This window comes from Emys orbicularis, chromosome 8 (assembly GCF_028017835.1).
Source record: "Emys orbicularis isolate rEmyOrb1 chromosome 8, rEmyOrb1.hap1, whole genome shotgun sequence".
NCBI classification, from domain to species: Eukaryota; Metazoa; Chordata; order Testudines; family Emydidae; genus Emys; species Emys orbicularis.
The window spans coordinates 67543249-67614816 of NC_088690.1; positions in this window are offsets into that span (position 1 = coordinate 67543249).

A 71568-nucleotide genomic window follows, 5' to 3' on the forward strand; every position below is an offset into this window, starting at 1 on the left:
GACTAAACCCACCAGACGCTATTACACTCTCCCAGGAACAGAGTCTCTGAGCCAAACGCCAGAAAAGAGCAGAATCAAAGGAGCCCCTTTGGGGGATCCCCCGACACTGTCCCCAGAACAGCCCATTCCCTCAGCAGCGCAGGGACCAGGCAGAGGCAGGAACTGGCTTTTCCTCTCTCTGCCCCTCCCCTCTCCCAGGAAAGTCACTGCCCCGGGGGGCTGCAGGGAATGGAGCTGGGCAAGGCTGGGTGCCCGGAACCTCCCTCCCCACTGATTGCTCCAGCTGCCCCGTCCAGTCTCTCCGCTCTCCCTCCTGCACGAAGAGTTGGTCACTGTCCTGCATTCCCGTGGGCATTTCTTTGCCAATAGCTACAGCCACTGCTAACGGGGTGAGCCTGGGGGCGCTGGGGCAGCAGCTCTGCACCATGCAGACACTCGGGGGCAGAGATGGAGTGAGCAGGAGCCATTTCTGCAGAGTCACTTTCCAGCCAAGCCCCAGCACTTACCCCAGATCTCTCCTATCACCTGCAGTCTCTGGCTCAGGAGCTGATGCCAGCAGAGCCCAGGGGGGTGGGGGGAGGGTGTAAACTATTTCCCTGAATCATGTCTCCTTCGGCAGCTCAGTCACCATTTCAGCTAGAGCAGAGCTGCGGTACCTGGGCACTGGGCCACCCGGGGCCTTTAACACCACAGCCCTGGGGAGGGGGTGCTGAGATGGACCATCCAGTGAGGAACACAAGTCCTTCTACCCTCCACCACACCCTAGTTTGGAACTGCTGCTGATGGCTCCCCCCACCCGTGGTAACTTTTATCCCCTCTGCCTCCCTCTATCTGGGGGTTTTCCCTTCTGCACCTAGCTGGCAGGGCAGCCCCACCCCAGTCTGAACCCCTGAGCTTGTCCCAGATTTGTCCCTCTGCCCATCCCTCCCCTCTGATTTCTCCCCTTCAGGGGGATATTCCCTGCCTTTGATTGCAGGGAGCAGATTCTGATGGCGCGTGAGGGCAGCAACTTGCAGATGTTACTGAGCATGTGAGAAGTACTTTAGAAGATAAGGACGGCCAGACTGGGTCAGACCAAAGGTCCATCTAGCCCAGTGTCCTGTCTGCCAACAGTGGCCAGTGCCAGGTGCCCCAGAGGGAATGAACAGACAGGAATCATCCAGTGACCCATCCCCTGTTGCCCAATTTCCAGCTTCTGACAGACAGAGGCTAGGGACACATCCCTGCCCATCCCGGCTAACAGCCATTGATGGACCTGTCCTCCATGAACCCATCTAGTTCCCCTTTGATCACAGGACCCTGCTCAGGAACAGTGAAGTTGCAAGTTCTAATAGGAAACGGCTTCTGATACAAGGGCAGCTCCTCTTCCTCCTCCCCTCCCATGGGGATGAGCAGCCCCCACAACTGCCACTCTGCCCCAGCCTCCTTCAACCCATTGCCCCCTTCAGCCTCCCCCCAAATGTCCCCTTCCCCCATCTCCCCCTTCAGCCTCCTCCAACTGCCCCCCATCGCCCCGTTCAGCCTCCCCCAACTGTTCCCTTCCCCGCACCTGGTCACCTTCAGCCCCCCGTTGCCCTCTTCAGCCTCCGGCAACTTCCCCCCACTGCCCTGGCTCCACCACTCTCAGGTTCCTTTCCCCACAACCATTTGCTTCCTTACCATAGGAAACAGGGGCAGAAAATGCTTTTGAAAAAACCTTTTGCAAAGTAAAAATAAAACAAGCCAAACAACCCCCTCCCTTGCTTTGTGCTGGGCGCCCAGCTGTGTGCTTGTGTGTGTGTGTGCGGGGGGGGGGGGAGTGTTGTTCTGAGCACACTCTGTTCAGGGAAGGGGTGGAGTTGGCCAAAGGGGCAGGTTGAATCTTTAGCAGAGAATTCCTTTCTCCATTCTGTTAGCTAAGCGTTGCTGTTAAATGGCAGCCGACGAATGCAGCATTTGAAGCAATCTGACTCTAAATCCCCTGCCCTCTCGGTTGCTGCAGTTCTCATACCCTCTGCTCTTGTGATGTCACCACATGACATGGTGTCTTATTCCCATAGCGTCTTATATATTAGACAGGACCAAAGTTTATAAGGTAAAAACTGAAGCATAACTCCTTCCCTTCCCCGTTTTGACTTAGGAAAAATAAATCCTGTCCCCTCCCCCAGCCCCAGCCCCAGCCCCACCAGAGCTGCTGCGACCAGGAGACAGGTGCTCTCTCACCTAGCCCTGAGCTGCTGTGGTGAGAGAGGGCTGGGGGGAGTCCTCTCTCCCTGGGGCAACCTGCTCCCCAAACCCCACATTCCCAGCTCCATCCCAGAGCCCACACCCCCAGCCAGAGCCCTCAGCCCCCTGCACCCCAACCCTCTGCCCTAGCCCTGAGCCCCTCATTCCCAGCCCCATCCCAGAGCCCACAACCCCAGCCAGAGCCCTTACCCCCCCGCACCCCAACCCTCTGCCCTAGCCCTGAGCCACTCATTCCCAGCCCCACCCCAGAGCCCACACCCCCAGCTGGAGCCCTGAGCCCCCTGCACCCCAACCCTCTGCTCCAGCCCTGAGCCCCTCATTCCCAGCCCCACCCCAGAGCCCGCACCCCCAGCCAGAGCCCTCACCCCCCTGCACCCCAACCCTCTGCCCTAGCCCTAAGCCCCACATTCCCATCCCCACCCCAGAGCCCGCACCCCCAGCTGGACCCCTCACCCCCCTGCACTCCAACCCTCTACCCTAGCCCTGAGCCACTCATTCCCAGCCCCACCCCAGAGCCCACACCTCCAGCCGGAGCCCTCAGCCTCCTGCACCCCAACCCTCTGCCCTAGCCCTGAGCCCCTCATTCCCAGCCCCACCCCAGAGCCCACACCCCCAGCTGGAGCCCTGAGCCCCCTGCATCCCAACCCTCTGCTCCACCCCTGAGCCCCTCATTCCCAGCCCCACCCCAGAGCCCGCACCCCCAGCCAGAGCCCTCACCCCCCTGCACCCCAACCCTCTGCCCTAGCCCTAAGCCCCTCATTCCCATCCCCACCCCAGAGCCCGCACCCCCAGCCGGAGCCCTCAGCCCCCTGCACCCCAACCCTCTGCCCTAGCCCTGAGCCCCTCATTCCCAGCCCCACCCCAGAGCCCACACCCCAAACCTCTGCCCCAATTCAGCCCCCTCCTACACTCCGAACCCTTCAGCCTCACCCCTGCAACACACCGTCCATGTGCAGAATGAATTTTGTGATGTGCAGCAATATACAGGTGATGTGTCACATTACAAAATTGAACATATTGGTGCACATCACAAAATTCATTCCGCACACGGACATAAAAAATTTGAGGAAACACTGCTCCTGACTTTCAACCTATCTGTGACATCTTGAATTTCATACAGTGACTGATCAGAATAAAGTGCTCTCAAGTGAGCTACAGACCAACAGTGGTTCATAGTAATTATTCAGCCAGTATTTTAGAAGACCTCGACCACTAGTGGAAATCCTGACCTGCTAAGAGACAATTAATGGAGAGAAGCAGCAAGCTTAATCCCATACATTGCATTGGTTGTGACTTATTTGCCTGATTTGAAAAGAGACCTAAAGGACCTGAGTCTCCTCGCTGGCGATAGCCCCCTGCTCGGCCAATCAGCACTGAGACTCTGAGGGGAGGGAGGCTGAGAGGTCTCACCAGATGTCCCAAAGGACGGCCCAGGTCACCATCAGAGGGGATCACTCTCAAATCCAGCCCCACCTCTTTGTGAGGACCTCCCGCAATGAGAGCACCCCCCCACCCCATCCACACTCCACACACACCCCTCCTTGGTAGAGGGAGGGAAGCCGGGGAAAGGGGAAAAAGAAGCAAGAGAAGAGGAGAAAGGGGGGAGGAAAGAGGAAAAGGGAAACCAAAAAGGATAAACCCCAATGTCCCCAGGGATTCCAAGTGTCAAAGTCCTAGGGAGGAAATCAAATTTGGCCACCTTAAGCCAGTGTTTTCTGGGCCTAGAATGCTGCCTGGACCAGGGGGATCAGACTGAACAGGTTCCAAACCTCTCTGGGCCTCTTACCTTTTAAAAGGGAAGTTTGTTTTTGGCACAATCAATGGTAGGAAAGGAGAAAACTCCACAGAGGTTCCTCCTCATGCTCATATCCGTGAATCCTAATTCTCTCTCAGTCCTCGAGGAGAGACCTCGCGAAGGAGACTTGCGGCAGCAAAGCCAGGGGGGTCTCAGAGACTGGCCTGGCCCTGCACCTTTGTCCTGCCCGGCTGATGTCAGGGTCTCTCTGTGAGGTCACCCCCTCCCCACCACCTTTGCCCAATAGGCTGAGTTCCTGCAACAGGCCTTTGTGATGTCACTGCCACCCCCACCCCTCCCCTCCAAGCTGATGTCCTGCCCCTGGCCAGCCTCGTTGGGTGTTTGTTTCCCCTGGATCTAGGGTTGCCAACTTTCTGAACCAACAAAACTGACCACCCTTGTCCTGCCCCATCAAGGACGGAATGCAAGGCTGAGTTCACTCACCAACCCCCTGAAACGTGTCAGTGACCCAGAGAAAACTGGACCCCTGCTATTGGAACAAGATGCTGGAGATCTGAATGGGAAAGGGACTGTCTGAATTGTCAAGATGGGGAACGAACAACAATCTACAGCAATGTCATTAACACAAACACACTCCAATCCTGCTCCAGCCGGAAGGGAAATGGGCAGGAATTCCTGCTGTCCAGCAATGGACACACTTACCGCCCCGCACAGCAGTGAGTGGGCCGGGAAGGCTGGTCTGAGCAAACAATGTGAAGTGATAATTCACTGAGAAGAGAATCATAGTGTAGGGAAGCTAGTGGCCATCAGATAGTTGTGGCTGAGGGGTTAAGGTGCTGGACTAGAAATCCCTTGGGGCTTTCCCAAGTATGTTTGAATCCTGCCATCTCTGGAAGCATTGAACTGTTGTCATTGCTATAGTCTCAGTGCTGGTGCATCCCTAGTGCCAACTGGAGGTAAAACTGGTCTCACTCTCAGGCTGTCTACACTTAAAATGCTCTTGGAGTAGACAGTTGCTACAGTGACTGGTGAGGTTTTTCCTATTGCTCTAGCTGCACTGACAGAACACAGAGACTGAATTCCCACCCCTCCTGCATAGGAGCTGTCAGCAGTTTAATTGTTCTGCAGCCTGATTCCCATTAGAAATGCTGTTGTGGGACATTCCCAGACCTGGACATTTACCAAGGACAGAATTTGAAGAGCAAACCTGGCTCCTCCCACCGGGAGGGATTGGAGTGTTTTGTCCCTTGTGACGGGTTGGATCACAGAAAGCCCCTTGGGAGCTGCCAACCGATGTGCCAAGACTACTTCTGCCCCTGCTTTCCTGCCCTGGCAGCTCAGGACCCCAGCACCCTGTCTTGTTGAGCCAGACACGCCCTTCTGCTCCAACACAGACCCAGGGTCTGAATTACTTGCCCAAAGCTGCAGGCTTAACCTGAAAGCAGCTCACAGAAGTTCAGGTTCAGCTGTTTGTCCTCTATGACCCTAAATCCTTTTCATAGTCCCTGCTTTCCAGGCTACGGTTCCCTAGGCTCTAGGTGTGGCCACCAGCCTCCGATCCCAGCTATAGGGCCTGGCTTTTGGCTGTATTAAACTGCATTTGTTTTACTAATCCCAGTTTACCAAACCATCCAGGCTGCTCTGTACAACTGCCCCATCATTAGCATTATTTACCACTCCTCCAAGCTGTGCTAGCCACAGACTTTATCAGCAGTGATTTTATATTTACTTCCAGATGGTTAATTACAAAGTTGAATAGTGAGGGGGCTACAGCCAATCCCTGTGGTGCCTCGTTAACAGCTCCCCCATTCAGTGATGATGCCCCATGGACAGGTACAAGGTCAGACTTGGGGTCACCCATCAGGAGAAGGGGAGCAGGGGGATTATTTTACTACTGTTTTATAATGCACCTAATTTTTTTTATTCACAGGCTAAACCTACAGTGTCTGTCACTCTTGTACCTGGGCCCTTCTGGGACAATTCTCGTCTCATTTACACTGGAGCCAATCCAAAGTGAATCCAGGCCATCCCACCCAGCCTGCCCATGACTGCTGTCTGTGGAGATCTAGCCCAGGGAACAGCCTCACTCCGCCATGGTTGGGCTGGTTCCCCGATTTCTTTGCTTCTGCGGAAACACTCCCAATGGCCTTTCCCCTTCCCCATCCTGCACATGCTGCCCTGGCTGGGCAGATCCCGTCTGTCCAGGGCTTGCCCCGTCACCTGCCACCTGTGCACTCAGGGGATTTAGAGCTCGCCAGTAATCCAACAAATCCCCTTCTTTTATTAGCATTGTGTACAGGTCTCACTCAGGGACCAGCCCCATTGTGCCAGGTGCTGTCCACATACAGAACAAACAGACACTCTCTGTCCCACAGAGCTGCAATCTGCCTGCTTCCCGTCTCCCGGCTGGAACCGCTCTTTGCTACGGCTTGGACCTGCTTCCACTGCTCCCTGGGGGATTGGCAGTTTCACTGGCTCAGGCTGCGCTGCCCCTTGCTGCCTCATCCGAGCCAGCTGAGACACTGCCTGGGGCTCTTCTGAAAGGTCTTTGTGTAAAATCCCAACGATTAGATGTGTCGCTTTGTTCCCCCCCCCCCACATTGTTATTTGTTTGTACTGCCACTGGCTGCACAGCCGTCAGTCTGAGCCCGGGGCCCCATTCTGCTAGGCACTGCCCAGCCACACAAAGCTCTCCCTGCCCCAAAGAGCTTCCACTGAGTCATCGTATCGATCCCACAGGCCCAACGCTCTGCTCGTTTCCACAGGGCCTTCGAACATTTTCAACGTGTTACTGGGCCTCCGAATCTTTTAATAAAATCACGTCTCTGGGTGAGTTACGGCTTTGCTCCTCCCCCACCCACTGGGAGCGTCCTGAATGCAGCCAAACAGCTGTTTGTTGTGGCAGGCAGAAGGCCCAGGGAGGGAGGGGGCAGAGTTGGTTAGCGGGAGATGGGCTGGGGGGAGGGTAGAGCTTGGCTGCCAGTGGGTGCTAAGCACCCACTAATTTTTCCCCATGGGTGCTCCAGCCCTGGAGCACCCATGCAGTCAGCACCTATGATCCCCTCCCCCAAATCAAAATTCCTAGAGATTTTGGGTGCATCTCTCAATGTTGTAAATGTTACTAGCTTCTGTGGGTGCGTGTCTCTCTGGGTGGGTGTCCAGGTGTGTTTCTGTATAAGTTTATTGTGATGTCACGTATCCCAACAGCAAAGAATGTTCTGCTTCAGCATTCTTGCCCTGCCTTCAGTCTGCCAACTGGCTTTGTTGACAGCGGCTGGTGACCCAAGGAGCTGCTGATAGACGCGTACTATCCATCTGTCAACAACTTCTTGAATCAGCTATTTCCACACGTTTTCGAAAGAAGATGAGTTTTTACAGAAGGTAATTCCCAGATTCTCAGGCGCTGATTGGTGGGGCTGCTGGTGGGCGGGAGGTGCTTGGGGCTGGAGGGGGGTAGTGGATGGGGGGCTGCTGACATATTCCTGTGGCTCTTTGGCAATGTTCATTGGTAAATTCTGGCTCCTTCTCAGGCTCAGGTTGGCCACCCCTGTCCTAGGGACTGGTGGGGGCCAGCGTTGCAACAGTCAGTTCTCAACATCCCATTTTAATTTGAATGTGGGCATCTTTCAGTTCCCCTTCTGCGTCAGCCTTCCACGTTCTCTGGAGGCAGATTTCCATTATTTTATCTTTCAGCAGACAAGTATGGGTGAATTTCCATGGATAGAACCTAAAGGGAAGATAACAAAACTCATGTAAAATTTAGATTGATATCTCCATAAATAGTATTTCCCTTGGAGTTGCCCCTAAAGTAATGCACATTGGAAAAAATAACCCCAACTATACATACAATATGATGGGGGCTAATTTAGCTACAACAAGTCAGGAAAAAGATCTTGGAGTCATTGTGGATAGTTCTTTGAAGATGTCCACGCAGTGTGCAGAAGCGGTCAAAAAAGCAAACAGGATGTTAGGAATCATTAAAAGGGGATAGAGAATAAGACGGAGAATATATTATTGCCCTTACATAAATCGATGGTACGCCCACATCTCGAATACTGCGTACAGATGTGGTCTCCTCATCTCAAAAAAGATATACTGGCACTGGAAAAGGTTCAGAGAAGGGCAACTAAAATGATTAGGAGTTTGGAACGGGTCCCATATGAGGAGAGATTAAAGACTCTTCAGCTTGGAAAAGAGGAGACTAAGGGGGGATATGATAGAGGTATATAAAATCATGAGTGATGTGGAGAAAGTGGATAAGGAAAAGTTATTTACTTATTCCCATAATACAAGAACTAGGGGTCACCAAATGAAATTAATAGGCAGCAGGTTTAAAACAAATAAAAGGAAATTCTTCTTCACACAGCGCACAGTCAACTTGTGGAACTCCTTACTTGAGGAGGTTGTGAAGACTAGGACTATAACAGCGTTTAAAAGAGAACTGGATCAATTCATGGTGGTTAAGTCCATTAATGGCTATTAGCCAAGATGGGTAAGGAATGGTGTCCCTAGCCTCTGTTTGTCAGAGGGTGGAGATGGATGGCAGGAGAGAGATCACTTGATCATTGCCTGTTAGGTTCACTCCCTCTGGGGCACCTGGCATTGTCCACTGTCGGTAGACAGGATACTGGACTAGATGGACCTTTGGTCTGACCCAGTACGGCCGTTCTTATGTTATGTTATGTTCTAATTCACTCATTGCCTTCAAGTTGTGAATCTAAACCTTTTGCCTCATGTAATGATTGGCTAATGTATGTGTATTGAGACAATATCTATCTGTTTACATGATTGAAACACACATAAATGAGATCAAATAATGCAGAAGAAATAAATCTTAAGCTATTGAAAGTGATACAGCTCCACTCCCATCCCCTGGCTGTCATCTTGACAGTTCTCTCAGAAATAATCTCATGGAGATAGACTTCAAAACTCTCTACAAATTCTACTATACCCCCATTGGGCTATATACAATAGATGTGTAAATTCCCCCCTACAATTCCTTTCCAGGAAAGGGGTTTAAATAAACTGTAGCCTACATTGGTCATGGGTCTCGGTGTGATTTCTTTGTTATTGTGTTGGTGGCCCAACTTCTGACTGGATGTTATAAATAGTATGGGAAATTCTTCATTTCAAGTTTACTGATTATTTTCCCCATGCTAATAAATTCCAGATATTGAAATAGTTGAGAATAAGTCAACATATTTGCAGCTGCTAATCCATCCTTCCAGATCCTCAAACCTTCTCGATGACAATCTTTTGTTCCTTTTACTGGGTTCTCTGGGAACAGAGGTTTATTGCTTTTCAGCTTGGCCCCATCTGTTCCCAGAGTCCCAACATTCTGTGCACAAAGGAGTGGGGTTAATAATGAAGCAGTTTTGCAACTAGACCCAGGCAATGACCAAAGAAAATAGAAATTGACCTTTGCTGTTTCCATGTCTGCCCAATGGCAGAGGAGGCGTGAGATCCATGGGGTGAGAGTCAGGCTAGGAAATGTAGCCAGCGACTGTGCGAGGATGGGAGGAATTACAGATCTGGTGGATGGAGGTTTCCTGTTAGAGAACAAAAGGGGAGAACCTGTGATGTGCTCTGTCCAAGGAAGGTTATGGGAAAGAGGGAACAGGGATCCTGGTGCCTCTCCCCAAGGAAACCTCAGACAAAGCATCTCCTCTTGGACAGGAGCAGCAACCTTCACACTAGCAGTTACAGCCATCTTTAGGTTCATAAATTCATAGTTTCAAAGGCTCTAAGGCCAGCCCTGATCATCTAGTCTGACCCCCTGCATAACACAGGGTTATGAGTTCAATCCTTGAGGGGGCCATTTAGGGATCTGGGGCAAAAATCTGTCAGGAACGGTACTTGGTCCTGCTGTGAAGGCAGGGGACTGGACTCGATGACCTTTCAAGGTCCCTTCCAGCTCTGTGAGATAGGTATATTTCCATATTAATTAATGCAGCTCTCTCCCCAGTACAGACCTGGCTGGGGGCAGCAGCAGCCCAGGCACCACCGTCCCTGCTGCAGCCCCCGGACTCCAAATGCCCTGCACCGGACACAGCTGCTCCCCACCCTCCCCTGGTGTAATGGTCAGCATTCAGGAGTCTGACTCCTATCATCTCACTTCAACTTTCCGTGGGACCACCGGGTACCCTGTTGGCTTGTGGCCAAGCCCTGGGAGCTCTGCTTCCTTCTATTGAGTTGTGCAAGAGCAAGTCTTTCCCCTCCTGCCGGGTGACTAGCGCCCACTGGTGCCAGGTCCTCGCTCTGGCTGGTTTGACGGAATGGCCGCAATGGGCCGGGCCCTAGAACTTGACACCCTGGCTAGAGATGCTGCAGTCCGGAGGGTTGCGATTCTCGCAGCTTCACCAGATGCCCACAAGCTTGGCCCTTGCACTTGCTGCCGCGCTTTGACTCTTGCCCACATGGCGCGTAACGAAAGGAGGCCCAGGCCCAGGGTTGATAGGCAGGAGGGAGGAAGAGCCCCAGGCTGGAGCCCAGCACACTTTTCTCCTCTGGGCTCCTAGAACAGAGGCGGCTGGTGCTGACAGCTCCAAGGGAAGGCTTAAAAGCCACAGAGCAACCGAGGGTGGGGCAAGAGGAGGGGAGGACCGTGCCTGCGCGTGAGCTGCAGACAGCCACAAAGACACCAGCCAGCCTGCTCCCTGGCACACCAGACACCCACTGAAAGGCCATCCGCAGACCAGCATGGGGGGCAGCTGCTGATGCTCTGTGGCCAACATCAGAAGACGGTAGGGGAGCAGGGCCAGCCCCGCTGCTGGGGCCTCTTACCATTCCCGCTCCAAGGTTGCTCATTTCACAGTGGGGCAGGAGATTTTCCCCCAAGAGGCTTTTCCCCAGCTGGTGAGAAGCAGAGAAACAGCCGGGCTCCAAAGGTGCTATTTAGCAGCACCCTCAAGCAGAGGGACAGGCACACATTTGGAAGAGGGAAACTGCTCTGCACGCTAGCCTGGGCATCCGCCCATTTTCTTTGGCAAGTCAGGAATGGCAAAGGCTAGCCTGGAAGCAACTAAGGCTCACGCTCTAGCCTTTGTGATGCCCTACGCCCCAATTCCGTCCTGGGGCTCTAGCTGAAACCAGAGCAGGGGCCTGAGTGGCCAAGAAGAGGTTCCAGGCCTGAAGAAAGCAGGAATTTCTGCACAAAGGGAAAACTAAGCAAGCACAACCACGAAGGGACTTGAACCCTCAATTGCCTGATCTAAAGTCAGCTGCCTTCACCCTTAGGCCACAGGGGGAAAGCCTCTCCAAAGCCTTCTTTAGAAAAGGTGGATGGACACTGTTTCTCGGGTCATCTACTGAGGGGCAGAGACTGTCTGGGCACAAGAAGTCGAGTTCCCAGAGAGATGTGGCGCCAGGTGCAGGACTTTGGCAGGGAGGCTTCAGCATGGGGGATTGGGATGCAGCTGGCTGTATAGGTGCGATTTAGTGGCCCCACGGCACAGGAGGGAGGTCGAGGAAAAGGAATCTTGCTGGTAGGCAGTGGCCGTGGAGAAAAAGAGGAAGGGTACCTGGGACTTTTTTTTTTGGCCTCTCTTTTGCCTGCCTGCCTCCTTGCCCTTGTGGGGGAGGTGTAAAGGCTTTCAACAAGCCTGGCTAGCTCAGCCTGTAGCGCTCCTTGTCCCTCCCAGCAGACAGAGGAGGGCAGGGTCTTCTCATTTCCCACCCACCTACTAGGCACAGGGTGATGTGGGAGGCAGAGCTCTGGGCAGAGAACAGGGACAGGAATCCCAGCACCTCCCCTTTGTATTCACTGCAGTCTCTGCCTAGGGGGTTCAGGCTCCAGTGCTCTGCTCTGTTTTCCCAGCCCTGTCCAGGGGGGTGTTTCCAGTTTCAGAAATGGGGGAATGTTCACACGCTCCCAATGGGTCTGTTCATAAACCAGGCCATAGGCTGAGCATGTCCCAGCAGGTTTATCAGTCCCTGTCCCCCCAAACCTCAGCCTGAGTGTTTCCTGACCCTCCCCCTCTACAACAACCCTCCCCAGCAGCTCCCCCAAAATCCCCTACCTGAGCTGGATCCACCACAGCCATTTCCCTGCCCCAGCCCCTAGGAAGATGGGACGGTCTGGAGCAAAACGGGGTCGTTATTCTGCAGCCTGTCAGGGCGAGAAGGGAAATTTGGGAGGTTTCTGAATTAGTGTTAGTCCATTTCACACCCCGATTCCCCCAGGCTCTGTCCCTGTAGACAGACACTCTAGACTCTGCCATGCTGGGAGAAGCCTCAGTGACATTATTACAGCACAGACCCGACCTCTCCCCCGGGACTAAACCCACCAGACGCTATTACACTCTCCCAGGAAAAGAGTCTCTGAGCCAAACGCCAGAAAAGAGCAGAATCAAAGGAGCCGCTTTGGGGGATCCCCCGACACTGTCCCCAGAACAGCCCATTCCCTCAGCAGCACAGGGACCAGGCAGAGGCAGGAACTGGCTTTTCCTCTCCCTGCTCCTCACCTCTCCCAGGAAAGTCAATCTGCCCCAGGGGGCTGCAGGGAATGGAGCTGGGCAAGGCTGGGTGCCCGGAACCTCCCTCCCCACTGATTGCTCCAGCTGCCCCGTCCAGTCTCTCCCCTCTCCCTCCTGCACGAAGAGCCGGTCACTGTCCTGCATTCCCGTGGGCGTTTCCTCGCCAATAGCTACAGCCACTGCTAACGGGCGTGAGCCTGGGGGCGCTGGGGCAGCAGCTCTGCGCCGCGCAGACACTCGGGGCAGAGATGGGGCGAGCAGGAGCCATTTCTGCAGAGTCACTTTCCTGCCTGGGCCCAGCACTTACCCCAGATCTCTCCTATCACCTGCAGTCTCTGGCTCAGGAGCTGATACCAGCAGAGCCCAGGGCTGCCCCAGGGGGATAGTTCCAGACCCAGGAGAAAGTCCCCCCTTGGCTGGGCACAGCTGGTCTGGGATCATAGTGATGGTCTGTCCCAGCACAGACCCCACTCGGCAGCAGCAGCTCCTCAGCCCAGGCCCCCAGATCCCAGCAGAGGCAGCAGCATCTGCCCCAGGAAGCCCTGCGAGCTCCAGGGCTCCAGTATCCTGAGCTCAGAGAGAGACGGACACCGACTCCTCGGCCTGAGCAATGACCAGAGCCTCTGCCGGGGGCAGCTAACGACCGAGCCTCCCTGCGCTGCCCCCGCAGCCCCCAGGGACAGTCAGGCTGATGCTGATTTCATTTGCCCCTCTGGACCCATAGCGGAACCGGAGACCCAGTTCAACCCGGGATTTCGTACATGAACCAGAACCAGAACCAAATCTCACCCATGCATTTGTTTTACCGACTGAACCAGAACTGAACAAAAAAAAAAAGGGCGGTGTGTGTGTGTGTTACCAGTTAAAAGAAAGATTCAGCATTTTTAAAGCTCATTATATAAAAAAAAAAAAAAATAACCTACAGAGATCTTATTTTCATTTGAAGAGAAGACAACAGAGTAGCGGGCTAGTGATGGCCCCAGAACAATGAGAAGAGAAGGGGGCCAGCCCAAAAGAGCAGGGAGGGAGAGGGAAACCTTGGGAGCTGCCTGCACACCATGGGAGGCAGAAGGAGGCCCAGAGGTAGATGATCCATCTCTGAGATACCCCTGGGGAGAGAAGTGGTTGGATGCTCCCTGGGCCCTGAAGTTCATAATAATTCTTCAAGTCCAAGGGCAAAGGTAACGGCTCCCCAAACCTCTCCCCTTGACATGCCTCCTCTCATCATCCCCACCCCTGGGGCAGCTCCTCCCTCCAGTTGCCCCACTTGAGGCAGGGTTCAAGCTCCAAACTCCCTTCCCCACTGAAGCCTCCCGCCAGCCCCCTCCGCGGCACTGTCTGATACCCACCCCTACCCCAGAGAGATCTGTTTCTCTCACACATATATCTTGATCCTAGACATCAACCCCCACTGTCAGCAGAGGACAAAGTCAAGGCAAAATTTCATGACACCAAAAAGTGGATGAAGATGGAAATGCTTGAGTCAGAAATAATGATGTCAGAGAATCAATGTCAGACACGTCTGAAACTGAAAGATGAATTGGAATGTCTTCTGAACGCTTGTGAAATCTCTAAAAAGGAAGCGATATCTGGATGATGGAAAGCTCAAAAAAGGATTGGGCCAATTCCTGATTCATTCACAGATGGGCCACGTCTCCATAAGAAAAAAAACATATTGAACTACTGGGAACAGCTGAAAAATGTCACGCCCACGCTAAATCAACTAGCAAAATTCATACTGGCAGTTCCATAACACAAGTGAGCGTCAAAAGACAATTTCCGGGCCTCCAATGTGTCCTTTCACTGCAGAGGTCCTGTATGACAAAGCAAATGTTTAAATATGGTTTTTTTAGGTTTCTCAAACAGACTGTTTAGGAAAAAATAATCATGTATATTTGACAACACAAAAACACTAGGGAAACTCATGTAAAGTTAAAGTTACCAAATAAATAAATAATCAAAAATCCAAACAGTTTCCAATATTGAATTGCAGCTGGATTTACCTCCACTAAGTTTGAAATAGGATTTAAACCAGTAACTGAACTTCTATTTTTGTTTCTTTCAGTGGCCTTGAACCAGAAATGAAACCAAACGTATTGAATGGAACTGAACCAGAATCAAACCAAAACAACTGGGAGGTGAACTCCCTTCCTGCTGTTGCTATCGGTGATTCTGGTTGACACAGAAATCGGAGAGGGACCCTGTTCAGTCCTGTCAGCCCCAAACATTTATCATCCAGGAGTAAAATCCCCAAATAATGAGACTGTCTTAACCAAACAAAGAGTAAATTAGGAGCAGGGGGCGTGTGCGCGCATAGGGGGTGGGGGGATATTTGCAAATTCTGAGCCCTTAGCGGGAAGTCTGATGCCCCCCCCCCCATGATTGTTTGACCTAGGGATGTAAATATTGGTCAAAACGATTAACCGGTTAGAATTATATCATTTAACTCGTTAACCGTTTTACCTCAGGTCTCTCCAGCGGGCCGGCACAGGGCAGCCGGGGCTGGGGTCCCACCGACCAGGTACGGCAGGGTCTGCTCCAGGCCGCCATGGCTGCCGCAGACAGGGCTGGAGCCACTCCAGCGTGGTTCTGTCTGGGATCCTGCCTGCCCACCGGCGTGGGGCTGCCCCACACCCCCCAGCCCACTGCGGCCGGGACTCCTCTGGCCCAGGGGGGCTGGCCGGTCGGCGGGGTTAACTGGCAAGGTCCGGTTAACCGGTAAGCAAACCAGTAAACCCAGTACTTCCTGGTTCACCTTTGATATCCCTGGTTTGACCATGTCTAGGGAAAAAGATTCCCAGTGGCTGCTGGGCGGGGCAGCCCCTCCCAATCTCCTACCCCATGGGCTGGGGGAGCTGCCATTGTATCTCTGCCCATCCCCCTCCCTCCTCCTGCCCTCTGGCTCTGCCCTCCCCAGCCAGTCTCTGCTTGCTCCATAGTCTCCCTCCAGCTCCCCCACAGCCCCTCCCCCACATCCCCCCTTTTCTCCCCTTTATCGGACACTCAGAGTTTCCCTCTAGTCCAGCTCTGCTCCCCTGAGCCCCAGAATTCTCCCCCTGCCCCGATACCTGTGTGTTCCCCCAGCCTCCCTCCAGTGCCCCACATCCCCCGGCCCCCTCCCGCCCCCTGCATCCCTGTTCCCCAATTCCTACCCCCTCCCACATCCCCAGTCACCCCCCTCCCTCCCCCTCCTACATCCCTGTTCCCCATTTCCTACCCCCTCCCACATCCCCGGGTCACCTCCCTCCCGCCCCCTCCCACATCCCTGCTCACCCCCCTCCCACATCCCTGTTCCCCAATTCCTGCCCCCTCCCAGATCCCTGGTCACCCCCCTCCCTCCCCCTCCTACATCCCTGTTCCCCAATTCCTACCCCCTCCCACATCCCCGGGTCACCTCCCTCCCGCCCCCTCCCACATCCCTGCTCACCCCCCTACCACATCCCTGTTCCCCAATTCCTGCCCCCTCCCAGATCCCCGGTCACCCCCCTCCCGCCCCCTACCACATTCCCCTTCCCCCTCCTGCCCCCTCCCAGATCCCTGGTCACCCCCCACCACATCCCTGTTCCCCAATTCCTGCCCCCTCCCAGATCCCCGGTCACGCCCCTCCCTCCCCCTCCCACATCCCTGTTCCCCAATTTCTGCCCCCTCCCAGATCCCCGGTCATCCCACTCCCGCCCCCTGCATCCCTGTTCCCCAATTCCTGCCCCCTCCCACATCCCCGGTCACCCCCCTCCCGCCCCCTACCACATTCCCCTTCCCCTTCCTGCCCCCTCCCACATCCCTGGTCACCCCCCTCCTGCATCCCTGTTCCCCAATTCCTGCCCCCTCCCACAACCCTTCCCCCTCCCCCCGGCTCCCCACATGTCGCTGCCCCGCCCCCACCCCCTGCAAACCCTGGACGCTGCAGCCGCTTCCCTCTGCCCGAGGCCGGGACTCGCAGCTCGCCCCGCTGGGAGCAGCCTGGGCCCCCCGCCCCGCACAGGCTGCACCGGGAGCAGCTCCCTGCGGGGGGCAGGTCTCCCCTTCTCCCCACGTGGGGCACTGCCGGGGGGACTCGGGGTCCCAGTCAGGGGGGCCGGGCCGGGGTCTCTGCCCGGGGAGAGTCTCGGGGGGGGGGGAGGCAGCGGGAATGTCCCTCCCCCGCCCGCAGCCAGGGCTCGGGGGGCCCCAGCGGCAGCAGCCGAGGCCCGGGGGGCTGGCAAGGCAGCGCCCGCAATTCACTCCTGCTTCTGGGCTGGGCCCCGGCTTGCTCCGCCCGGCGCCTCCTGGACCCTGGCGAGCTGGAGTCCCTGGGTCTGGCCGGGGGGTCTGGCTCTTATTCATGTCTTGTGGCGTCATCCCCGGCCCCCAGCAGGGATGTGGGGCCAAGGGGTCCATGCCCAGGGGCCCAGGGATTTCAAAGGCGCCGGGCCGAGGGGATCGATCTGTGTTTTTAAATAAATATGAAGATACAAAATGTCACTAGATCAGTTGATGCCACAACTTACGCCTAGTGGGTGACAGACCCCCCGTCCCCCGCTGGTGCACACAGCCAGAGATGCCCCAAGGCCGACCAACAACCGTGGTCTGGTGCCACCCCACTACCCCGCCCACAGCCCCATGGGGCTTCCCCACACAAGCCCCCAGGCCGCAGTGTGGCCCACCACTCCACAATCCCCCACCGACTGTCCTCCTCGCCCCAAGCCAGGGTGCAGCCACCCCACCCAGCTGTGCCACCCGACAGCCCCTCCCCCCACAGCCCCCCACAGCCATGCTGTGTCCACCTGGGGGCAGCCATGCTGCTGCCCCTCACTACCTCCCAGCCCAACAGCCACAGCCATGCCATTGACCCAAGCCCCCGATCCAAGTCCCCTATAGCCTCTCCCTCCCCCAGGCCCCTCCCAGACCCAGGCCCCATCCGTACAACCCAATCGCCCCCTGCCAACAACCCCCCTCTCCTCTCCAACAGCACCGATCCATCCCCTACCCTCCCACACCACACAGACCCCTCCACCTCCCAGCTGTGCCACCCCCCCACCCCGAGCCAGACCACCAACCCTGTCAGACACCCTCCCCCGCTGGTGCACCAAGGTCTCCCCAAGACCGACAACAGCTATGAATTAAAACCCCACAGTGTTTGTTGGGGCTACTGGAGCCATGGGACCTACCTGGAGATGCTGAAATCTCACTCTTGTCTCTCTCCTCCTGCCCCCATCTCCAAGCCAGGCACTGGTGAAGTGATGAACTGATGATCATCAGTTTGTTTTATGATGGGGGAAGGGGGGAGGTTTAAACTATTTCCCTGGATCAAGTCTCCCTTGGCAGCTCAGTCACCATTTCAGCTAGAGCAGAGCTGGGCACTGGGCCACCCAGGGCCTTTAACACCACAGCCCTGGGGAGGGGGTGCTGAGATGGACCATCCAGTGAGGAACACAAGTCCTTCTACCCTCCACCACACCCTAGTTTGGAACTGCTGCTGACGGCTCCCCCCACCCGTGGTAACTTTTATCCCCTCTGCCTCCCTCTATCTGGGGGTTTTCCCTTCTGCACCTACCTGGCAGGGCAGCCCCACCCCAGTCTGAACCCCTGATCCTGTCCCAGTTTTGTCCCTCTGCCCATCCCTCCCCTCCGATTTCCCCCCTGCAGGGGGATTTTCCCTGCCTTTGATTGCAGGGAGCAGATTCTGATGGCGCGTGAGGGCAGCAACTTGCAGATGTTACTGAGCATGTGAGAAGAACATTAGAAGATAAGGACGGCCAGACTGGGTCAGACCAAAGGTCCATCTAGCCCAGTGTCCTGTCTGCTGACAGCAGCCAGTGCCAGGTGCCCCAGAGGGAATGAACAGACAGGAATCATCCAGTGACCCATCCCCTGTCCCCCATTCCCAGCTTCTGACAGACAGAGGTTAGGGACACCATCCCTGCCCATCCCGGCTAACAGCCATTGATGGACCTGGGCTCCATGAACCCATCTAGTTCCCCTTTGACCACAGGACCCTGCTCAGGATCAGTGAAGTTGCAAGTTCTAATAGGAAACAGCTTCTGATACAAGGGCAGCCCCTCTTCCTCCTCCCCTCCCATGGGGATGAGCAGCCCCCCCAACTGCCACTCTGCCCCAGCCTCCTTCAACCCATTGCCCCCTTTAGCCTCCCCCCAAATGTCCCCTTCCCCCATCTCCCCCTTCAGCCTCCCCCAACTTCCCCTATTGCCCCTGCTCCACCGCTCTCAAGTTCCCTTCCCCACAACCACCTGCTTCCTCACCATGGGGAACAGGAGCAGAAAATGCTTTTCAAAAAACCTTCTGCTAAGTAAAAAGTAAAACAAGCCAAGCAACCCCCTCCCTTGCTTTGTGCTGGGTGCCCAGCTGTGGGCTTGTGTGTGTGTGTGTGGGGGGGTGTTGTTCGGAGCACATTCTGTTCAGGGAAGGGGTGGAGTTGGCCAAAGGGGCAGGTTGAATCTTTAGCAGAGAATTCCTTTCTCCATTCTTTTAGCTAAGCGTTGCTGTTAAATGTCAGCCGACGAATGCAGCATTTGAAACAATCTGACTCTAAATCCCCTGCCCTCTCGGTTGCTGCAGTTCTCACACCCTCTGCTCTTGTGATGTCACCACATGACATGGTGTCTTATTCCCATAGCATCTTGTAGGTTAGACAGGACTTAAGTTTATGAGGTAAAAACTGAAGCATAACACCTTCCCTTCCCCCTTTCGACATAGGAAAAATACATCCTGTCCCCTCCCCCAGCCCAGCCACACCAGAGCTCCTGCGGCTAGGAGACAGGTGCCCTCTCATCTGGCCCTGGGCTGCTGTGGGGAGAGAGGGCTGGGGGGGTCCTCTCTCCCTGGGGCAATCTGCTCCCCAAACCCCTCATTCCCAGCTCCACCCCAGAGCCCACAACCCCATCCGGAGCCCTCACCCCCCTGCACCCCAACCCTCGGCCATAGCCCTGAGCCCCTTATCCCCATCCCCACCCCAGAGCCCACACCCCCAGCCAGAGGCCTCACCCCCCTGCACCCCAACCCTCTGTTCCAGTCCTGAGCCCCTTATCCCCATCCCCATCCCAGAGCCCACACCCCCAGCTGGAGCCCTCACACCCCAGCACCACAACCCTCTGCCCTAACCCTAAGCCCCTCATTCCCAACCCCACCCCAGAGCCCGCACCCCCAGCCAGAGCCCTCACCCCCTGCACCCCAACCCTTGCCCCCCCCCAAGTCCCCTCCCACACTCCAAACCCTTCAGCCTCACCCCTGCCACACACCGTCCAGGTGCAGAAGGAATTTTGTAATGTGCACCAATATACAGGTGATGTGTCACACCTCACCTCCATATTGGTGCACACAACAGAATTCATTCCGCACATGGGGACCCAAAAAATTAGAGGAAACACTGCTCCTGACTTTCAACCTATCTGTCACATCTTGAATTTCATACAGTGACTGGTCAGAATAAAGTGCTCTCAAGTGAGCTACAGACCAACAGTGGTTCATAGTAATTATTCAGCAAGTATTTTAGAAGACCTAGAACATTAGAGGAAATCATGAACTGCTAAGAGATAATTAATGGAGAGAAGCAGCAAGATTAATCCCATACATTGGATTGGTTGTGACTTATTTGCCTGATTTGAAAAGAGACCAAAAGGACCTGAGTCTCCTCGCTGTTGATAGCTCCCTGCTCGGCCAATCAGCACTGAGACTCTGAGGGGCGGGAGGTTGAGAGGTCTCACCAGATGTCCCAAAGGACGGCTCAGGTCACCATCAGAGGGGATCACTCTCAGATCCAGCCCCACCTGTTTGTGAGGACCTCCCGCAATGAGAGCACCCCCCAACCCATCCACACTCCACACACACCCCTCCTTGGTAGAGGGAGGGAAGCCGGGGAAAGGGGGAAAAGAAGCAAGAGAAGAGGAGAAAGGAGGGAGGAGAGAGGAAAAGGGAAACCAAAAAGGATAAACCCCAATGTCCCCAGGGATTCCAAGCGTCAATGTCCTAGGTAGGAAATCAAATTTGGCCACCTTAAGCCAGTGTTTTCTGGGCCTAGAATGCTGCCTGCACCAGGGGGATCAGACTGAACAGGTTCCAAACCTCTCTGGGCCTCTTACCTTGTAAAAGGGAAGTTTGTTTTCTGGCACAGTCAGTGGTAGGAAAGGAGAAAACTCCACAGAGGTCCCTCCTCATGCTCACATCCATGAATCCTAATTCTCTCTCAGTCCTCGAGGAGAGACCTCGCGAAGGAGACTTGTGGCAGCAAAGCCAGGGGAGTCTCAGAGACTGGCCTGGCCCTGCACCTCTGTCCTGCCCAGCTGATGTCAGGGTCTCTCTGTGAGATCACCCCCTCCCCACCACCTTTGCCCAATAGGCTGAGTTCCTGCAACAGGCCTTTGTGATGTCACTGCCACCCCCACCCCTCCCCTCCAAGCTGATGTCCTGCCCCTGGCCAGCCTCGTTGGGTGTTTGTTTCCCCTGGATCTAGGGTTGCCAACTTTCTGACCCAACAAAACTGACCACCCTTGCCCCGCCTCATCAAGGATGGAATGCAAGGCTGAGTTCACTCACCAACCCCCTGAAACATGTCAGTGCCCCAGAGAAAACCGGACCCCTGCTATTGGAACGATATGATGGAGATCTAAATGGGAAAGGGACTGTCTGAATTGTCAAGATGGGGAACGAACAACAATCTACAGCAATGTCATTAACACAAACACACTCCAATCCTGCTCCATCCGGAAGGGAAATGGGCAGGAATTCCTGCTGTCCAGCAATGGACACACTTACAGCCCCGCACAGCAGTGAGTGGGCCGGGGAGGCTGGTCTGAGCAAACAATGTGAAGTGATAATTCACTGAGAAGAGAATCATAGTGGATGATTCCCCTGGATCTAGGGTTGCCAACTTTCTGACCCAACAAAACTGACCACCCATCTCCCGCCCCTTCGCCGAGGTCCCGGCCCGCTCACTCCTTCTCCCTCCATCGCTTGCTCTCCCCCACGCTCACTCACTGGCTCATTTTCACCAGGCTGAGGAGGGCTGGGGAGGGTCCCTTTTCAACTGGCTGTTGTCAGGACAGAGCTGGGAAGGAGGCTGCCTGCCAAACACCTTGAAGAGGAGGCGTCCCTCCCTGTCAGAAAATCATCTCCCTCCTTCAGTTCAGTGACGGCCTGAATTGTTCCTTATCCCGGCAGAGCTGGAGGATTGAAAGCAGCAACATCAAACCCCTGCGTAGCTAGCGGAAATGAACACAAACACTCCCTTGTATCTGAACAGATGGTTAGTTTTACCCTTGGTAAACTACAAGGCTAAAGGGATGGGCGGTGGCACCAGCTCTAAGGAATGAAACGCAACACAATCATCGTTATGCCCATCGTTGCCCCTTTATTCTTCTGCTGTCTCGCTCCAACCACCGTGGCTCTGTCGGTTCAGTGAGAGTGCCACACTCATTGCTTCTGACACACAAAGATTCACACACACACCTTGCACGCAAAACCTCACCAAGGAGTCACATGCACCTGCTGGTTCCCTGCACCCCTGCTGTACAGAATCCAGTCACAAGGAAAGCTTGTGGGGCCCAGAGCTGGCAGGGAGTCCGGTGCTGGAGTATTTAACCTACAGTGACGGCACTCGGAGGAAAGATGCTGAACGAGTGCCAGTTAAACATTGGGAGCTCAGGTTCGTCCCCTCACAGGTCAGTCCATCGCTCTAGGCAAGGGGCACATCTGAATTCTCAGCTGGCTCAGCCTAGCTGCGTAGTTCTTGTTTACACCCAGTCAGGTCTGAGGCCTGTTTCGCACCCTGTGTTTGAGGAGACCGTCAGAAACCACTCTCTGCAATAGCAAATGCAGGAGGCCGTGTTATTGCTCCTGCCCCAGCACAGACAGACAACGAGGGAAATGGTCTATATTTGAGGGTGGGACTCCCTGCCCTTGGCCAAAGACCAGCACCTCTCTTTGACCTGTCCCTCATGAAGTGTTTCTTTCAGCAGGGAGTCCTAGAGCTCAGTGGCTGGAGCGCTGCGTTTGTCACTGACGCTTGGGGAGCTCCAATATCACTGGACTCCTCTGCCAGCAAGTCAAACGAAAGGAATGATTTCCTCATTTGACAATCCTGGGCTTGTGTGAGGGGGTGTCCACACTGCACACTGAGCCTGTCTCTGTGTGGCCTGGGCTTGGTGACTTGTGTTGCCAATCCGGTGTTTGAGCATCCAGACTGCAGTGGAAACTCAGGCCTCAGGCAGTGTCTATCCTACCGCAGTAAGTCGTCCTAAGTGACGCTGCTCCAGCTACGTGAATAACACAGCTGGATTCGACGTAGCTTAGGTCGACTTACTGCTGTGTCTACTCTGTGCTGGGCCGACAGGAGACTTACCTTACTCCTGGCGTTCCCGGTGTAGTCCCAGAGTCGCCCGGAGAGCGCTCCACTGTCGATTTAGTGGGTCTTCACTAGACCCCCACTAAATCGACCCCTGGGGGATCGATCGCAGCAGACAGCCTCACAGCTGTGCTGCGCATCCAACCTGCACTACTCAGCCCTGAGTCAGAAATTCAGCTCCTGTGGGTGTGGCCCCCTCCTCAGCTCCCCGAGTCCCCAGTGATTTCTGCCATCACTTGTCTCCAGCCTGTTTGTGTCCATACGCTCCCCGCGGGGAGGCTGTGAGTGGTCTAGTTACAAGCTCTGGTTGCTCAGGCCTGTCAGGGAAGGCGAGCTCCGGGGAACATTGACACTGGAGATCCCTCAGAGGAAGCACAGGCCGTGGGTATAATAGGCGGGGAGGATAAGCCTCCCCTGGCACAGCCGCCGACCAGGCCCCGGATGCCTGGGCCCCGGTGGCCCCTCCTGTGCTCCATCTCTTCCTGTATCTGCTTAGCCTCTTCTCCCAGCCCCCATCGCCCACCGCTGCCTGGCTGAGTTCCCCCTCTCCTGCACTAGACCCCCGCTCTGTGGGGTCCCTTCCGCTCACCGTGTGCCTCCTCTCCTCCACTCCCTCCCCCGCTTTCCCATGGGTCAGTCCTGGGGCTGGTTTTATTCAACATCTTCATTAATGATCTGGATGATGGCATGGATTGCACCCTCAGCAAGTTCGCAGATGACACTAAGCTGGGGGGAGAGGTAGATACCCTGGAGGGTAGGGATAGGGTCCAGAGTGACCTACACAAATTGGGATTGGGCCAAAAATAATCTGATGAGGTTCAACAAGAACAAGTGCAGAGTCCTGCATTTTGGACAGAAGAATCCCATGCCCCGCTACAGGCTGGGGACTGACTGGCTAAGCAGCAGTTCTGCAGAAAGGGACCTGAGGATTACAATGCACAAGAAGCTGGATTTGAGTCAGCAGTGTGCCCTTGTTGCCAAGAAGGCTAACGGCATATTGGGCTGCATTAGTAGGAGCATTGCCAGCAGATTGAGGGAGGTGATCATTCCCCTCTATTCGGCACTGGTGAGGCCACACCTGGAGTATTGTGTCCAGTTTGGGGCCCCTCACTACAGAAAGGATGTGGACAAATTGGAGAGAGTCCAGCGGAGGGGAAGGAAAATGATTAGGGGGCTGGGGCATATGACGTATGAGGATTGGCTGAGGGAACTGGGCTTATTTAGTCCACAGAAGAGAAGAGTGAGGGGGGATTTGATAGCTGCTTTCAACTACCTGAAAGGGGGGTTCCAAAAAGGATGGAGCTCGGCTGTTCTCAGTGGTGGCAGATGACAGAACAAGGAGCAATGGTCTCAAGTTGCAGTGGGGGAGGTCTAGGTTGGATATTAGGAAACACTATTTCACTAGGAGGGTGGTGAAGCACTGGACTGGGTTCCCTAGGGAGGTGGTGGAATCTCCATCCTTAGAGGTTTTTAAGGTCAGGCTTGACAAAGCCCTGGCTGGGATGATTTAGTTGGGGATTGGTCCTGCCATGAGCAGGGGGTTGGACTAGATACCTCCTGAGGTCCCTTCCAACCCTAATATTCTATGATTCTATCAGTCCTTTGTCCATCCCCTCAGTAGGCACCGACTTCCCCTCTGGCCAGTGGGTGCTCAACTCCCGCTCTGCCCCAGGCCCCGCCCCCACTCCACCCCTTCCCCAAAGCTCCGCCCCACCTTTTCCCGCCCCTGCTCTGCCCCGGCTGCACCCCCAAATCAACCCCTTCCTCTAACCCCGGCCCCCTCTCTTCTTGCCCCTGCTCCACCCCCGTCCCGCTTCTATCCCACCTCTTCCCCCAACCCCCACCCCGCCTCTTCCCCATCTCCTCCCCCAAGTATGCCATGTCCCCGCTCCTCACCTACCCTCCCAGAGCATCCTGAATTCCATGAAAGAGCTGTTTTGCAGTGGGCAGGAAGTGCTGGGAGGGACTGGGAGGAGTTGCTCAGTGGGGCCGCCGGCGGGCGAGATGCTCTGCGGGCAGGGCAGAGCTTGGCTGCCAGTGGGTGCTAAACACCCACTAATTTTTCCTTGTGGGTGCTCTAGGCTCCCAGATTCTTTTCCTGCTCATTAGATCGCACATGACAGGTTGGTGTCTCCTTTTCCTAGGGCAGGGGTGGCCAACCTGTGCCTCCGGAGCCACATGCGGTTCTTCAGAGGTTACTTTGCGGCTCCGTGCATAGGCGCTAACTCTGAGGCTGGAGCTACAGATGCTAACTTTCCAATATGCTGTGGGGTGCTCACTGCTCAACCCCCTGCTCTGCCCCAGGTCCTGCCACCACCCCACCCCTTCACCCAAGGCCCCTGCCCCCGAGCCTGCCATGCCCTCGCTCCTCCCCCCTCCTCACCAGAGCCTCCTGCGCACTGCAAAACAGCTGATTGTGGTGGGTGGGAGGAGTGGGGAGGGAGTGGGAGGCGGTGACTGGCGTGGCTGGCGGTGGGCGGGAGGTGCTGGGGGCTGGAGGGGGTTAGTGGATGGGGGGCTGCTGACATATTCCTGTGGCTCTTTGGCAATGTTCATTGGTAAATTCTGGCTCCTTCTCAGGCTCAGGTTGGCCACCCCGTCCTAGGGACTGGTGGGGGCCAGCGTTGCAACAGTCAGTTCTCAACGTTCCGTTTTGATTTGAATGTGGGCATCTTTCAGTTCCCCTTCTGCGTCAGCCTTCCACGTTCTCTGGAGGCAGATTTTCATTATTTGATCTTTCAGCAGACGAGTATGGGTGAATTTCCATGGATAGAACCTAAAGGGAAGATAACAAAACTCGTGTAGAATTTAGATTGATATCTCCATAAATAGTATTTCCCTTGGAGTTGCCTCAATACACTCCTTGCCTTCAAGTTGTGAATCTAAACCTTTTGTCTCATATAATGATTGGCTAATGTATGTGTATTGAGACAATATCTATCTCAGAATTTACATGACTGAAACACACATAAATGAGATCAAATAATGCAGAAGAAAGAAATCTTAAGCTATTGAAAGTGATACAGCTCCACTCCCATCCCCTGGCTGTCATCTTGGTAGTTCTCTCAGAAATAATCTCATGGAGATAGACTTCAAAACTCTCTACAAATTCTACTATGCCCCCATTGGGCTATATACAATAGATGTGTAAATTCCCCCCCTGCAATTCCTTTCCAGGAACGGGGTTTAAATAAACTGTAGCCTACATTGGTCATGGGTCTCGGTGTGATTTCTTTGTTATTCTGTTGGTGGCCCAACTTCTGACTGGATGTTATAAATAGTATGGGAAATTCTACATTTAAAGTTTACTGGTTATTTTCCCCACGCTACTAAAATCCAGATATTGAAATAGCTGAGAATAAGTCAACATATTTGCAGCTGCTAATCCATCCTTCCAGACCCTCAAACCTTCTCGATGACAATCTTTTGTTCCTTTTACTGGGTTCTCTGGGAACAGAGGTTTATTGCTTTTCAGCTTGGCCCTATCTGTTCCCAGAGTCCCAACATTCTGTGCACAAAGGAGTGGGGTTAATAATGAAGCATTTTTGCAACTAGACTCAGGCAATGACCAAAGAAAATAGAAACTGACCTTTGTTGTTTCAATGTCTGCCCAATGGCAGAGGAGGCGTGAGATCCATGGGGTGAGAGTCAGGCTAGGAAATGTAGCCAGCGACTGTGCTAGGATGGGAGGAATTACAGATCTGGTGGATGGAGGTTTCCTGTTAGAGAACAAAAGGGGAGAACCTGTGATGTGCTCTGTCCAAGGAAGGTTATGAGAAAGAGGGAACAGGGATCCTGGTGCCTCTCCCCAAGGAAACCTCAGACAAAGCATCTCCTCTTGGAGAGGAGCAGCAACCTTCACACTAGCAGTTACAGCCAACTTTAGGTTCATAAATTCATAGTTTCAAAGGCTCTAAGGCCAGCCCTGATCATCTAGTCTGACCCCCTGCATAACTCAGGCCCTAGAACATCCCCAGAAGAATTCCTGTTTCACCATGGTCCCATGTGTCTTCACCTTCAGCTGGGGGTAGAGTTCAGGGGTAGAGTGTTTGACTGCAGATCGAGTGGTCCTTGGTTCACATCCTAGTGCCCCCTTTGAAGTCTTTGTTAATAAGCAGCAGGTTTCACACAAACAAAAGGAAGTATTTTTTCAAACAACGCACAGTTAACCAGTGGAACTCTTTGCCGGAGGACATTGTGAAGGCCAAGACTATAACAGATTTCAAAAATGACGTCGATAAATTTATGCAGGAGAGGTCCATTAATGGCTATTAGCCAGGATGGGTAGGGATGGTGTCCCTAACCTCTGTTTGCGAGGAGCCGGAAATGAGCAACAGGAATGGATCACTTGATGATTCCCTGTTCATTCCCTCTGGGGCACTGGCTACTGTCGGAAGACAGGATACTGGGCTAGATGGACCTTTGGTTTGACCCAGTCTGGACGGTCTTGTGTTGCTTATGTTCTTGGTTGTATGAACCAGTGCTGGCTATTAGAGGAGCAGATGGCTTCAAAAGACCAGTCTCTTGGATCTGTGAATCCTGGGCAAACTAATTCCCTTCCTTTAGAGAATGACAGAAAAACCCATTTCCTCCTTCTTTCTACTCCAGGCTTCGTTCCTTTTTCCAAAGACTCGCCTCTAGGTTGCAGAGAGAGATCTACGTGCACAAAGTGTTCGTCCAACCTGCAGCAATTGAGGCATGCTCTGTCCTCAGCCAGCAAGAACAGGCCTTGCCAGAGAAGCCCCAGAGAAGCAAATGCTCATGGACCATCCTATCAGGCATGAAAAGACTCTGTGTCTGTAGCCAATCTGACACCTCGATGGCAGATAGCGATGAGGAGAGAACAGTTTCCTCACCAAGAAGCTGGACGCACTTGTCCCTGAAGAAGAAAGCAGCTGAGACCCAGGTGGAGTCAGAGGAAGTGAAGCTGCAGGAGAATACAGAAAAAGTCAAACTGGATCTTACAGGTGAGGATTCAAACCTCGGCACCTCAGCCGGAGTCTCCATGCTCACTAGGCCCTGCCAGCCTCCCGCGGGGACAGACTATTCCAGGGCAGCTGCCCAATGGAAATACTCAGTCCCAACAGGCTTTGTCCCTGTTCATTGCAGACCCCCGGGGAGAAGCTTTCCTCAGCCCAGCTCCAAGCCCTGCTGATGAGAGCCGTGAAGGGTCTGACAACACCCACCCTGGAGCGATTTAAAGCCGCAGAGGAAGAGCTGAGGGCCATGGTATCTCTACACGGAGACAAGATGGAGAGAGTAAAGAGACTCCCGCTGTGGGGCAGGGGGATGCTGTGCAGAGAGCGGGAGGGGAGAATTTCCTCTCCTAGGAAACCATTCCTGGGACACGCTAGCATGGTGCTTTGAAGGTTGGCTCAGCCCCTTCCATTCATCGCTTGGCCATGGGGATCCGCGGCGTCAGGTTTGTAACGTGCTCTCTGCCCGCTGGAGCTCTGACACGTCCCTGAGGACAGCCCAGCCACACTGAAGGTGCCGATAGCCCCAGCCCTGGCAGTGCAGCACTTACCTTGTCTGCTGATGGGCCTCCATATTAGGCTCCAGGAGCAGACATGGTTTCCTCAGACATGCTGCAGGGCCTTGTTTGTCCAGCTGAAGTATCAGGAGGAATTTGGCTTTGCACTTTTCTCTCTGTCTCTCCCAAGCTCTGATCCTGTTGCCCATCCCCACAGATCTGAGTGCCTCCCCCGTGAATTAGATTGGCCTAGGGAGATCTCTGGCAGAATTCATTTCTACGTCCCCTGGGTAGGAGGCTCTCGGCATCATTTACTACCCCTGATTAATGAAGCTCCACCGCCCTCCTGGGAGGTAGGAATTCTACCCATTGGACACCCGGGGAAACTGAAGCCCAGAGAGCTCCGTGACTTGCCCCAGCCTGCACGGTGGGGCAGAGTTACCATCGAACCCAGGAGAACACCCTGGCCAGGGCTCCTAGAACCAACGCTGCCTATTGGGGAGTCTGACTGTGTTGCCCTTCAGTTGTTGCTGCTGGGAATTCTCAGCCAGGCTGTGATGAGGCGATTCTGGCGGGACCCAACGGAGAGTGCCAGTTCAGGACAAATCGCTTCAAGCAGGGCACTTACAGCCCAGGGCTGGGGTCTTCCCACCTCTAAGGCAAACCAAACCAGCCAGACAGAGAGGACTTTGGTTTTTCTCCACTGGCTAACCACAAGTCACACAAGCAATTCCCTTAGACACTCCAGTTTCCCAGTATCACTACCAGTGCCACTCGTTATGGGGATGAATGGTTATGAAAACCAATACCCCAATAAAAGAAAAAAGTTCTCCCAATCCCAAAGGACCAAGCCCCAGACCCAGGTCAACGTCCAAATCAGAGCTTACCCACAAATCACGCTGTTGCCAATCCTTTAGAATCTAAAATCTAAAGGTTTATTCATAAAAGGAAAAAGATATAGATGAGAGCTAGAATTGGTTAAATGGAATCAATTACACACACAGTAATGGCAAAGTTCTTGGTTCAGGCTTGTAGCAATGATGGAATAAACTGCAGGTTCAAATCAAGTCTCTGGAACATCCCCAGCTGGGATGGGTCATCAGTCCTTTGTGTAGAGCTTCCGTTTGTAGCAAAGTCCCTCCAGGGGTAAGAAGCAGGATTGAAGACAAGATGGAGATGAGGCATCTGCCTTTTATAGTCTCTTCCAGGTGCAAGGACACCTCTTTGTCCTTACTGTGGAAAATTACAGCAAAATGGAGTTTGGAGTCACATGGGCAAGTCCCTGCATACTTTGCTGAGTCACAAGGTGTATCTGCCTTCTCTCAATGGGTCAGTTGTATAGCTGATGGTCCTTAATGGGCCATCAAGCAGGCTAGGCAGAGCTGACACCAACTTGTCTGGGGTGTCTCCCAGAAGCATAGCATAAGTTTGAAATACAGACAGTATAAAGCCAATATTCATAACTTCAACTACAAAAATGAAACACACATATAGACAGCATAATCATAACCAACAAACCATAACCTCTCCATAGACCCCTTACACGACAACCTTTATACAATATTTGCTGCAAATATATAACAGTGGTCGCAACAGTGATCTATACAGTTACAGATTATGTCAAGAACGTCACACCCCAAATGCAAAATTGATGCAGGAAGGGATGACAAACATCCCTGACTGCATCCCAAGAGCTCCCCATCCTGGGTTCTGTCTCACTACAGCTAGTCTTGGGTTAGAAGCCGTACCAGTGTATAACAGAAATGGTTTATCAAAGTCATGTTCAATAACATGATTGAATCTCTTTACAAACTCAAGGTAAAACTTGGTTAGAACAATAGTGGATTGGATCTGCTCTTGCAGCATGGTTCCTGTATGTCTCATGTGATCTTGCCAAGAGCTAAAGAACATAGCTACTTTATTCATAAAAGCTCTGGCAAATGTTTGGAACCCAATTAACATCAAGCCAATGTAGATATTAATGTTGTTCGTAGTATAGGAATCTTGGCATTTAGCCGTGAAAGCAATATGGTAGTGTGCCTTAGTTTCCCTTTTCATACAGCACATCAGGTCTGGAATGTCTTTTCCCCTGTGAAAAGTTCCAATGCTGTTTACAGGCATTAACTGTGAAACATTAGGATAACAAGGCCTTTTAACATAAAGTAGATTCTTATGTATTACTCTTAACATGTTCAAGGGATTTTCCAAAAGATTAGGCACATTGTACATTTTTACAGTTCTTGCTAATAGCAAGACATTAGTTACAAAAATTACCATTAGCAATAACAACAAATCCATTGCAAGTATCCATTTACAGTCATTTTTGTCATGCCACACCTTTGGCCCAATACCATTGGGGTTTTGGCATTTTAGGGTTAACCTGTGGCTTTCCTTTGCAAAATCAAGTTCTCTTTTTCCTCCTTGTCCTGAAGGATCAAACCCTGATTTTTCTTGCTTAACAGAATTCACTGGCTGATTGGGTGGGCTCTCTGTGCTAATAGCTATTAGCAAGTCTTTTTTCTCCCTGCCAGCCAGGTAATTTGCATCAACACAGACACTAGCTTTTAGATTCTCAGCTGCTACCAATTTCAAGGCTGGACACTCACTCTTCCCTTTAGCAGGATTGGGTTCTTTCCCCCCCCCACACACCTTTTGCCTAGAAGGTTGAAAACGGAAACTTCCTGCTTACAGGAATTCCTTTGCTGGCTAGGTGTGTTCACAAGTGCAGACCCTGACGCACAGACTGCTCACTCAGGGCTTGGCTACACTTGCGAGTTACAGCGCAATAAAGGAGCCTTGGCGCACTAGCTCACTCCCTGTCCACACTGGCATGGCACGTAGAGCGCTCTGACTCCGTGGCTACAGCGCTCCTGGTTCTCCACCTTGGCGAGAGGAATAACGTTTGCTGCGCCTTGGCTACAACGCCCGGGCGTCAGTGTGAACGAGGTGTTGCGTTACTGCGCTCTGATCGGCCTCCGGAACGTCCCATAATCCCCTTAAGTCAAGTGGCCACTCTTGTCACTGTTTTGAACTCCTGTAGGAATGCGGAAATGCCCTTTCAAAGCCCCATTTCTGACAGCCGGCATGCAAGCCGTTACTGTGCAATGCTGTGTGAGAGAGAGAGGCAGGGGAGAGGGGGGGTCTGCTGCTGTCTGAACTTACAAGACAGCATGCTGACGTGCTCAGCCCCCCAAAACCCTGCTCTCTCTCCCCCCACATACACACAACACACTCCCTGTCACACTCCACCCCACCCCTCCCATTTGAAAAGCACGTTGCAGTCACTTGAATGCTGGGATAGCTGCCCATAATGCACCACTCCCAATGCTGCTGCAAGTGCCGCAAATGTGGCCACGCCAGTGCACTGTCAGCTGTCAGTGTGCTCTGCCATACTACCCCCCGCCCATTACCCCCACCCCCTTATGCCTGGCAACTCCCATGCCCAGTGCCCCTCTGGCCCGCAGAGCCCTATAACCAGCACCCCCCACTGCCTAGTGCCCCTCTCACAGCCCCCCCACAACTGCCCAGCACTCCATATTCCTGAGGGAATTCAGCACCAAAACATTAAAAATTCTGTGCACTATTTTAAAATTCTGCAAATTTTATTTGTCAATAAATAAACGTGGAAGCTGCAGCCTGGCAGGGGGAGCCCAGGCCACTGGCTGCATGGAGGTGGGAGATCACCCTGCAGCCTCCCCCCTCTCTTCCCAGGACAGGGACTCGACAGTGAGGCTGCACCCGACCCTGACACATTGTAAGGGATGGGCCTGCCCCAGGAACACCTTTGGGCACTGCCCCTCTGCGCCAGGTGCACCAGGTGTGGGAGGCAGGCTCAGCCCGGCAGGATCCAAGTGTGGAGGGGCTCAGTGTGGGGGGATCCAGGTGGGGCTAACAGGGTTCTGGGTGGAGCAGTCGGGGTGCAGGTGGCTCAGTGGGGGATCTGGATGCACAGGGGCTCGTTGGGGGTTGATGGGGCAGTGGGACTCTGTAGAGGGGTCCAGGTGAAGGTGCTTGGGGCTCAGCAGGGGGTGTCTAGGTCTGGGGAGCTCAGCGGGAGGGCGGGTGCAGGGGAGGTGGGGCTCATTGGGGTGGGGGTCCAAGTGAAGCTGGCTGGGGCTCTGTGGGGTGGGTGGTACAGATGCAGGGCAGGTGGGGCTAGTCAGGGGGAGGGTTCGATGGGGCTGCTTAACGGGCAAGCCTCAGCTGCTGCCAAGGGGATGCTGCATGCCGGGCTCCCGGTTCTCCCCTGTCCCCGCATCCCTCATCCCCTTCTCTTCCCCATCCCATGCCCCTTCCCCACTGCCCATCTCCTCCCCATCCCACCCCCTTCCTTCCCTACTGCTTATTTCCCCCAGTCCCCCCCACCCCCACCCCAGCACATGCACTCCCTGCTGTACAGAGAACAGGATGGCCCCTCCCAGCACACAGACGGGGAGCACCACCGGCACTAGGACCCAAAAGGCTGCATCCAGCTGCAAAGTCAGCAGAACTGAACAGCCCCCTCTTTCCGCCTGGCAGTTCTGTGGGGACTCCCCAGACACAGATCCTACAACCAATCCATCAGCACTGAACAAATACTGCAAGACTAATATCTCACAGGCCCGATTGCAGCAGAGAGCCTCTAAGCCTCACCGCGGGGAGCTTCCCCCCACCAGCCCTGAACAGAATATCACTGCCAGCCTCCAGCTCAGGGCTGAGCCTTCACTTCCTCCCATGCAGCTCTGGGAGAAAGAGCTCCTTAGGCCCCCTGAAGGGGAAAAGCCACAAACAAATCTTCACGTGGCTCTCACACCTCTAGGGGCCCAGGCCAGCCAGGTATCAATCCCAGCCCATGTAGGGTTAGGAGTTCCTGCTGCTCCCTGCTGAGATACACCGACCTTGCGCTGCACTGGGGGGCTGGGGGGGCTGTCCCCTTTTGCAAGCACGTACTTCCTGTTTCTGGGAAGGAAGAACTACTGCCCTAGTGTTAACTGCCTGCTGCACTGTGCCTGCATCACAATGCCAGAGCCTCCCCAGGCAGGAGACTCCTTTGTCAGCCACCTGGCGACAGGAGCAGGCTCATGTCCACAAGACACAGGTCGTTCGGAGAGACTGGGCAGAGGAAGGAGCCCCATGTCCTGAGCTAGGAGAGCTAGTGCCCGAGAAGAGAGCCTCACCCTTATAGCGTTCACCACCCGCGGCGGACAGGAGCGAGCAGTGGCAGTGGGGGGGGGCAGGGGGCGGAGAGGAGCCCTGGGCCTGGCCAGCTGAGAGGAGCGAGCAGGAGATGGGGCGGGGGGGGGGAGAGGAGCCAGCGGGCAGGGAGGCCTCAGGGTGTATCACAAGTGGAGAGGGCAGGGCCAGGGCACCATCGGAAACCCGGTACTGGGCGTGGACCCTGAGCAAGGCTTTTGGGTGATGCAGTAATGGAGCTAGGAGGTGATAAGGGGGGTTCTAGGCATCTCTAATCCCAGCCCCACTTCTCCTGTGCCCAAAGACATGAGCGTGAGCCCACCCCTCTCAGTCTCAGACCCCACAGCCCCAAAGACATGACTGGCCACTCACGCTGTGACCCAATTACAGCTAGGAAGGCTCTCTAGAAAGATAGGAGTGGGAAGAGCAACCCCCTTAGCCTGGCAGGCAGTACGCATCCTTCCCAGTATGGCAGAGACCATGCCTCAAGCGACGGTCCTGGGGCCGGTTTTCTTCAATGTCTTCATTCATGATCTGGAGGATGGCGTGGGCTGCACCCTCAGCAAGTTTGCGGATGACACTAAACTGGGAGGAGTGGTAGATATGCTGGAGGGTAGGGATAGGATACAGAGGGACCTAGACAAGTTAGAGGATTAGGCCAAAAGAAATCTGATGAGGTTCAACAAGGACAAGTGCAGAGTCCTGCACTTAGGACAGAAGAATCCCATGCACTGCTACAGACTAAGGACCGAGTGGCTAGGCAGCAGTTCTGCAGAAAAGGACCTAGGGGTTACAGTGGATGAGAAGCTGGATATGAATCAACCGTGTGCCCTTGTTGCCAAGAAGGCTAATGGCATTTTGGGCTGTATAAGTAGGGGCATTGCCAGCAGATCGAGGGACGTGATCATTCCCCTCTATTCGACATTGGTGAGGCCTCATCTGGAGTACTGTGTCCAGTTTTGGGCCCCACACTACAAGAAGGATGTGGAAAAATTGGAAAGAGTCCAGTGGAGAGCAACAAAAATGAATAGGGGGCTGGAGCACATGACTTATGAGGAGAGGCTGAGGGAACTGGGATTGTTTAGTCTGCAGAAGAGAAGAATGAGGGGGGATTTGATAGCTGCTTTCAACTACCTGAAAGGGGGTTGCAAAGAGGATGGATCTAGACTGTTCTCAGTGGTACCAGATGACAGAACAAGGAGCAATGGTCTCAAGTTGCAGTGGGGAAGGTTTAGGTTGGATATTAGGAAAAACTTTTTCATTAGGAGGGTGGTGAAGCACTGGAATGGGTTACCTAGGGAGGTGGTGCAATCTCCTTCCTTAGAGGTTTTTAAGGTCAGGCTTGACAAAGCCCTGGCTGGGATGATTTAGTTGGGGATTGGTCCTGATTTAGGCAGGGGGTTGGACTAGATACCTCCTGAGGGCTCTTCCAACCCTGATATTCTCTGATAGGCAGCTAGACCCAGACTAGCCCATAGGAGACTGGGCGGACTGGGGCGGGGGAACCACAGAGGAAGAGGATGCAGGCAACTGAACATGACAGGTGTTCATGAAAGGAGAGAGAGAGTGTTTGAGTGTGAGTTGGCCAACACAGAGAAGAGAGAGAGAGAGAAACCTAGGAGGAAGGAACAAAACTCAGAACAGGGAGTCACCCTCATGGACCCAACTACTGCTAGGGAGCAAACACCACTGCTGGCCAGAGAGATGAACAGCCCCCGCAAATGGCAACATCAACTTCCTTGAATCCACAACTAGTCAGGTGTGACAATGCGGTTCTGGCGGAACCCAACTGAGAGTGCCAACTCAGGACAAATTGCTCAAACAGGGCAGTTACAGCCCAAGGCTGGGGTTTTTCCACCTCTAAGGCAAACCAAACCAGCCAGACTAAGAAGACTTCGGTCTCACCCCACTGGCTAACCGCAGGTCTCACAAGCAATCTCCTTAGGCACTCCAGTTTCCCAGTATCACCACCAGTGCCACTCGTTATGGGGACAAATGGTTATGAAAACCAAGACCCCAGTAAAAGAAAAAGGTTCTCCTGATCCCAAAGGACCAAGCCCCAGACCCAGGTCAATATACAAATCAGATCTTACCCACAAATCACGCTGTTGCCAATCCTTTAGAATCTAAAATCTAAAGATTTATTGATAAAAGGAAAAAGATAGAGATGAGAGCTAGAATTGGTTAAATGGAATCAATTACATACAGTAATGGCAAAGTTCTTGGTTCAGGCTTGCAGCAGCGATAGAATAAACTGCAGGTTCAAATCAAGTCTCTGGAATACATCCCCCGCTGGGATGGGTCCTCAGTCCTTTGTTCAGAGCTTCAGCTTGTAGCAAAGTTCCTTCAGAGGTATGAAGCAGGATTGAAGACAAGATGGAGATGGGACATCAGCCTTATATAGTCTTTTCCAGGTGTAAGAACACCTCTTTGTTCTTACTGTGGAAAATTACAACAAAATGGAGTCTGGAGTCACATGGGCAAGTTCCTGCATACTTTGCTGAGTCTCAAGGCATATTTGCCTTCTCTCAATGGGTCCATTGTATAGCTGATGGTCCTTAATGGGCCATCAAGCAGGCTAGGCAGAGCTAACACCAGCTTGTCTGGGATGTCACCCAGCAGCGTAGCATAAGTTTGAAATACAGACAGTATAGAGCCAATATTCATAACTTCAACTACAAAATTGATACACACATATAGACAGCCTAATCATAACCAGTAAACCATAACCTTGTCTTAGACACCCCATTTGACCCCCTTTATACAAGATTTGCGTGCCACTACAGGACCTTGGTTGCAACAATGATCTATATGGTCCCAGATTATATCAATAACGTCACAACTTCCTTGAATCCACAACTAGTCAGGAAACCCTTTTTCTTGTTTTTTTGTTCTTTTTTTAAACAAACCCACACCCAGCTAACGGGAAGTCCCTGCCTGGAGCCAGGGGGGCTGTGACCAGAGCCCTCACCAAACCAGACACTGATCTCACAGACAGTGACAGCTGCTCCGCTCCCAGCTGGACACCTCTTGCCTGGCATCAACAACTCTTGCGCTCTCGCTCACTTTCCATCTCACCACCGAGACGGACTCTGTCCCCCACCCCCACCACACACTTCTTTTCCCTTGGTGCCAAACACAACACAAGAAGGAAAAACAAAAGTTATTATCACAATCTGCCGTGAGGCCAGGCTCTCCTTCTCGCATCTCCCACACCCCAGGGCTCTACCCTGAACCCCCTTCCCATGATGTTGTCAGAGCTACAATTAGAAAGCACCCCACTGCACCTGCACCCAACATAGTCACTCTGCACAGGAGACTCTTGTCCCTTCCACTGGTCTTAACCCCACAGAGCCCCAGGCCCAGCTAGGATGCACCTTATTTTTCTTTAGTACTGGGGCTCTCGTCCTCTCCTTCCTATCCCTCTTGGACTCCATCTGTGAGAGAGGACTGGGAAGTGTTACAGACACAGAGACCCTCCCCCAGCTCTCTCTGCGCCCTGGGCTCACACCTGGTTGTCTCCCCAGTCCTTGGCGCTGTCCAGCATGTCTCCCTCCACAGAAGTCACCTGATGTCATCTTAGACTCCATCTTCATATTGCTCTTCTCCTTCCCAGAACTCCTGCTCTGCTCCTCAGACCTGTCTGTCCTCAGCTCTACAGGCAGAGGGGAAGGGGCATCATGGGAACACACACGCCCCATTCCAGACACCACATGGCATCCACAGGGCTACCAAACCATGTCACCTTGTGCCAAAAACCACACCCCACCCCAAGGGAGCAAAACGCCTTTGTGAGCCCAGCACACACATACACACCAAGCCCAGCCAAATTGGGAGCTTCCCGGGCCTCATGGATGGAGAAGTTTGGTGGGCAGTGGGGGCCCCGAGGGACTGGCTCAGCGTGTGAATGAGGGACTGGGATATATGTGGGGGCGGGACTGTGGGGTTGGGGTGTCCAGGAGGACCCAAGGTAAGGGACTAGGGGGATTAGGGGTAGAGGAGAGTAGGGTTACCAAGTGCACTGTGGGACTGGGGGATTTAGAGAGCCCAGAGAGGACGGGTGGAGCAGGTTGGAGGGCCCCACGGGGGCTGAAAAGGGGAATCCGGCAGGTTGGGGGGTAGCAGAGAGTGGAGATAAGGGACTCGCACACTGGGGATGGAGAAGGCAATGGGGTGACAGGGACGTGGGGCCCAGCACTGGAGTCGATTGGGGCGGGGTGGGAGGAGGACGCTGGGGGAGGCAGCACATTGGCAGGGCAAAGGGAAAGGCCAAGGAGAGAGGACAAGGTGGGGGAGGGGAGCACTGGGGGATGACGGGGGGCTGAGGGTGAACTAGGGGGAGTTTGGGGAGCAGGACTGAGGGGTCCCCATGGGCGCAGGGCAGGGCTGGGGGTGGAGGGGGGGCTGGGGAGGCCCAGAGACAGGGCAGGTTGGGGGGCTGAAGACAATGTCAGGGCCCTACAGAGCAGGGAGCGGGTGGGGGAGGGGATGGGGGCGCTGAGGGGTCCCCACGGGCACAGGGCGGGCCTGGGCGCAGTTGGTGGTTGGGGGGGACGGGGCAGGTTGGGGGCTGAGGGGGATGTCACGGCTCTAGGGAGCAGGGAGCGGGTGGGGGAGGGGGGCAGGGGGTGGATGGGGCACAGGGCAGGGCGCATGGGGTGGATGGGGGTGGAGGGGCAGGGGGGACGGGGCAGGTTGGGGGGCTGAGGAGGATGTCGGGGCTCTAGGGAGGAGGTGGGGGAGGGGATGGGGGCTGAGGGAGATGTTGGGGCTCTAGGGAACAGGTGGGGAGGGGATGCGGGGGCTGAGGGGTCCCCACGGGCACAGGGCGGGGCGCAGGGGGTTGATGGGGGGCTGGGGGCAGGGGCGGACGGGGCAGGTTGGGGGCTGAGGGGGATGTCACAGCTCTAGGGAGCGGGTGGGGGAGGGGGGCAGGGGGTGGCTGGGGCACAGGGCGGGGCTGGGGGCATGGTGTGGATGGGGGGTGGGGGCAGGGGGGATGGGGCAAGTTGTGGGGCTGAGGGAGATGTCGGGGCTCTAGGGAGCGGGTGGGGGAGGGGATGGGGGCTGAGGGGGATGTCGGGGCTCTAGGGAGCGGGTGGGGGGGTGGGGGGCTGAGCGGGATGTCAGGGCTCTAGGGAGCAGGTGGGGGAGGGGATGGGGGGGTGAGGGGGATGTCGGGGCTCTAGGGAGCGGGTGGGGGAGGGGATGGGGGCTGAGGGGGAGGGGCGGACGGGGCAGGTTGGGGGCTGAAGGGGATGTCAGGGCTCTAGGGAGCAGGTGGGGGAGGGGATGGGGGGCTGAGGGAGATGTCAGGGCTCTAGGGAGTGGGTGGAGGAGGGGAGGGGGGCTGAGGGGGATGTCGGGGCTCTAGGGAGCAGGGAGGGGGTGGGGGAGGGGATGAGGGGGATGTCAGGGCCCTACAGAGCAGGGAGTGGGTGGGGGAGGGGATGGGGGGCTGAGGGGGATGTTGGGGATGTGGGGATGTAGGGAGCAGGGGGGGGAGGGGCGGGGGGGCTGAGGGGGATGTCGGGGCTGTAGGGAGCAGGGAGCGGGTGGGGGAGGGGATGGGGGCTGAGGTGGATGTCGGGGCTCTAGGGAGCAGGTGGGGGAGGGGATGGGGGGCTAAAGAGGATGTCAGGGCTCCAGGGAGCAGGTGAGGGAGGGGAGGGGGAGCTGAGGGGCATGTCGGGGCTCTAGGGAGCAGGGAGGGGGTGGGGGAGGGGATGGGGGGGCTGAGGGGGATGTCGGGGCTCTAGGGAGTAGGGAGCGGGTGGGGGAGGGGATGGGGGGCTGAGGGGGCCCCACGGGCGCAGACTCTGGCGCGGGGGCGGGGCCGGGCTCCTTGTGGCGCGCGGAGGCGCGAGGGCGACACGTGACTGAAAACAGCAGACACTAGCTGGGAGGAAGGAGGAACCCCACAATGCACCGGGGCTGGCAGGAGCCGCGCGCAACGGCCCCGCCACAGCCTCTGGCGTTTCTGACCTTCTCCTAATGGCGTCCTGAGCTCCGCACTCACTTCCGCTTCCGGCCTCGGCCTGAGTCGAGGAGTTTCAGGGGGGCGAAAGGAGGTCGCAGTGGGCGGGACATGTGGGGGCTGGGGGGTGGGGAAGAGCGATCAGGGCAGAGGCCAAGCCCCCGGGGGAGGCGGGGCTGGGGCGGGGCCGGGGCAGAGCGTGTCGGGGCTGAGGGCGGAGCAGGGGCGGGGCAGAGCAGGGAGGGCTGGGGGCGGAGCAGGGCGGGACTAGGGGCATTGGCCGAGCGGGGCTAGGCTGGGGGTGGGCCGGAGCAGGGACTGGACTGGAGGCGGGGCAGGGGCAGAGCTAGGCGGGACAGGTGCGGGGCTGGGGGCGTGACAGGGGCGGGGCGCGGGCCGGGGGCGGGGCAGAGCGGGGTGCCCGTCCCCCGCGGAGGTTGGTCCGGCCCCGCGCACCCCGGGGCGCACCGCACCGCCCCGCCCCGCTCGGGGGCCCCGGGGCGCTCAGCCGCGGTGCCCGGTCAGGTCTAAGGCCAGGTCTACACTAACCCCCCCACTTCGGACTAAGGTACGCAACGTAGCTGAATTCGAAGTACCTTAGTCCGAAGTTACCGCGGTCCAGACGCGGCAGGAAGGCTCCCCCGTCGATGCTGCGTACTCCGCTCGCCGAGCTGGAGTACCAGCGTCGACGGCGAGCACTTCCGGGATCGATCCGGGGCACTTCCGGGATCGATCCCGGATTGATTTATCGCGTCTTAACCAGACGCGATAAATCGAACTCAGAAAGCCGATTGCTTACATCCGGACCCGGATGTAAGTGAAGACGTACCCTAAGTGGCACTTTCAGCCCCAGGACATCGCCGACCGGCCCCGGGACATCACTGTGCCCGGTCCTGGTCCCCCCGCTGCACGTGGGGCCGGTGCGCTCACGGGGAGCGGAGCATCCGCTTCTCCCCGAGACGCTCCCCACGGCCACAGGAGACAGAGCTCCCTGGGCTGCTCCTCTCCCCTCAGCTCAGCGCTGCTCAGGCAGCTCCAGCTCACACGGAGGACGGGACCCCCGGCCTCCTCACTGCCCCAACACACACAGTCACAATCACCTCCACTGCCACCACAAACTTCCACCCACCCCCACACTCACCTCCACTGCCCCCACAAACTTCCAACCCCCACACACACTCACCTCCACTGCCCCCACAAACTTCCACCCACCCCCACACTCACCTCCACTGCCCCCACAAACTTCCACCCACCCCCACCCACACACTCACCTCCACTGCCCCCACAAACTTCCACCCACCCCCACACTCACCTCCACTGCCCACACAAACTTCCACCCACACACACCCCCACTCAAACACTCACCTCCACTGCCCCCCACAAACTTCCACCCACCCACACCCCCACCCACACTCACCTCCACTGCCCCCACAAACTTCCACCCACACACTCATCTCCACTGCCCCCACAAACTTCCACCCACCCCCACCCCCACACTCACCTCCACTGCACCCACAAACTTCCACCCACCCCACACTCACCTCCACTGCCCACACACACCCCCACTCACACACACCCCCACTCACACACTCACATCCACTGCCCCCCACAAACTTCCACCCACACACACCCCCACCCACACACTCACCTCCACTGCGCCCACAAACTTCCACCCACACACACCCCCACCCACACACTCACCTCTACTGCCCCCACAAACTTCCACCCACCCCCACCCCCCACACTCACCTCCACTGCCCCCACAAACTTCCTCCCACCCCCACACTCACCTCCACTGCCCACACAAACTTCCACCCCCAAACACCCCCACTCACACACTCACCTCCACTGCCCACACAAACTTCCACCCCCCCCCACTCACACACTCACCTCCACTGCCCCCACAAACTTCCACCCACACACTCACCTCCACTGCCCCCACAAACTTCCACCCACCCACACCCCCACCCACACACTCACGTCCACTGCTCCCACAAACTTCCACTTACCCCCAGCCCACACACTCACCTCCACTGCCCCCCACAAACTTCCACCCACCCCCACCCGCACACTCACCTCCACTTCCCCCACAAACGTCCACCCACCCCCACCCCCACCCACACACTCACCTCCACTGCCCCCACAAACGTCCACCCCCCCCACTCACACACTCACCTCCACTGCCCCCCACAAACTTCCACCCACACACACCCCCACTCACACACTCACATCCACTGCCCCCCACAAACTTCCACCCACACACACCCCCACCCACACACTCACCTCCACTGCCCCCACAAACTTCCACCCACCCCCACCTCCACTGCCCCCACAAACCTCCACCCATCCCCACCCACACACTCATCTCCACTGCCCCCACAAACTTCCGCCCCCCCAACCCCACACACTCACCTCCACTGTGCCCCATAAACTTCCACCCACACACTCACACTCCTCCCCCACTCCCCAACACACCCATACATACTCTCCCCCAGCACACACACACACACACACTCCACTCCCCCCACAACCTCCCTCCCCCATGCACACACACACTGCTGTGGACTGTCGTGTCACTGTTCAGCAATGTCAGTTGGTCGTGTTACTGACGGCTACTTTAAAAGGTGAGTTAAAAATGTCACTTTTACTGTACTCTGGGCATCTGCAGGAAGTTTTGTTTAAATGGTAGGATTCTTTTAGTAAAATCAGTTTCTCCCCTTGCAAGCCATTTCTGAACATTTGTGTGCATTTATACTAAAGCTACTTAACTGTGGTCAGTGTATCAAACAATTGTGATTAACACAAAAACCATAAAGACGGAATTAATTTTTAAGAAATGGAAAGGACAAAACTCAGAAAATACTAAATTGGAAAATCCCCAATAATAAAAGAGATTTCACAGGGCCCTACATAGTCGTGTACCATCTTCTGAAACAACTCCCGGGGGTGGGGATGGGCTCAGGGCTCCAGGCTTGATCGATGGAGGGGGAGTTCTGGGTTTGGGGCTCTGGTCTCCCACAACTGGGTAGAGACTCCAGGATCCGGGCTATAGCACCCAGGGCGGAGGGGGGGAGGGAGGACTCCAGGCTTGTGGTCCAAGCTCAAGCCACCAAGAGAGATGAAGGGAAGAGACCTGGTCTTCGGCTGCCATGGAGGGAGATCAGGGCTCCAAGCTTCAGCCGCTGGGGAGGTGGAGGGGAGTGGGGGCTCTGGGCTCTGCGACTCATCCACAGGAGGGCAGGGAGGGAGGTTGGGGCTCTGGACTTCAGCCACAAGAGGGGTGAGGGGGTCAGTGCTCTGGGCTTCGGCCACTGGGGTGACAGCCCCTCCCCCAATGCACCGGCCCCCAGACCCTCTCACCTGCTCCACCAGAGCGAAACCCAGTCCAGCTTGTCCCGCTGCAGCTCGCAGACCCCTCAGTACAGCCCCACCTTCACCTGGTCCTGCTCAGGGCAGCTGTCAGGCTGCTTGAATTCAAGTTTGTAAACTACTTTGTGACTCCCCAGGTACAATGTGACATATTCTGTACATGCAAAGTATCAGTCCTTTGTGCAGCCCCTCCCAGAAATCAAAATTCCTGTTGCTAATGGTACCAGCCTCTGTCTGTATGTCTGTGTGTGTGTGTGTATGCATAAGTTTATTGTGATGTCATGTGTGACAAGAGCAAAGACCGTTCTGGTTCAGCATTCTTGCCCTGCCTTCAGTCTGCCAACTTGCTTGGTTGACAACGGCTAGTGAACCCAGGAGCTGATAGACGCGTACTATCCATCTGTCAACAACTTCTTGAATCAGCTATTTCCACAGGTTTTCAAAAGAAGATGAGATTTTACAAAAGGTAATTCCCAGATTCTTTTCCTGCTCCTTAGATCACACATGACAGGTTGTTGCCTCCTTCATAGATTCATAGATTCTAGGACAGGAAGGGACCTCGAGAGGTCATTGAGTCCAGTCCCCTGCCCTCATGGCAGGACCAAATACTGTCTAGACCATGCTGGACCCTCTCCAATTTCTCCACATCTTCCTTGAAATGTGGTGCCCAGAACTGGACACAATACTCCAGTTGAGGCCTAACCAGCGCAGAGTAGAGCGCAAGAATGACTTCTCATGTCTTGCTCACAACACACCTGTTAATGCATCCCAGAATCATGTTTGCTTTTTTTGCAACAGCATCACACTGTTGACTCATATTTAGCTTGTGGTCCACTATAACGCCTAGATCCCTTTCTGCCGTACTCCTTCCTAGACAGTCTCTTCCCATTCTGTATGTGTGAAACTGATTGTTCCTTCCTAAGTGGAGCACTTTGCATTTGTCTTTGTTAAACTTCATCCTGTTTACCTCAGACCATTTCTCCAATTTGTCCAGATCATTTTGAATTATGACCCTATCCTCCAAAGCAGTTGCAATCCCTCCCAGTTTGGTATCATCTGCAAATTTAATAACCGTACTTTCTATGCCAATATCTAAGTCGTTGATGAAGATATTGAACAGAGCCGGTCCCAAAACAGACCCCTGCGGAACCCCACTTGTTATACCTTTCCAGCAGGATTGGGAACCATTAATAACTACTCTCTGAGTACGGTTATCCAGCCAGTTATGCACCCACCTTATAGTAGCCCCATCTAAGTTGTATTTGCCTAGTTTATCTATAAGAATATCATGCAAGACCCTATCAAATGCCTTACTGAAGTCTAGGTATACCACATCCACCGCTTCTCCCTTATCCACAAGACTCGTTATCCTAGCAAAGAAAGCTATCAGATTGGTTTGACATGATTTGTTCTTTACAAATCCATGCTGGCTATTCCCTATCACCTTACCACCTTCCAAGTGTTTGCAGATGATTTCCTTGATTACTTGCTCCATTATCTTCCCTGGCACAGAAGTTAAACTAACTGGTCTGTAGTTTTCTGGCTTGTTTTTATTTCCTTTTTTATAGATGGGCACTATATTTGCCCTTTTCCAGTCCTCTGGAATCTCTCCTGTCTCCCATGATTTTCCAAAGATAATAGCTAGAGGCTCAGATACCTCCTCTATTAGCTCCTTGAGTATTCTAGGATGCATTTCATCAGGCCCTGGTGACTTGCAGGCATCTAACTTTTCTAAGTGATTTTTAACTTGTTCTTTTTTTATTTTATCTTCTAAACCTACCCCCTTCCCATTAGCATTTACTATGTTAGTCATTCCTTCAGACTTCTCGGTGAAGACCAAAACAAAGAAGTCATTAAGCATCTCTGTCATTTCCAAGTTTCCTGTTACTGTTTCTCCCTCCTCACTGAGCAGTGGGCCTACCCTGTCCTTGGTCTTCCTCTTGCTTCTAATGTATTGTGGAAGCAGAGAAAGAACGGACAGGAAGGGGATTGCAATGCATGACAGTTTGTTAGCAAGAGTTAGGCTAACTGTAACCCTAATAACGCGAGATTTGTAGAAGCGAGGATTGTGTGAGGTGAGTGGGAAAGAACTGTGTGAGAAGTTGTTGCGACCTTGTGTAGATACTATTGTATGTAGACTAGAGTCTAAACAAGTGAGGAAAATAAGATATCAGGATGACCTATGTATAAACAAAATGCAGCTGTTGCTCATTATTGTCTGTAACAAAAGGTATAAATGCTTGCTGTAATTGTTTACCTGGGAGAGACCTGCCTAGGAGGGGGAGACCCTGTGTCCTAGTGCACTCTCTCCCTCTATGCAATTGATAGAGAGAGAATAAAGTATCTGACTTTGCTGTACCCAACCAAAGAGTGAGAACTGTGTTTTTCTCCGACAGTATTGATAAAAAGGCTTCTTGTTTCCCTTTATTCCCGTAGCCAGTTTGAGCTCATTTTCTGCCTTTGCCTTTCTAATCTTGCCCCTGCATTCCTGTGTTGTTTGCCTATATTTATCCTTTGTAATCTGTCCTAGTTTCCATTTTTTATATGATTCCTTTTATTTTTTAGATCATGCAAGATCTTGTGGTTAAGCCAAAGAGGTCTTTTGCCACATTTCCTATCTTTCCTACTCAGCGGAATAGCTTGCTTTTGGGCCCTTAATAGTGTCCCTTTGAAAAACTGCCAACTCTCCTCAGTTGTTTTTCCCCTCAGTCTTGATTCCCCTGGGACCTTACCTATCAGCTCTCTGAGCTTACCAAAATCCGCCTTCCTGAAATCCATTGTCTCTATTTTGCTGTACTCCCTTCTACCCTTCCTTAGAACTGTGAACTCTATGATTTCATGACCCTCCCCCTCTACAACAACCCTCCCCAGCAGCTCCCCCAAAATCTCCTACCTGAGCTGGATCCACCACAGCCATTTCCCTTCCCCGGCCCCTAGGAAGATGGGACGGTCTGGAGCAAAACGGGGTCGTTATTCTGCAGCCTGTCAGAGCGAGAAGGGAAGTTTGCGAGGTTTCTGAATGAGTGTTAGTCCATTTCACACCCCGATTCCCCCAGGCTCTGTCCTTGCAGACAGACACTCTAGACTCTGCCATGCTGGGAGAAGCCTCAGTGACACTATTACAGCACAGACCCAACCTCTCCCCCGGGACTAAACCCACCAGACGCTATTACACTATCCCAGGAAAAGAGTCTCTGAGCCAAACGCCAGAAAAGAGCAGAATCAAAGGAGCCACTTTGGGGGATCCCCCGACACTGTCCCCAGAACAGCCCATTCCCTCAGCAGCGCAGGGACCAGGCAGAGGCAGGAACTGGCTTTTCCTCTCTCTGCCCCTCCCCTCTCCCAGGAAAGTCACTGCCCCGGGGGGCTGCAGGGAATGGAGCTGGGCAAGGCTGGGTGCCCAGAACCTCCCTCCCCACTGATTGCTCCAGCTGCCCCGTCCAGTCTCTCCCCTCTCCCTCCTGCACGAAGAGCCGGTCACTGTCCTGCATTCCCGTGGGCGTTTCCTCGCCAATAGCTACAGCCACTGCTAACGGGCGTGAGCCTGGGGGCGCTGGGGCAGCAGCTCTGCGCCGCGCAGACACTCGGGGGGCAGAGATGGAGTGAGCAGGAGCCATTTCTGCAGAGTCACTTTACAGCCAGGCCCCAGCACTTACCCCAGATCTCTCCTATCACCTGCAGTCTCTGGCTCAGGAGCTGATGCCAGCAGAGCTCAGGGGGGTGGGGGGAGGGTGTAAACTATTTCCCTGAATCAAGTCTCCTTCGGCAGCTCAGTCACCATTTCAGCTAGAGCAGAGCTGCAGTACCTGGGCACTGGGCCACCCGGAGCCTTTAACACCACAGCCCTGGGGAGGGGGTGCTGAGATGGACCATCCAGTGAGGAACACAAGTCCTTCTACCCTCCACCACACCCTAGTTTGGAACTGCTGCTGACGGCTCCCCCCACCCGTGGTAACTTTTATCCCCTCTGCCTCCCTCTATCTGGGGGTTTTCCCTTCTGCACCTCCCTGGCAGGGCAGCCCCACCCCAGTCTGAACCCCTGATCCTGTCCCAGTTTTGTCCCTCTGCACATTCCTCCCCTCCGATTTCTCCCCTTCAGGGGGATATTCCCTGCCTTTGATTGCAGGGAGCAGATTCTGATGGCGCGTGAGGGCCGCAACTTGCAGATGTTACTGAGCGTGTGAGAAGTACATTAGAAGATAAGGATGGCCAGACTGGGTCAGACCAAAGGTCCATCTAGTCCAGTGTCCTGTCTGCCAACAGTGGCCAGTGCCAGGTGCCCCAGAGGGAATGAACAGACAGGAATCATCCAGTGACCCATCCCCTGTTGCCCAATTCCCAGCTTCTGACAGACAGAGGCTAGGGACACATCCCTGCCCATCCCGGCTAACAGCCATTGATGGACCTGTCCTCCATGAACCCATCTAGTTCCCCTTTGATCACAGGACCCTGCTCAGGAACAGTGAAGTTGCAAGTTCTAATAGGAAACAGCTTCTGATACAAGGGCAGCTCATCCCCATGGGAGGGGAGGAGGAAGAGGAGCAGCCCCCACAACTGCCACTCTGCCCCAGCCTCCTTCAACCCATTGCCCCCTTCAGCCTCCCCCCAAATGTCCCCTTCCCCCATCTCCCCCTTCAGCCTCCTCCAACTGCCCCCCATCGCCCTGTTCAGCCTCCCCAAACTGTTCCCTTCCCCGCACCTGGTCACCTTCAGCCCCCCGTTGCCCTCTTCAGCCTCCGGCAACTTCCCCCCACTGCCCTGGCTCCACCACTCTCAGGTTCCTTTCCCCACAACCATTTGCTTCCTTACCATAGGAAACAGGGGCAGAAAATGCTTTTGAAAAAACCTTTTGCAAAGTAAAAATAAAACAAGCCAAACAACCCCCTCCCTTGCTTTGTGCTGGGCGCCCAGCTGTGGGCTTGTGTGTGTGTGTGCGGGGGGGGGGGGGGGAGTGTTGTTCTGAGCACACTCTGTTCAGGGAAGGGGTGGAGTTCGCCAAAGGGGCAGGTTGAATCTTTAGCAGAGAATTCCTTTCTCCATTCTGTTAGCTAAGCGTTGCTGTTAAATGGCAGCCGACGAATGCAGCATTTGAAGCAATCTGACTCTAAATCCCCTGCCCTCTCGGTTGCTGCAGTTCTCACACCCTCTGCTCTTGTGATGTCACCACATGACATGGTGTCTTATTCCCATAGCGTCTTATATATTAGACAGGACCAAAGTTTATAAGGTAAAAACTGAAGCATAACTCCTTCCCTTCCCCGTTTTGACTTAGGAAAAATAAATCCTGTCCCCTCCCCCAGCCCAGCCCCACCAGAGCTGCTGCGGCCAGGAGACAGGTGGTCTCTCACCTGGCCCTGAGCTGCAGTGGTGAGAGAGGGCTGGGGGGAGTCCTCTCTCCCTGGGGCAACCTGCTCCCCAAACCCCTCATTCCCAGCCCCATCCCAGAGCCCACACCCCCAGCCAGAGCCCTCACCCCCCTGCACTCCAACCCTCTGCCCTAGCCCTAAGCCCCTCATTCCCATCCCCACCCCAGAGACCACACCCCCAGCTGGACCCCTCACCCCCCTGCACCACAACCCTCTACCCTAGCCCTGAGCCTCTCATTCCCAGCCCCACCCCAGAGCCCACACCCCCAGCCGGAGCCCTCACCCCCTTGCACCACAACCCTCTGCCCTAGCCCTGAGCCCCTCATTCCCAGCCCCACCCCAGAGCCCACACCTCCAGCTGGAGCCCTCAGCCCCCTGCACCCCAACCCTCTCCCCTAGCCCTGAGCCCCTCATTCCCAGCCCCACCCCAGAGCCCCAATTCAGCCCCCTCCCACACTCCGAACCCTTCAGCCTCACCCCTGCCACACACTGTCCATGTGCAGAATGAATTTTGTGATGTGCAGCAATATACAGGTGATGTGTCACATTACAAAATTGAACATATTGGTGCACATCACAAAATTCATTCCGCACACGGACATAAAATATTTGAGGAAACACTGCTCCTGACTTTCTACCTATCTGTGACATCTTGAATTTCATACAGTGACTGATCAGAATAAAGTGCTCTCAAGTGAGCTACAGACCAACAGTGGTTCATAGTAATTATTCAGCCAGTATTTTAGAAGACCTCGACCACTAGAGGAAATCCTGACCTGCTAAGAGACAATTAATGGAGAGAAGCAGCAAGATTAATCCCATACATTGGATTGGTTGTGACTTATTTGCCTGATTTGAAAAGAGACCAAAAGGACCTGAGTCTCCTCGCTGGCGATAGCCCCCTGCTCGGCCAATCAGCACTGAGACTCTGAGGGGAGGGGGGCTGAGAGGTCTCACCAGATGTCCCAAAGGACGGCCCAGGTCACCATCAGAGGGGATCACTCAAATCCAGCCCCACCTCTTTGTGAGGACCTCCCGCAATGAGAGCACCCCCCACCCCATCCACACTCCACACACACCCCTCCTTGATAGAGGGAGGGAAGCCGGGGAAAGGGGAAAAAGAAGCAAGAGAAGAGGAGAAAGGAGGGAGGAAAGAGGAAAAGGGAAACCAAAAAGGATAAACCCCAATGTCCCCGGGGATTCCAAGTGTCAAAGTCCTAGGCAGGAAATCAAATTTGGCCACCTTAAGCCAGTGTTTTCTGGGCCTAGAATGCTGCCTGCACCAGGGGGATCAGACTGAACAGGTTCCAAACCTCTCTGGGCCTCTTACCTTGTAAAAGGGAAGTTTGTTTTTGGCACAATCAGTGGTAGGAAAGGAGAAAACTCCACAGAGGTTCCTCCTCATGCTCACATCCGTGAATCCTAATTCTCTCTCAGTCCTCGAGGAGAGACCTCGCGAAGGAGACTTGCGGCAGCAAAGCCAGGGGGGTCTCAGAGACTGGCCTGGCCCTGCACCTTTGTCCTGCCCGGCTGATGTCAGGGTCTCTCTGTGAGGTCACCCCCTCCCCACCACCTTTGCCCAATAGGCTGAGTTCCTGCAACAGGCCTTTGTGATGTCACTGCCACCCCCACCCCTCCCCTCCAAGCTGATGTCCTGCCCCTGGCCAGCCTCGTTGGGTGTTTGTTTCCCCTGGATCTAGGGTTGCCAACTTTCTGACCCAACAAAACTGACCACCCTTGCCCCGCCTCATCAAGGACGGAATGGAAGGCTAAGTTCACTCACCAACCCCCTGAAACATGTCAGTGCCCCAGAGAAAACCGGACCTGCTATTGGAACGAGATGCTGGAGATCTGAATGGGAAAGGGACTGTCTGAATTGTCAAGATGGGGAACGAACAACAATCTACAGCGATGTCATTAACACAAACACACTCCAATCCTGCTCCATCCGGAAGGGAAATGGGCAGGAATTCCTGCTGTCCAGCAATGGACACACTTACAGCCCCGCACAGCAGTGAGTGGGCCGGGGAGGCTGGTCTGAGCAAACAATGTGAAGTGATAATTCACTGAGAAGAGAATCACAGTGTAGGGAAGCCAGTGGCCATTAGGTAGCTGTGGCTGAGGGCTTAAGGTGCTGGACTAGAAATCCCTTGGGGCCTTCCCACGTAGATTTGAATCTCCGTGCCAACTCCGGAAGCATTGAACTGTTGTCATTGCTGTAGTCTCAGTGCTGGCGCATCCCTAGTGCCAACTGGAGGTAGATCTGGTCTTACTCTCAGGCTGTCTACACTTAAAATGCTCCTGTAGTACTTTGGAGTAGACAGTTGCTACAGTGACTGGTGAGGTTTTCCTATTGCTCTAGCTGCACTGACAGAACACAGAGACTGAATTCCCACCCCTCCTGCATAGGAGCTCTCAGCAGTTTCATTGTTCTGCAGCCAGCTTCCCATTAGAAATGCTGTTGTGGGACATTCCCAGACCTGGGCATTTACCAAGGACAGAATTTGAAGAGCAAACCTGGCTCCTCCCACCGGGAGGGATTGGAGTGTTTTGTCCCTTGTGACGGGTTGGATCACAGAAAGCCCCTTGGGAGCTGCCAACCGATGTGCCAAGACTACTTCTGCCCCTGCTTTCCTGCCCTGGCAGCTCAGGACCCCAGAACCCTGTCTTGTTGAGCCAGACACGCCCGTCTGCTCCAACACAGACCCAGGGTCTGAATTACTTGCCCAAAGCTGCAGGCTTAACCTGAAAGCAGCTCACAGAAGTTCAGGTTCAGCTGTTTGTCCTCTATGACCCTAAATCCTTTTCATAGTCCCTGCTTTCCAGGCTACGGTTCCCTAGGCTCTAGGTGTGGCCACCAGCCTCCGTTCCCAGCTATAGGGCCTGGCTTTTGGCTGTATTAAACTGCATTTGTTTTACTAATCCCAGTTTACCAAACCATCCAGGCTGCTCTGTACAACTGCCCCATCATTAGCATTATTTACCACTCCTCCAAGCTGTGCTAGCCACAGACTTTATCAGCAGTGATTTTATATTTATTTCCAGATGGTTAATTACAAAGTTGAATAGTGAGGGGGCTACAGCCAAGCCCTGTGGTGCCTCGTTAACAGCTCCCCCATTCAGTGATGATGCCCCATGGACAGGTACAAGGTCAGACTTGGGGTCACCCATCAGGAGAAGGGGAGCAGGGGGATTATTTTACTACTGTTTTATAATGCACCTAATTTTTTTATTCACAGGCTCCACCTACAGTGTCTGTCACTCTTGTACCTGGGCCCTTCTGGGACAATTCTCGTCTCATTTACACTGGAGCAAATCCAAAGTGAATCCAGGCCATCCCTCCCAGCCTGCCCATGACTGCTGTCTGTGGAGATCTAGCCCAGGGAACAGCCTCACTCCACCATGGTTGGGCTGGTTCCCCGATTTTTTTGCTTCTGTGGAAACACTTCCAATGGCCTTTCCCCTTCCCCGTCCTGCACATGCTGCCCTGGTTGGGCAGATCCCATCTGTCCAGGGCTTGCCCCTGTCACCTCCACCTGTTGGATTTAGAGTAATCCAACAAATCCCCTTCTTTTATTAGCATTGTGTACAGGCCCCACTCAGGGACCAGCCCCATTGTGCCAGGTGCCGTCCACATACAGAACAAACAGACACTCTCTGTCCCACAGAGCTGCAATCTGCCTGCTTCCCGTCTCCCGGCAGGAACCGCTCTTTGCTACGGCTTGGACCTGCTTCTACTGCTCCCTGGGGGATTGGCAGTTTCACTGGCTCAGGTTGCGTTGCCCCTTGCTGCCTCATCCGAGCCAGCTCAGACACTGCCTGGGGCTCTTCTGAAAGGTCTTTGTGTAAAATCCCAACGATTAGATGTGTCGCTTTGTTCCCCCCCCCACCATTGTTATTTGTTTGTACTGCCACTGGCTGCACAGCCGTCAGTCTGAGCCCGGGGCCCCATTCTGCTAGGCACTGCCCAGCCACACAAAGCTCTCCCTGCCCCAAAGAGCTTCCACTGAGTCATCGTATCAATCCCACAGGCCCAATGCTCTGCTCCTTCCCACAGGGCCTTCGAACATTTTCAACGTGTTTCTGGGCCTCCGAACCTTTTAATAAAATCACGTCTCTGGGTGAGTTACGGCTTTGCTCCTCCCCCACCCACTGGGAGCGTCCTGAATGCAGCCAAACAGCTGTTTGTTGTGGCAGGCAGAAGGCCCTGGGAGGGAGGGGGCGGAGTTGGTTAGCGGGAGATGGGCTGGGGGGAGGGTAGAGCTTGGCTGCCAGTGGGTGCTAAGCACCCGCTAATTTTTCCCCATGGGTGCTCCAACCCTGGAGCACCCATGCAGACAGCACCTATGATTCCTTCCCCCAAAACAAAATTCCTAGAGATCTTGGGTGCATCTCTCAATGTTGTAAATGTTACTAGCTTCTGTGGGTGCGTGTCTCTCTGGGTGGGTGTCCAGGTGTGTTTCTGTATAAGTTTATTGTGATGTCACGTATCCCAACAGCAAAGAATGTTCTGCTTCAGCATTCTTGCCCTGCCTTCAGTCTGCCAACTGGCTTGGTTGACAACGGCTGGTGACCCAAGGAGCTGCTGATAGACGCGTACTATCCATCTGTCAACAACTTCTTGAATCAGCTATTTCCACAGGTTTTCGAAAGAAGATGAGATTTTACAAAAGGTAATTCCCAGATTCTTTTCCTGCTCCTTAGATCACACATGACAGGTTGGTGCCTCCTTCATAGATTCATACCTGAAGAAACCCTTCTTGTTACTCTTAACATCTCTTGCTAGCTGCAACTCCAAGAGTGATTTGGCCTTCCTGATTTCACTCCTGCATGCCTGAGCAATATTTTTATACTCCTCCCTGGTCATTTGTCCAATCTTCTACTTCTTGTAAGATCTGTGTTGTATATCGACCTGGGTATGTGGCTGGTCCTTTAGCATCTGAAGAACCCTTTTGTTTGATGAAATTGGCTTCAAATAACCACTCAGCAGTAAATTCAGTGTTTTTGGTGGCAATAAAAGGACTGGAATGCCTAAGGAGACTGCTTTTCTGACTTCTTGTTAGCCAGTGGGGTGAAACAGAAGTTTACTTTGGTTGCTGGTTTGGTATCTCTTATCAGAGAATGACCACTGCTTTTTGGGGGTGCCTGCCCCATTTCTCAGCACTTTGTCCAGAATTTACTATTCTCAGTTGTGACCCACTAAGGGCTTCTCTACACTACGCAGCTCTTAGCGACAAGGCTGGGTCGACACTGTCTTGTCGCTAAAAGTCAGTGTGTGTGAACGCTCTTTGCGGTATTTTGTTGGCGTTTTTACCGACAAAATACTTCCAGCCCCGCGAGCGGCATAAGCTTTGTTGGCAGGAGAGAGCTCCTGCCGACAAAGCCGCGTTCACACAGCCGCTTGTGTTGGCAAAACGTTTGTCTTTCACGGGGGGCCTTTTTTAAGTACCCGCAAAAGAGAAAAGTTTTGTCGACAACCGTGCAGTGTAGACATACCCTTAGGCACAGTGAGAGATGGCTTTTGCTCTTTTGCGTACTGCTAATGACAGGGAGCTAACACAGGAGAAAGAAGAGGCAGGCAGGCTGACCACAGTGGCCAGGAGGAAGTGAGAAGAAACAACAGATGAGTGGCTGGAGAATGTGGGCATCAATCCTGCTACCTCTTGCATGCAAAGCACAAGCTCTACCGCTTGAGCTAATTCCCCACCTCTGGCTTGTGGGTAAGGCACCCACCAGGCAAAGTGAGGGCTCTGCGGTCTGAAGTGGAAGAGAGCATCAGATGGGGGGACGCTTATAGTTGGGGAAGGGGTCCCGAGTCCTGGATCCCAGCCACACACCTCAGCACAAAGACCAATGGTCCCTACAGGACGTGTGTCACGGGGATAAGAGTTAGTAATAAGGATAAGCAACACACTTAAGAAGAGAACATGACTTTTATCTAACCCAACATAGCCAGGAGCAGACCCAGCTCAGGATCCTCAACCGGACTCACCCCAACTCCCGGGCACAGCGTCCAGTTAACAGCCCTCCCTTGGCCTGGACACCCACAGACACATGGCCACACGCAGCCCTTCCCTGCTTTGGCTCACTCCAAGCTGTCTGTACGCGTCAATCATGGGCTGCGCTCAGGAGGCCGTGTGGGAGACCAGTTTGCAGTCCCCTGACAGAGAACTACAGTTCACATCAAAAGCTGACCTAACAATGATCCCGGGTGAATAAGTGAGCTCACACTCCCTGGACACAATAAAAAGACATGATCCTACTGGGGTCTCTTCTATATAACCTTAGAGACTAACAAATGTATTTGAGCATAAGCTTTCGTGGGCTACAGCCCACTTCATCGGATGCATGTAGTGGAAAATACAGTAGGAAGAGATATATATATATACACAGAGAACATGAAACAATGGGTGTTACCATACACAACATAAGGAGAGTGATCAGTTAAGGTGTATATGGGGAGGGGGTAGCGAAGGGCTGTGTACGGGTAGGGGGTAGCTCAGGGTGCAGGGAGAGGGTAGCTAGGGGCTGTGTATGGGTAGGGGGTAGCTCAGGGTGCAGGGAGGGGGTAGCTAGGGGCTGTGTTCGGGCAGGGGAGTAGCTCAGGGTGCAGGGAGGGGGTAGCTAGGGGCTGTGTACGGGCAGGGGGTTGCTCAGGGTGCAGGGAGAGGGTAGCTAGGGGCTGTGTAGTGGCAGGGGGGCTCCCGGTGGAACTCCCAGCTTCAGGGGGCGAGGCCTTGGGGCTCCTGGCTTCAGCCTCCCTGCTGCTCCTGGCTTGGGGGGAGGGGAGGTTTGCTGGCTTGAGTCCCGCGCCGCTCCTGGCTTCAGCGCTGGGTCTTGCTGCACCAGGTTTCAGCTGCGGGGCTCCCTGGCCCCCCTGAAAGGGCTCGCGGCCCCGGACCCCCGGCTGAGAACCGCTGATCTAAACAAAACAATGTTGGTAAAACCACGGGTCCGAACAGCAATGGCCGAGTCTTGGGGTTAGTCCTCCAGCCCCAGGGGAAAAGCTTCAGCCGGCCCCTGCTGCTCCCCTCCCAACTGCACCTGTGTGGCAAGGCAAACATGGATGATCAGTGCCGCTGGCTGCAAGCCTCCCTCCCCACCCACTTCCACCGTGGCTCTTTGCCCACATTGTGCCCCACGGCGGAAGCCGGCCATGCTGCCCAAGCCTGAGCTCCATCTTCACCCCCACCTGCCAGGCTGGCTGAATGCAGAGCCATGTGGCCAATGGCAGGCAGAGATGGTGACTGGGCTCCTTCCCCTGCAAACCAAGCCCAGCTGCCCGTGTCCTGCGAGCCCCCCTCACACGCTCCAGCAACAGCCACGTGCCGATCGGGGGCAGCGCTGGGCTGGACTAGAACACGGTTCAACAAAGAACTGGGCAGGGAGGGGGCCCCTCGTCTCTGCTAGCCAGAGTCCGGGAATGGGTGGCAGGGGCCGGGTCACTGGACGATCCCTGTTCTGCTCACTCCCGCTGGGGCCCCCGGCACTGGCCGCTGTCGGCCGACAGGACACGGGGCCAGATGGACCCTTGGTCTGACCCAGCCCGGCCGTTCCTATGTTCTATGGGCAGGGGCTTGTGGGGCTGCAGCCCCCTAACTGTGTATCCCCCCCGCCCCATAGCCAGCAGCCAGCGCAAAGCTCACACCCGCCACAGCAGCAGGGGGCGCTGCTGGTCTGGGGCTGCTCCCACAACCTGCTCCAACCCCCCTCCCCCGGGGCCTGACATGACCTGGGGGCGTGGCCAGGAGCCCAGGACTCTCCCCCACGTGGGGCAGCCTAGCACAGGATGGGAAGTTCCGGGTCTGGCCTCCAATCACAGTCCCAGTTGCTCCCTGCACGGGCCAATCAGCGGCCAAGGAACGCACATTTAACCGCCCTGCCTGGGAGGGAGACGGCTCAAATACAATGGGGGAGAAGGGGCGTTTTGGCACCAATCAGAAGCTGGAGAGGTGTGATAGGCATGTGGGAGCACCAATCATACACCAGCAAGGAGCTGAATTTGTCTGTGGGCGGAGCTAGCTGCACGGGGGAGGGGAATCTCCAGCCGGGCCCTTCCCGCTGCTCCCCGGGAGCCTCCCCCAGGGCAGGGCCCCCGGCCAGGCCCCGCCCTCCCGGCCCCGCCCCTGCCCCAGGGCGGCCCCGCTTGTGGGGAAGGGGAGAGACCCCCAGGGAGCGATGCCCCGGGCTGCGGGGGGCGGGGCTAGACAGGGCCTTGGGGTGGGGTGGGGTGGAACATGTCGCCTGTAAGAGGCCGGCCTCGCCCCTCCCCAACGCCCCGCTCGCGCGTCATTTCCGCCCCGCTTCCGGGGCCAGGGGCTCGCTGGGTCTGGCCCCGTCACACCCCGAGCCTGGGGCTGGAATATCAGGTGGGGCACAGCCTGTGGGGCAGGACTTTGGGGCAGAGCTGCGGCGGGGGTGAAGGTCCCAGGGCTGGACTAGCAGGTGGGGAGCAGCCTGTGGGGTAGGACTGGGGGGCAGAGCTGGGGGGGGGGTGAAGGTCCCAGGGCTGGAATAGCAGGTGGGGAGCAGCCTGTGGGGCAGGACTGGGGGGCAGAGCTGGGGGGGGGTGAAGGTCCCAGGGCTGGACTAGCAGGTGGGGAGTAGCCTGTGGGGCAGGACTGGGGGGCAGAGCTGGGGGGGGTGAAGGTCCCAGGGCTGGAATAGCAGGTGGGGAGCAGCCTGTGGGGCAGGACTGGGGGGCAGAGCTGGGGGGGGTGAAGGTCCCAGGGCTGGAATAGCAGGTGGGGAGCAGCCTGTGGGGCAGGACTGGGGGGCAGAGCTGGGGGGGGTGAAGGTCCCAGGGCTGGAATAGCAGGTGGGGAGCAGCCTGTGGGGCAGAACTTAGTAGACATCAGAAAACTCACACAGGCGAGAGGCCATATAAATGTTTGGACGGTGGGAAAAGCTTGAGTCGGCGATCACAGCTTATTACAGATCAGAGACTGCACACCGGAGAGAGACCAGAGAAATGCCTTGAGGTGGGAAAGGTTCCCCTGAGCGATCAGCCCTTACTGCCCTGGAGAGCCCCACACGGGAGAGAAACCCTGTACAGGCCTCGACTGTGGGAAAAGCTTCAGTGACCACTCAACGCTTACTAAAATTGGAGAATCCACAGCGGTCAACATCAGCCAATCCCACAGGGAAGAAACCTCTTAGATTTCATTAGCTGGTGTGTAAAACACTAATATTAGAGCTTGGACATCAGAGACTCCCCCACACCAGAGGGAAATTCTTTCAATGCCCTGATGAGGGCGGCCATAGTAAGAACTCTGTTTCCTCATTCCCACGCTCAGGTGAGTGGCATTTGGCTCCCAGGGATCCAGCTGTCCAGCGCTGGGGGGAGGACACAGCAGCACCCGAGCATCAACTGGTCAGTGACTCTCGCTCTGCCTGGTCTAAGCAAACCCCAGACAGAGGAGAGGACCCCCAATCAGCACCTCCTGCCGGCTGCAGCCCTGGCTGCTGAGCTGATGGGCCAAAGGGGGGAGAAGGAAGAGACAGAAACTCTCCAGACACTCCCTGTCCCTGGCTCAAGTTCCCCCCTCCCTTCCCAGACCGGATCCCCCTTCCATGGAGATTGAGAGGGAAACTTGGGTCAGGCCCCACCTTCCCTCTAGACACCTGTCCCCACCCCCTATCTTCCATCAGCCCCTGGGCTGGGCTCTCCCACTGACCTGGAGCTGTTCCCTGGAAGGGGAGTGTCCAGGAAAGCTGGTAACTCAGCCCCTCCGTAAATCCCTCAGGGCTGGGATCTGCTAGATCCGATATTGAGGGAGCAGGAGGAGTGTTTGTGGAGAAACGGTGGATGGAATGGTTTGGGCTGGGGGAGTTGGGACGCAGAGCGAGCTGAGGGCTGGGGCTATCTAGTGTTTGGGGATCATGCGATAAGAGGAGAGGGAGAGCACGGTGGGTGCGGGGGGGAGAGGTGCTGCCTCTGGTCATTCATTCCCTCTCTGCCTTCTCCCTGCCCCCTCTGCATTCAGAAAGCACCAAGGAGAGGAGCTAATTTCCCCAGGGGCTTTTACGGGAGGCCCAGAGATCCCACCTGTGCCTCCACAGCATCATCCTCGGAGGTTCCCTCTGTGGTAGGAAATGTGGTCGGGATGAGCCAGCACATCCCTGTGACGCTCCACCAGATTTCCTAGTGGAAACTGACCCTGAGCATCTCATGTGTTCTCACCCCCCCGTTAGCAGAGTGACTGCTAGTCCCTGAATTCCCCCTTTGGGGCCGGATTGTCTCAGTCCCAGAGATTGTCACCTTGCTCCAGGCCGTGGGGAAAAGCATTTATTGTTTGTACACTTTCTACCTTATGGACCAGAATTAACTAGATGATAAAATAGTGGGACAGTAAAATGTGGTGCTTTCCCTCCAGTGCTATTGGAGGGTGATGGGGTGAGTCCAAGGGATTCCCTCCTTCCCCCTTCACCATCACCCTCCATCCCTGACACAGCAACCTCTGTCCAGCAATGGAGAGTTTTATCCTCTCCTCATCCTACCTCTCCACCTCCCAAAGGGTCACTTGCCACAGGGATTTTTCTCTCTTTGGGACGGCCGCTTAGTCGCACACTCCCATATTAGTCTAGTTTGACAGGAGGTAGCTCAGATTTGTTGAGGACTTCATGAGACCAATGATCATTTGCCGGAAGAGTCTTTTCTTTAATTTTTTTTTTTTAATTTTTGTCTAGCCCTTTGTCATGAGATTTGTGGTGTTTGAACAATGACTGTGATCGATCTCTCAGCACAGACACCAAGGGTGCGAGCTGGAGTCACGCTCCGAGGGGCAGAGACTGAGACAGGGAATGAAGTTACTGCCTGATACAGTCAGGAGTGGGGAAGTGGGGGACAGAGCTGGGAAACTGCTGGGTTTGCTCTTCAGAGCCAGAACGAGCCGAGGCTCAGAGCTGTGAACTCTCTGCGTCAAAGCCTGAGAGACTAGAAGCCGACACTAAACTCGAAAGGGTCATGAATGACACTCCAAGAAGAATGACGCAGGGAGGGGGCAGCGTCTCCCGACTGCTGAGATGACGAGGATAGGCACAGGCAGGAGGGTGCTGGGATGTCAGCAGTCGGAGCCAGCCTTGAAGCCAGGCCCTCCCACGTCACTGAGGCCAGAGGAAAAGGAGGAGCTTAAAGCCCCACTGGTCGCCCCCTCCTCATCTACCCCCGTGTCCTCCTGTGTCAGGACAAGAGAGACTCCCTCTGCCCACTCCCCCCACATTCACCCCTCTCAGCTGAGCTCCTTGGATTCCCTGCTGTCAGTGTGTGGCTTTTGTTCCTGGGTCCCAGCGTCGCTCATGGCTTCTCTGCACTTTTCTACCCATTTATAAATGCTGCTGTCGCTGGGACCTGCAGGAGTGGGGGCAGCAGTGGGCTGGGCTGGGGATGGGGAAAGGAGTCTGTCTTTGTTTGTCCTTTGAAATAATAAAGTAGAATTGAGTTTCTACCACTCCCAGTGTCCTTTGATTTGCATTAACTGGCTACCAGCTCCTGAGTTACACAACGCAAACATGGTCTGCAGTGGATGGAAATGCACAGTGAGGTCATAGAATCATAGAAGATCAGGGTTGTAAGGGACCTCAGGAGGTATCTACTCCAACCCCCTGCTCAAAGCAGGACCAACCCCAACTAAATCATCCCAGCCAGGGCTTTGTCAAGCCTGACCTTAAAAACCTCTAAGGAAGGAGATTCCACCACCTCCCTAGAGAACCCATTCCAGTGCTTCACCACCCTCCTAGTGAAAAAGTTTTTCCTAATATCCAACCTAAACCTCCCCAGTACAACTTGAGACCATTACATCCTCAACACCCCCTTCTCTTTCTCTCCAGACTATTCTTTTAACCATTTCGTGTCCCTTTTAATCTCTAGGCTCCCAGCAGTGACAAAACAGCTGTGATGGTACTGCCTGGGGCCTGGAAGTGAGCCATTGTTTTGGACTTGTTCCCAAAATGATTTGTTGGGAGGCTGCTTATGTATAGCGACCACTGAGAACAGTCTAGATCCATCCTCTTTGGAACCTCCTTTCAGGTAGTTGAAAGCAGCTATCAAATCCCCCCTCACTCTTCTGTTCTGCAGACTAAACAATCCCAGTTCCCTCAGCCTCTCCTCATAAGTCATGTGCTCCAGCCCCCTAATCATTTTTGTTGCCCTCCGCCATACTCTTTCCAATTTTTCTACATCCTTCTTGTAATGTGGGGCCCAAAACTGGACACAGTACTCCAGATGAGGCCTCACCAATGTCGAATGGAGGGGAACAATCACGTCCCTCGATCTGCTGGCAATGCTCCTACTTCTACAGCCCAAAATGCCGTTAGCCTTCCTGGCAACAAGGGCACACTGTTAACTCATATCCAGCTTCTCGTCCACTGTAACCCCTAGGTACTTTTCTGCAGAACTGCTGCCTAGCCACTCGGTCCCTAGTCTGTAGCAGTGCATGGGATTCTTCTGTCCTAAGTGCAGGACTCTACACTTGTCCTTGTTGAACCTCATCAGATTACTTTTGGCCCAATCCTCTAATTTGTCTAGGTCCCTCTGTATCCTATCCCTACCCTCCAGCGTATCTACCACTCCTCCCAGTTTAGTGTCATCGGCAAACTTGCTGAGAGTGCAATCCATCCCATCATCCAGATCATTACTGAAGATATTGAACAAAACCGGCCCCAGGACCAACCCTTGGGGCACTCCGCTTGATACCGGCTGCCAACTAGACATGGAGCCATTGATCTCTACCCGTTGAGCCTGACGATCTAGACAGCTTTCTATCCACCTTATAGTCCATTCATCCAGCCCATAGTTCTTTAACTTGCTGGCAAGAATACTATGGGAGACCGTATCAAAAGCTTTGCTAAAGTCAAGGAATAACACGTCCACTGTTTTCCCCTCATCCACAGAGCCAGTTATCTCGTCATAGAAGGCAATTCGGCTAGTCAGGCAAGCCCTTGGTGAATCCATGCTGACTGTTCCTGATCACTTTTCTTTCCTGTACGTGCTTCAGAATTGATTCCTTGAGGACCTGCTCCATGATTTTTCCAGGGACTGAGGTGAGGCTGACTGGACTGTAGTTCCCCAGATCCTCCTCCTTCCCTTTTTTAAAGATGGGCACTACATTAGCCTTTTTCCAGTCATCCAGGACCTCCCCTGATCGCCTTGAGTTTTCAAAGATAATGGCCAACGGCTCTGCAATCAAATCAGCCACCAACTCGTTTAGCACCCTTGGATGCAGTGCATCCGGCCCCATGGACGTGTGCTCGTCCAGCTTTTCTAAATACACCTCTACCCCAATATAATGTTGTCCTCGGGAGCCAAAAAGCTCTTACTGCGTTATAGGTGAAACCGCGTTATATCGAACTTGCTTTGATCCGCCGGAGCGTGCAGCCCCGCCCCCCCCCAGAGCGCTGCTTTACCGCGTTACTTCTGAATTCGTGTTATATCAGGTCGCGTTATATCGGGGTAGAGGTGTAGTCCTGAACCACTTCTTTCTCCACAGAGGGCTGGTCATCTCCTCCCCATACCGTGCTGCCCAGTGCAGTAGTCTGGGAGCTGACCTTGTTTGTGAAGAGGCAAAAAAAGCATTGAGTACCTTAGCTTTTTCCACATCTTCTGTCGCTTGGTTGCCTTCCCCATTCAGTAAGGGGCCCACACTTTTCCTGACCACCTTCTTGTTGCTAACATACCTGTAGAAACCCTTCTTGTTACTCTTAACATCTGTTGCTAGCTGCAACTCCAAGTGTGATTTGGCCTTCCTGATTTCACTCCTGCATGCCTGAGCAATATTTTTATACTCCTCCATGGTCATTTGTCCAATCTTCCACTTCTTGTAAGCTTCTTTTTTGTGTTTAAGATCAGCAAGGATTTCACTGTTAAGCCAAGCTGGTCGCCTGCCATATTTACTATTCTTTCTACACATCGGGATGGTTTGTTCCTGCAACCTCAATAAGGATTATTCTTCTTCGAGTGCTTGCTCATATCCATTCCAGTTAGGTGTGCGCGCGCCGCGTGCACGATCGTCGGAGAAATGTCTACCCTAGCAACACCCGGTGGGTCGGCTGTGGAGCCCCCTGGAGTGGCGCCTTCATGGCGCTGGATATATACCCCAGCCGACCCAGTGCCCCCTCAGTTCCTTCTTACCGCCCCTGACGGTCGTTGGAACTGTGTGTTCTCCACTCTCCCTAGCTTATCCTTCTAATTAGTGTAGATAGTTCTGTTATAGTTGTTAAACTGTTTAGATAGTTATTCATTTTAGTTTTATAATAGTTGTAAATAGTTAGCGGGGGTTAAGGGGGTTGTTCTCCCCCCCTTTTCCCCCGGCGCGTAGCCGGGCTCATGCCCAAGGCTCCTGGCTTTAAACCGTGCGCGTCCTGCGTGAAGCCTATGCCCACGAGTGACCCGCACACCTCTTGCCTGAAGTGCCTCGGTGAATCACATCAAGCAGATAAGTGCCAGATCTGCAAGGCCTTCAAGCCTAGAACTAGAAGGGAGCGGGACTTTCGGCTTCGGCAGCTCCTAATGGAGGCGGCACTTAGCCCGGATCCTCCCTCGGAGCGCCCAGCCCCGGCACCGAGCGCCTCGGTGCGCAGCGCCCCGGCGGCTCCGACCGGTACTGCGGACAAGTCCTCACGGCACCAGCCAACTTCGGCACCGCGACCGCCTCAAGGGACTCGGCGCCGATCCCTATCTCCGGGCCATGAGAAAGCCCGCAAGGCGCAGGACACGGCTGTCCTGAAGACGCCGGCTCCCCCGGTGCCGGGGGTAGAGTCGCGTCCGCCTTTGGACCGCCAAAAGCAGGCGGCCACACCGTCGACTCCGGCACCGAAGCCGTTGAGTCCGGTGCGGACTCTATCACCACCTCGGCTGGTGGTAGAACCTTGTCTCCCTTCCACCCCGGAGACATTTGCGACGGCGAGAGACCTTATTGCCCTCACGGAGCCGGCACCGTCTCAACTTCCGGCACCGTTGGCTCCACGGGTAGTGCAATCCAGGGGCAAGCCTGCCCTGGTGCGCCCACCGTCTCCAGCCGTGGACTCTCGGCACCGCTCCAGGTCTCGGAGCCGGTCCCGACGCCGCTCGCAGTCCCGGCGCCAACTATCACCTCGGCACCGGTCGCACTCGCGGCCAAGATCCTCTTCGCAGCGCCGCTCGACATCTCAGCACCGTCGCGACCACCGGCACCGATCGGACTCTAGGCGGACTTCTCGGCACCGGTATGAGCGCCGCTCGACTTCGAGGGACCGCTCCCGGTACCATGTCTCGTCGCGGTCATCGTCCCGCTCAAGATCCGGCTCTCGGCACCGGCAGGGCTACCGGCACCGATCCCGATCCCGGCACCGCTCTCCGGCACCGCGCAGGGACCGTTCACCTTACGATCGGCACCGTACCATCCGGCGCCGGTTTCGTCGCGTTCGGCACCGCCTTGGCCCTCGAGATCGGCATCTCGCTCCTCCGAGCGTGCCTCCAGATCGGAGTACCCTCCTCAGGGTCAGGCGGCTACGGCTGATTTGGGCCATTGGCAGGAGGCGACCGGGGACCCCGCACAGGGACCTGCGCACTGGTCCTTTTGGACTCCGTGGGCCTATCATCAGGCACAGGGGGCCCCACCACCATCAGCCTCGCGCTCGGCACGCTCTGAGCCCAGGGCCCCGGAGGCCACCATCTCCCGCCCTCCCCCTGGGGGAATGGAGGCTCCCGTGCCCACACCTACGGCGGCCCTGGACCCAGGGTCAGGCGATGCCCAGCTCCACGAACCCCTGGAGCAGGACCTGCCATTGGATCCCTTGCCACCGGAGGCATCCTCCTCATCTTCCCCTGATGAGGCGGTGGCGGGCATAACCAACACGGGCCCGCCCCCTATAGACCTTAGGGCCCACCAGGACCTGTTGCGCCGGGTGGCGCATAATATGGACCTCCAGGTGGAGATCGTGGAGGTACAGGACCCGGTGGTGAACATCCTGTCCGCTGATGCCCCATCTAGGGTGGCGTTACCGCTCATTCGCACCATCCAGGCTAATGCCACTGCGATCTGGCAAACCCCCGCCTCTATTCCACCCACAGCCAGAGGGGTTGAGAGAAAGTACTTCGTTCCCTCTAAGGACCACGAGTACGTTTATACCCATCCCCCACCGCGCTCACTGGTGGTGTCGTCAGTGAATGCACGGGAGCGCCACGGCCAGCAGGCTGCAGCGCCCAAATCGAAGGACGCTAAGCGCTTCGATTTGTTCGGACGCAAGGTTTATTCGGCGGGAGGGTTGCAACTTAGAGCGGCCAATCAACAGGCGCTCTTAAGCCACTATAATTTCAATTCCTGGACATCGATGGGGAAATTTAAAGAATTTGTCCCCCATGAATCAAGGGAAGAGTTCGGGGCCTTAGTAGAAGAGGGTAAGTGGGTGGCACGTACCTCCTTACAGGCCTCCCTAGATATTGCAGACTCCGCCGCTAGAACTCTGGCATCGGGTATAGCCATGCGGCGAACCTCTTGGCTCCAGGTGTCAGGCTTGCCGCCAGAACTGCAGCAGACACTGCAGGATTTACCCTTTGAGGGCCAGGACCTGTTTTCCGAGAAGACGGACTCTCGGCTCCAGAACCTCAAAGACTCACGGACAATGTTGCACGCCCTGGGGATGCATGTCCCAGGTCCTCAGCGCAGACGGGGGAGGGGTAATATATTTTCTTTAACAGCGCCGTCTGTGTAGATATGACTGTTACTGGTACCGTCTTTTACTACCACGAGTATGAAAGGGGACACATTCATATTGACACATTTAAATAAGTTTTATTAATCGCCTGGTTTAACACGACCTTTTACAGTCACCTATAAAATGGATGCCATGACCCCTACCATAAGGGAGTCTCAGATGGTTCATTCTTCCATTTTGTCCTTTTCGGCTTGAGATCTGTATCTCAGACATGAGCAAAAGCAGCTGACGCACGATATGTTTACTCCCACAGGGCTTCCAATGTGTAAGTTCTTAAAGGCCTCTAAAAAGGCAGCGTCGACCTGTTGAGAGATTTTCAGAAAAGAAACCGTGTAAGCACCCTCACTGCTTGTTTTTTTTTTTTTTAATTTATGCAACCCCCGGTTCCTACCCCATTACCCACCCCTCCTCGACCGCCGCTTCTTAAGCATTCATTTACCTGAGCGCCATCTTTTCCGTTCGCTTTGTCCGCCGGTGCCTCCCCCGAGCCGCAATCGCCTTCCACCTCTGAGGGGGTGGAGTAAGAGAGGCCGTCACGTTCATCGGGCTGTCTCACGAGGGTTTCGGGGTCGGGTTCCGACGTATCCATCAATGGCTGGGTCAAAGGGTCCTCCTTGGAACTGTTGCTGATGTAACACCTGCTCCACACAAGGTCAAAGACGGTTGGGGCTAAAACAAAGTCCGAAGTTCTCACGGGGGTGGTGAAGGAGTCCATGTTTCCTCTCAGCAGCCTTTCCGCGCTTTCGAAAACACGTGTCCTTGGTAAGAGATGGCCGCCTCCTCTGTCTGGCGCTGGGACTTATGAGGTAATGGTGCTGCACTCTGATTGGCGGAGGGCCCTGGGAGGCGTTCTTAGTGGGGTCACACGACTCCCTTCCGGAGGGGTCACCCCAACCCAGAAGTCACCCTGATTGGTCAAAATCTCCTCTCGGGGAGGTCCTGTTGGGACGAAACCGCTCCTGATTGGTAGAGGGTGGTGGGGGGAGTTCTTAGAGGGGTCACACGACCCACTTCCAGATGGGTCACCCCCGCCCCGGAAGTCCCCCTGATTGGTCAAAATCTCCTCTCGGGATGGTTCTTTCGGCACAAAACCCCTCCTGATTGGTAGAGGGTAGTGGGGGGAGTTCTTAGAGGGGTCACACGACCCACTTCCGGACGGGTCACCCCCGCCCCGGAAGTCCCCCTGATTGGTCAAAATCTCCTCTCGGGGCGGCCCTATCGGGACGAAACCCCTCCTGATTGGTAGAGGGTGGTGGGGGGAGTTCTTAGAGGGGTCACATGACACACCTTGCTTCCGGTCAGGTGGCACCTTGACCCTGGAAGTAATACCCCCATGGGGTGGGACTTCTGGTGACAGGTGGGAGGGGTCAAGGGGCGGGGCTAGGGTTTAATTGATGGTAGGGCCCTTATACTACTATCATAGCAAAGGGCGTGGTCTCCCGCCCAGACGGACGGGGAGGGAGCCGTGAACCCCTTACAGTCTCTCTTTCTACTCATTCATACTTTTTCTCTAAATATGTCAAAACACAGGCACACAACCTTCCCCCGGCCAAACACAGAAAAATAATACAAAATAAATTTTCAAAATGGCCGACGGCGCCAAAAACATACACAACCGGAAACGGGGACGGAGGGCGGGACGTAAATGCTACACAGTGCATGGAAACCTGTCAAAAAGTACATGGTGATGAAAGCTATCGAGCAGTTAACTACTCACATGGCTGCGCAGGGCAGGCGGCCAATGGGGAAGAAGCCATGCTCTGGTACGAAGCTCCCAGGGAAGGGAGGCTGGCTTTTCCCAGAGCTTGGGCAGCTTCAATGACCGGGCTCTCCTTAGTACACGTTGTTCTTATCCAATGAAAAAATGTGCATAGGCTGCAGCGGGCTGGAGGGTGGTTCTTGAACGCCTCCAGGATGAAGATGGTCTGATAAGCCAGGCTTTGGACCGAGGAGTTGCTGTCCTCCTGCAAGCCTTTGAGGTCTAAGATTGAAAGGAAGGAAATGGGGGTCAGAGCCACAGCGCTCTGGAGAGCCCCAGCAGACCAAGCCAGCGCTGTACCTCTCGGCCTGTGACAAGGAGGCAGCAGGCTGGGAGGCGGGAGGCAGGGGACTAGCAAGAACAACCAGCAACCCTCACTAAACATCCCTGCTGCCCTCCACAAATGGGGGAGCCTCCAGACACAGGCAAGAAGTCCCAATGAACCCCATTCACTCACTATTTCTAGGACTGCCCCGTCCCTGCAGTATCTGAGCACCTCATCCCTGCCTGTATTTACCCTCCGCCTTCCCCCCAATGCACAGATGGGCACTTAGGTCCAGAGAGGGGGAGAGTCACAAAGGGGGCTTGGGCATTGTTAGGCTATGCCTAACTTTAGGTGCCCTGCTGCCATCCAGGAAATGCCGAGGAGGGAGCTCAGCCATTCTCTAGCTCTGGTTGGGAGGCCCAGCTGTGAACCTGCTCTGGGAGTGAGGAGTCTGATCTATATCCCTCCCCCCCCGCCCGCCATTCGCCAACAAAGGTGGAGATGCTGCTCTGCCCTGCGCTGCCCAGGGGTCCGGACACAGAGCAAGGAGGTAGGTGACCGGACGTCACCTCGGCCTCATTTGGAGCAGTGGCTTGACCCCAGGCACCCCACGTGGAGGTGACTGCTCCAAACACTGGGCTAGTGAGTGCAAGGGGGGAGGCAGCACCCCACCTCGGCTGTGTTTGGGGGGGGGCAATCGTCTGCAAAGGCCAGCCAGCTCAGGCCCAGTTGGGGGATCTGCCAGGCCGCAGCTCTCAGGTCAGGGCTAAGTGCCTGGCACATACCAACCAGCAGACATGACAGGATGAGGGGGCAGCTGATCAGGGGTTTGGGGATCTACATTTTGCATCCCTTTGTGGCTCTCGCCCGAGATCATGTTGCTGGTGTCGGAGATCGAACTCAGCCCACGGCCCTGGGCCGTTCATCCCCCTAGCGCTCAGTGCTCAAAGCAGGTACCACTCACCGTTGCAGATGGCATCCAGCTTGTCCTGGCTCCTCTGGTCCAGCTGCCGGGCAGTGAGCCCTACACATACAAACAGCTCATCACATCCCCGCATCCCCAGCGAGGGTGTCAAATGTCACCCTCCAAGCAACCCCTCGCTTCCCCCGCCCCTCGCTGGCCAGGACGCGCTCCCAAGTCCCCAGGGGAAAGGGTGAGTCCCCAGGGATGGTTACAGGGCTGGTTGCCAAAGGAGAGCACAGCACCTTGAGGGTCCACTACCAAGAGCCCATGGTGGGGGGGGGAATGGGGACTGCATGGGGAGCAGTGGGTTTAGAGGGGGCCCATCAGCCGATCAGGGCAGTTTGGGGTGAGCTTGCTCCTGCGGACTTCTGACACCCTTGATCCTTCATTAGACAATCAGGAGCCCAAGGGTTACTTCTCGCTGCTGGCAGGGACTGAGGAGAGCCTGGGACCGGATCCAGCCCCCCTGCTAAAGGGACCCCTGCTCTGTGGTTACCTATGAACATGATGGCCACTTCTCTAATTGGAGCCTGTGGGTTCTCCAGAAAGGCCATGGTCTGGCACAGAAAGTTGTTGGCTCTCCCCTTGTAGCGCGTCAGCTAGGACCAGAACAAGGGAGCACAAGGTTATTAAAGGCCTTTCCGTCCTGCAGGCCGGGTTCCAGGTGTGTGGAGCGCACGTCCTGTTTTCACCCCTCCTTCCTGTGCTGGGGGGATCACGCAGAGGGACTACACCCAGGGCCAGGAGTGGTCCCGGGGCTGGGGCTCAGTGTGGGCACAGAGCCGGGCAATGGGGGGTGCCCTATCCACCGATTTCCCCGCTCCTACCAGCGAGGGCTGCGCAGTGAATGACCTGAGGGCTCCCTCACCAGGCAGTCACAGCTTTGCCAGGTATCCTTGTGCTGGATGAAGCCACCGAGCTGGTGCCACTTCAGGAATTCCGCAGCACTGCTGAGGGTGTCCCAACACACCTGCAAAACAAGTGGGGCCAGGGCGAGCCGGCCACGGTTACGGGAGCTGGAAGCCACTAGCCTCGTTACCCGGAGGCCGTGCGTGCTGAACGCTTCCCGGCCCCAGGTTGCTTGCGGAAGGGCGGCGGTGTGGCTAAGGCAATGGCTGGAGACCTGACTCAATTCCCAGCTCTCCCTGCGGGAACTCAGGCAAGTTGCTTAGGCCCAGGGGTGCAAAGGGATTTAGGTGCCTAATGCCTATGGGTGATCAATACTTTTGAGGCGCTAGGCCTCATGCTGTGCCTCAGTTCCCCACCTCATGGTGAGTAGGAGGGTGAATTCATTAGTGCTGGTGGCATTTGGCTCCCAAGTGATGGTGGCCATGAGCGCTAGCATGTGCAGACACACCTGGGGCGGGGGGGCGGGGGGGCGGGGGGGGGCGCGGCTTGGGCATCTCATGTCTAGTACGGGCTGTCCGGGCCGCTTGGCCAAGGGCACACTGGGTCCTGCGCACCATCTGGAGACTGGGTAGCCCTGCACCTGGTAGGGGCCATGGCCAGGGTTGTGCTCTTCCCACCAGCACAGCCAGGGAATGTGCGGAGGCCAGTGGCTGTAGGAGTGGTGAGGCGACCCCTCCCCCCACACAATCTCTCTGCCTGGCTGCAGGGGGGGAGCGTTGGGCTCAGAGGATGCAGGGAAGACTCAGCAGTTGGGTGGGGCGCCATGGTCATGGCCAGGAATTATTTGGGGGCAGGTCTCTGGCCTGTGTTATACAGGAGGTCACAGTGGTTCCGTCTGGCCTTAGAATCCATGCATCATCTGGAGAAGGGCAGATGTGCATGTGGACAGGGCACTAGCTGACAGGTCAGAGGAGGGCTCTTGGTACCTGTTCATTGTCCTTCAGAAAGGCATCTATGCACTCCAGGGCCTCTCTCTCATTCAAGTATAGCCCCTTCAAGCAGGAGGATGGTGAATCTGATCAAAGACAGAGCAGTGGTAATACCTGGGTCTGCCAAGCTGCAGGCTGGGTGACAGAGATCTTAGAGAAAACCCTTGTCCCCACTCCCGCCCCAGCAGGGGAGCAGCCCCGATGCACGGCAGGGTCTGGCACAGCGATCCCTGGCTTCCCCACCTCTTTGCTGCCCAGCCCAGCAAAGACCCAGTCGGAGCCCTGGTTCCCAGCGGCCACCCCACTTCCCCACCCAGCATGCAGGCTCAGTCTGGGGATTTGGGGAGCGCCACACCTGGAAGGAGGGACGATGTCAGGCCATGAGGGGTGTCCCCACTCTCCGGGCCATTGCTGGAGGGGGCAGAGGGACTGGGAGTGAATCGGTCTGGTCCTTGCGGCAGGAGAGGGAACAGCTGCCCAGTCTGCATGGGATATGGGGACCCAGAGCCTGCCCGTTCTGCTTGTTCTGACTGCCTCTCCTGCCACAGCCACTGGGTGTAACCTGGGCAGGCACTGGGCTCCCATCGTCAACACTCCCCCCCAAATGCCCTGTGCTGCGACATGCTACAAAGGAGCCAGCCAGCAGATGGGGCTGCAACATCAGGGAGCATCTTATGCTCTGGCCGGCGCCCTGCAATCCTAGGCTTTAACAACCCACCGTGCACCGAGCATCCCCTTCGACTGGTGGAAAACATCCTCCGACCCTGCAGCGTGACAGATCGGGGTGGGCGATTCAGTCAGTCTCCACCTGATGCTTCTGCCGCCGCCCCAATGCCCCGATCAGCTTTAGTGGCTGCAGCTGCTGCCAGCAGGAGGGGCCATTCCCCCCTGCCTGGGTTTTCCTGTCTGTCTCTCCATCTCGTGGCAACCCAGAGCAGTACAAGGTCTATGGAGTCTTCTCCCCCCAGTGACACCCTAGTCTTGCCACCCAACCCCCACAGGGGCCAAGCCCCACCCCAATGCAGGGCCATGGCCCCAGCCATTTTTGCAGCCCCCTCCGCCCACCCAGAAGGCGCCCACTCACCGGCACGGAAGGGCTGAGGCACACACAGCCCCTGCTGCTGCCATGGCCTCTTCCGCCGACTCTTCCCTGGGGGAGGTTTTGTCTCCTCCCAGGCGCGCCTGGGCTCTGGGCGGCCCTCCTCAGCCATCCTACAAGAAGCCAGGACAAGGCATTGCTTGTGAGTGACGAGAGGCAATTGCCCCATTCAGCATCAGGGCCAGCCCAGTTATTTCTGTCCCACCAGCACCTCCAGATGCCAGCTGAGCTCAGGGCCCTGTTGCACCAGGTGCTGCAGACAATCGCTGGGCTGTAGGGCTCAGACTCTAACTAGCCAAGGCAGCCAGCAGGGACACAAGGGAAGGGATGTGCTCAAAGTCACCCAGGATTAGAACCCAGGTCTCCGAACTCCCAGGCCAAACAGCCTCCTCTGGGTCACTCCCACCTCTCCTTCTCCTGGTTCACAAGCTGCACAGCAGACAGGCTGGATCCAACCACTCAGGATTCTTCCTGCCCAATGAAATGACCCTGATCCCTTCCCCCAGGAATATTGGGGCCGTGGCAGTTCGCAGGTGGGCGAGGCCAGCGGGGTGGGGGAGCTGGGGCGGGCTCGGGAGCAGCAGGAGTTGCTCAGACACACCCGTGAAGGGGCAGGAGCAGAAGGCAGGAGAGCGGCAGGGAGGCTGGTACCTTCTCATCTAACCTCGGTGTGGTTGGCGATGCAATGGAAAAGCAGAGGCGGGCAATAGAAGATTCTCCTACCTGGAGTCAGGAGTGGGCAGAAGCCAGCGTGTATATGGGCCACCCACTTTCTGCTGCCGGTGGCGGAGCTGAAATGGCC